General features: G+C 41.7%; 2 protein-coding genes across 2 annotated transcripts; both read left to right on the forward strand.

The window, feature by feature from the left end:
- Positions 1-12,386: 12,386 nt before the first annotated feature.
- On the forward strand, positions 12,387-20,678 carry LOC309368323 (single-stranded DNA cytosine deaminase-like). The gene is made up of 4 exons (XM_081908269.1): positions 12,387-13,088; positions 16,275-16,853; positions 18,735-18,777; positions 19,209-20,678. The coding sequence occupies exons 1-4, from the start codon at positions 13,029-13,031 to the stop codon at positions 19,397-19,399; spliced, it is 873 nt and encodes a 290-aa protein (XP_081764395.1). The 5' UTR covers positions 12,387-13,028; the 3' UTR covers positions 19,400-20,678.
- Positions 20,679-25,188: 4,510 nt separating this feature from the next.
- On the forward strand, positions 25,189-60,301 carry IPO5 (importin 5). The gene is made up of 26 exons (XM_081908167.1): positions 25,189-25,299; positions 28,861-28,941; positions 30,701-30,893; positions 31,487-31,589; positions 31,972-32,068; positions 33,530-33,634; positions 34,294-34,416; positions 34,509-34,629; positions 35,478-35,565; positions 40,964-41,070; positions 42,050-42,174; positions 42,255-42,344; positions 42,425-42,598; positions 42,711-42,929; positions 44,992-45,075; positions 46,130-46,262; positions 46,343-46,464; positions 46,963-47,059; positions 49,561-49,733; positions 50,838-50,949; positions 51,521-51,576; positions 54,971-55,093; positions 55,697-55,916; positions 56,099-56,327; positions 57,717-57,858; positions 59,572-60,301. Exons 1-26 carry the CDS (start codon positions 25,204-25,206, stop codon positions 59,656-59,658), a joined length of 3,300 nt encoding a protein of 1,099 aa, XP_081764293.1. The 5' UTR covers positions 25,189-25,203; the 3' UTR covers positions 59,659-60,301.
- Positions 60,302-60,753: the final 452 nt, after the last annotated feature.

Consider the following 60,753-nt stretch of genomic DNA (forward strand, 5'->3'; position numbering starts at 1 on the left):
CTGCATGGTGGCTGGTGAGATGTGGAGGCCTTGTTCACATTTACCACCCTCTTTTGGATTGTGAATTAATCACTTCATGCGGAATCCAGTCTTCAACCTCCTCCATCTCTGTCTCTTCCCTTGGACTGGGGGGGGGGGGAGATGCTACTGTAGGCCAACATAAAAACTCTGCCAGAGAACTGCATAGAACCCTTTTAATAAACCAGTTAAGTCTGCTAGAGCAGAGGATCATCATCATTATCATAATTTATTATGATGGCTCCCAACAGAACAAAAAGCACAATAAAACATCAAACATTAAAATCTTCCCTAAACAGGGCTGCCTTCAGATGTCTTCTAAAAGTCAGATAGTTGTTTATTTCCTTGACATCTGATGGGAGGGCGTTCCACAGGGTGGAACGTTCCACAGGGCGGGTGCCACTACCGAGAAGGCCCTCTGCTCAATGAGGTTTCAACAGTCAACTCCAGTTTTCCAATGCAGCAGCCATACGGGCAAGGCCAATTGCACAACTTCCTCTCTTTCCTTCCAGGTTAAAAAAAAAGAAGCAAGAAATGCGTACAGTGCCTTTTCTGATGCTGTAAATAAATACTATGAGTGACTTTTATTGGTTGAAGGAGGACCACAGGCATAGAGAAGGAGCATGTGGCTTGCGTCCCCTGCTGTGCAAATGTGCAGCGGTAAATGATGACAAATTTAACAATTGCAAATGAAAATTCTAATTGTGCAGGGAGTTAATACCGGAAACGTGCTGAATTTGGCAAACCAAGGACAAACGTCTTGTTAGTGTTTAATTAGTGTGATCGGTGGATCCCTAGTTCCCCCACAGGCCTCATCCACGAGTTCTGAATTTCAGAGGTGATCTGAATATCTACATTGCTGCTACCTTTACTTCTGTTTCCCCCCATATAACTTAATTACAATATCTCAGGGTGAAAACTTTGACTCTGCTAGAAGTTTAAGTACCCACATGGGAATTAATTGTGTGGCTAAAACAGAAAGCTCACAGACAAGCTGCATCTGAGCAGCCGGACACTGCACACAAAGATTCATCTTCTTACCGTATTTTTCCGTGTATAACACAACCCCATGTATAAGATGACCCCTCTTTTTGAGAGCCCTCAACAGTTGTTGAGCTTCTTCTATAAGTTTTCTGAGCTGTTGAGCAGCTTTTCGGCAATCCCCCGCTCTGGCTGACGGAACTGGTGCCGTAATACACCGCATACTGGCACTCACCAAATACTCTTCCTAAGCCGGGAAGGGCAGGTAAGCAGCCTCCTCTCCGATATTTCCCTGCTACCGCCACAGCACCAGCCCTCGCTTACTTAGCATATTAACCCGTATTTAAGACGACCTTCAATTTATCACAGAAAAAAATTCCAAAAAAAAGGTCGTCTTCTACATGGGTATATACGGTATATGTTTTAAAGGCATTAAAATTATTTTTTCTTGCAGATACTGCAAGCATATCTTCCAGGCACTTCTTCAGTACTAACCTTGTTGAAGTGAAGGGGATCATTTGGGTCGATGCGAAAACCTGAACTATGCGAGAAGGGATGTAGCTCAGTGATCGAGCATCAGTTTTGGAAGCGGAATATCCCAGATTCAATCCCTGGCATTTTCATATAGGACTGGTATCAGAGAGGTATATCGGATTCCTCCTGTCGCCCTTGGGAATGCGCCTTGTACAGTCTCCCAGGCCCAACCTCTATAAATTACTCATAGACAAGGTGGAAGAACATTTAAAGGACAAGGTAAAGGGGTAAATGGACCCCTGACCATTAGGTCCAGTCATGACCTTATCTACTTGCACTTTGACGTATTTTCGAACTGCTAGGTTGGCAGGAGTTAAAGGACAAAGGAAGCTGCTTATCATGGCATTGACTGGCAAGGTATGTCCTGAGTAAGGAATCAACTCTTTGTTGTCAGATTTTTCTGTGCTGTGTTCGAAAAACAGAGGACAATATTAAGAACCAACAAACACATGCACATCCGAACAAGAATACAATCTAAAGGTAAAGGTAAAGGTACCCCTGCCCTTATGGGCCAGTCTTGACAGACTCTGGGGTTGTGCGCCCATCTCACTTAAGAGGCCAGGGGCCAGCGCTGTCCGGAGACACTTCCGGGTCACATGGCCAGTGTGACATCGCTGCTCTGGCGAGCCAGAGCTGCACACGGAAACGCCGTTTACCTTCCCGCTGGTAAGCGGTCCCTATTTATCTACTTGCACCCGGAGGTGCTTTCGAACTGCTAGGTTGGCAGGCGCTGGGACCGAGCAGCGGGAGCGCACCCCGCAGCAGGGATTCGAACCGCCGACCTTTTGATCAGCAAGTCCTAGGCGCTGAGGCTTTAACCCACAGCGCCACCTGTGTCCCGCTAAGAATACAATCTAACCAGCAGCAATACGGTGTCAACAGCAGTGAGAACAACACAAACTCAACTAAGCGTCATCGTACTCAGAGGCTGAAACCCTGCTTAACCAGTAATATCTTAATAACTCATGCAGCCAAAAAAAAGTTCTTAGATCCTGCAGATCTCAATAAGTAATGAACTGCATAATATGGAGCTGCAACAGGGAACGTTATTATCAAGGACAATCTAGTTCTACAGAGGCAACACACTCTCTGACATTGAATGACTAGCAAGTCACAGATACCACTGCCACCCACATGTCAAATGCTTTATGACATTCAATTAGCATTTAATATCCCTGTGTACGTTTTGCTTGAGGCAGCAGCCCCCTTTTAAAATTTATTCAACCAAATCTGTACAGCGTTCAGCTGTAAATAAAACCTCTCAGTGTGATTTACACTTTACCCTGCTTACAGTACAGAATCAATCTGCTTGCAGATTCCCCACAGGCACTAAACTGGCCAGTATGAGAACAGGATACCTAGCTAGATGACCGGCTGGGATGATCCAATCGGCTGCTATGTTCTTACATCCTTCTAGGCATTGACTCTGGGCTGACTTGTTCAATTCATGCAAGGATGTGTTATAGCCATGCATTCCTTCACACAGCCCAGTAAAGTAAATGGACAACAAACATCACTTGCAATGGGTGACTGTACCGCTAAACATAAATCTGAAAACACTCTATTCAGGTTTTAGGGCCGTGCATTATTTTGCAATAAAACAACAAAATGTTATAACCCTTTGAAAAGCACTAAGATTTCCTTTGCAGAAATTGGAACATTTCAGGATTCGCATACGGTTCTTTAGGCATTCAGAATTGTTTTTGCCGATTTCTTTGCGGTTCTTATTTTTGTGGCACGAGAGCTACATTTCAGAATGATTAGAGAAGTTCCGATTAGGGCAGAACAGCTCCATCTCCACCGGTGACTCAAAGTAAAAGCCGAAACGGCACTCAGAATACATCTTGAATAAATGTTCAAAAACCATATCCTTGGGGTAATTTCCTGTTTGACTAGCGAAGGTATTTTGTTAGCATCTGATAAAGCTGTTTGAACTCTGGAAGCATAACATTGGGAAAGCGTGTCTGATGAACTCTTTGGACATATGTTTGAAGCACTGGGAGAAATCCACTTTACTAGCTGAGCAGTTCCTGCGCTCTGAAAAATTCCCTTTCCCGCTGTGTTCTTCCAGCCTGTTAGTGCCACGTACAAGGTGCAAGGATAAGACAGACTCAATAGCACAAACTTATGCATGTTCACTCTGAAGTGTGTTCAGCTGAATTTATTCCCACGTAACTGTTCATAAGATTACAGCCTTAAACTGGTTTCAGTGTCAAGGGAAGCGTAGGAATTGCATTTCGGTTAAGAGGGACTACCAGGAACCCCTAATTCTACCCAATATCCCCATCAGACTGAAGTTCTCAGAGTTTGTGGTGGAAGCCATGTTGGCAGTTATACAAAACTAGTCGGATGGATCCAGTGCTAGCCTATGCATGCCAACTCAGAAGTAAGTCCTGTTGAGGTCAATGGGACTTATTCCCAGGTTGTTGTGTACACACAGGATTGCAGCCTCGGCCAGCGGAACTTTTTCTGTTGAACGGTTGAAAAGTTAGTCATGCCAAAGAAAATGCACCAATGAAATCAATGTGAGCTGAGTTCAGCTGACTAAATCCAAACCCATGAATTGCAGCAGCAGAGCTCGACGGAGCTGCCAAGCTGTTAAAAACCCCACTATGCATGGCAGCCACGGCAGGAGGTGGGGAGAAAAACATGAGACTCTAAATCTCAGGGTTGTGTGGTTCGAGCCCCACGTTGAGCAAAAGATTCCTGCAGCTATTAAGAGATCAAACAAATCAAAATTTAACAAAAGAATGGGGTTGCATGAATGAATATACGATAAAACACTGCTCTGGTACAGAAATATTGATATGTAAAGAACAAAGTTTGTAAGGGGGAAAGGTTACAAATGCAAGTAAAATCAGAATATTTGTCAAATACAATATAACAACACAACTGTAAAGATAAGTTGTAGAATTAAGGTCAAGCGACGATGGAAGGAAGTCAGATTTTAACTCACATTTCGAGTTATGTCGAACCAATGGTGGGAGGGGTGAGGTGGGGGGATGTTTTGTGTTACTAACATGTAAAGGTAAAGGTAAAGGTACCCCTGCCCGTACGGGCCAGTCTTGACAGACTCTGGGGTTGTGCGCCCATCTCACTTAAGAGGCCAGGGGCCAGCGCTGTCCGGAGACACTTCCGGGTCACGTGGCCAGCATGACCAGCTGCATCTGGCGAGCCAGAGCCGCACACGGAAACGCCGTTTACCTTCCCGCTGGTAAGCGGTCCCTATTTATCTACTTGCACCCGGAGGTGCTTTCGAACTGCTAGGTTGGCAGGCGCTGGGACCGAGCAGCGGGAGCGCACCCCGCCGCAGGGATTCGAACCGCCGACCTTTCGATCGGCAAATCCTAGGCGCTGAGGCTTTAACCCACAGTGCCACCCATATCTGTAAACCTTTTCTTCTTTCTGTTATTTTGTAGAGATAAAAACTTTAATAAAAATTAAATTAAAAAAAAGATTTCTGCATTGTAGGGGGCACAGGAGCCAACTCCTAGTGGACGTGGTGGGCCTCAGCCCCCACAATAAAACATTTGAGGGGGGTGGGGCCCCCAAAATTGATGGGCATTTCTATTCAAATGGTGTGTGTGCCCCGTGTCATGTGATTGGTTATGCAGGGCAGGGTTTACCTGGGCCCCCACAATATTTTATTTAAGTTGGCACCCCTGGTAAGAAGTTGGGCCAACTCTACAGTTTGTCAGCAGCAGGGTCCACACAGAATCTATAGTAGACTCTTGTGCCCGCTAATCTCTCCCCCTTCCCACAAATGGTTTCTACCTGCGGGGTAGCAATTGGGGCACTGCTCACCAATGGCGTTGGCCCAGCAGTGAGAGGCCCCCTGATGGTGGGAGATGGCAGAGCTGGGCAGAGAGATACAATGGATTCGGGGCTTGGATTGCCACTGAGCTTATACTCAGTTGATGTACAAGGCTGCAGTGAATCCCATTGCCCCAGAACTATGTTTTTCGTACCATGTTCTAAGGAGCCTTGTTTCAACTGGGCATCTTCACTGAGAAGGTCAGTAAGAGTTGACAGCCTACCCTGAAATTCCAATTTCCTCCTGCATTGCACGGGTACTGGATGGGCCAAAGACGCGTGATCAGTTCAGATGCGGCAGCAGTGAAGCCCGGCAGGTGTGACCGCACAGAAGATGCAGTCTCACATATCTTTTACTGTGAAATCATATTCCACGTGAACAGGGTGTGTGAGCTCTAAACACTCCTCAGAATCTTCTAGCAGAATCTTCTAGTTCCATGGCAAGCTTCTCTAAAGATTGGAAAATGGACAGCCGTGGCTCTAGAATACTCCCCCATATACTTTGCAATGTGCAAAGATTCAGGAAAGGATTCACAAAGGTTTCTCAGCAGGGCAAAAAATTGATACAGAGAGAAAGGGTTCTCTGAAGGCAGGAAATTTTGAAAATGACTGATGCAAAGATCAGAAACTGCTTGTCTCTGCAAATGTTAAATTTAGGCACCATAGGATATTTTGTTATTTCTTTGGCATGTTTGGTACAAATAGATACACTTTTCGCTTAAAAAAAAAACCCATACGGTTTCTCTCCATAGAATTTGGGTGAAGTGTTAGCTTAAACACACAAAGAGTGCCATCTAGTGTTCTAAAACCGCATCAAACTATTTTTTTTTTAAGTGTGTCTTTTCCCCCCTAGTAACGTGGAAGTTGTTGCCAGGAGGGGAGTAGTCATACTGAAACTGCTTTATGTTCATTTATACAATTCAATTGTCTCACTGTGAAGCTGCGATAAAGCGCAATCAAGATCCACAGAGACGCGTCATGAATGGTTTGATATACGTTCAAAAAAAAAAGAAGAGGCAAAGGCAAAGCCTTCAACTGGAGCTTTTAGTTGTAATGATAAATTACTATTTAGGAGCATCACCTTGAAACCTTAAGTTATTGTTGCTGTTATTTTCTCCTGCCTTGATGTGTGCTCTAACATCAGGCTTCGTCTTCAAAGAAATAGTATGGGAGAGCAATCCTGAAGCCATTTTGACTCTCCCAATGACTTCAAATATTCCTCTGCAGTAAGGGAGGCAAATGGGGAAAGCCTTCCCATTGCCTTTTCCATTTACAAATCCTGTCTTTCGGGTGTATTTGTGTATGAATAGGGTGAACCTGTGACCTGGATTCAGGAACTAAAGTATTTACCATCACAAAAGAATGGCCATATAATATTTTTAAAATAATCTCTCTTGGCTTCTAAAAAAGAATTTTACAAATGCAATTTTCTTCATATGTAAACTATTTGAAGCTAACTACATTAAAGCAGGCTATCGTAATCTTGTTCCCCCCCCCCCAACACACACACTGTAATCAGATAGCAACAGACCTTTGCAGGCATTGTTGTTATTGTTTAGTCATTTAGTCATGTCCGACTTTTCGTGACCCCATGGACCAGAACACGCCAGGCACTCCTGTCTTCCACTGCCTCCCACACTTTGGTCAAACTCATGCTGGTAGCTTCAAGAACACAATCCAACCATCTTGTCCTTTGTCGTCCCCTTCTCCTTGTGCAGGGTCTTTTCCAGGGAGTCTTCTCTTCTCATGAGGTGGCCAAAGTATTGGAGCCTCAGCTTCACGATCTGTCCTTCTAGTGAGCACTCAGGGCTGATTTCCTTCAGAATGGATAGGTTTGACCTTCTTGCAGTCCATGGGACTCTCAAGAGTCTCCTCCAGCACCATAATTCAAAAGCCAAAAGCGTGGCAAAAGCTGTACTGGGATGCAATCTCAAAAATGATAGAATGATCTCGATATGAATCCAAGGCAGACCTTTTAACATCACAGTAATCCAAGTTTATGCACCAACTACTGGTGCTGAAGAAACTGAAATTGACCAGTTCTATGAAGACTTAAAACACCTTCTAGAAATGACACCAAAGAAGGATGTTCTTCTCATTATACGGGATTGGAATGCTAAAGTAGGGAATCAAGAGATAAAAGGAGCAACTGGCAAGTTTGGCCTTGGAGAGAAAAACGAAGCAGGGCAAAGGCTAATAGAATTCTGTCAAGAGAACAAGCCGGTCATCACAAACACAACAACACAAAAGACAACTCTACACATGGACATCACCAGATGGACAGCATCGAAATCAGATTGATTATATTCTCTGCAGCCAAAGATGGAGAAGCTCTATACAGTCAGCAAAACAAGACTAGGAGCTGACTGGCTCAGATCATCAGCTTCTTATAGCAAAATTCAATCTTAAACTGAAGAAAGTAGGAGAAAGCACTGGGCCAGTAAAATACAATCTAAATCAAATCCCTTATGAATACACAGTTGAAGTGAGGAACAGGTTTAAGGATTTAGATTTGGTGGACAGAGTGCCTGAAGAACTATGGATGCAGGCATTAACACTGTACAAATTGCTCTACAGTAACCATAAAATAGAACTAGTGGATCCAATTCTAGCTCTTTGTTTCATACAATAAGTAAGTATCAAAAGTGAACAAGGTGTGGCTCCTCAATCATAGTATGAAACAAAGATGATACATATACAAATGGTAATCTTACCAAGGTCTTGGCCAGAAACAGAGAGCATTGGCTTAGATGATTCATTAATTATGTCAGTGGGAAAGTACGGGGAAGTTTTTGCTTTCTCATGATTGGGCATTACATATAGATGTGAGCCTTATAAAGCACTGAAAAATCCTTGAGACATAGGTGACACAGCGCTAGTTCCATCTATGTCCAAGCCAGTTCCATCTTGTTCTGACTGGCTGCAGTTCTCCAGTGTTCCAGACCTGAACCAGAGGCACCCAAGCTTTGTCCTGCAGCCAGCTGCAGTTAGTGATGCACTCGCTGCCGCAGACCCACAGATTTCCTTCTTGCACACCTAGATGGCACATGGATGCTGGACTCATTCTGGCCACATTTATGTGCCACAGTACACAAAGACATGTCACCCCTCAATCAATCCAGCACAGCCACTTCCTCTTAAATCCTGGGAACCACTATTTGCTTCTTTGGGTTTTCAGCTGTTGATGTGTATGCTCCAACATTTCCCAAGAGGAATTTGGGGCATCCCGCAACACCATCCCACCCCCTGCCACCTCTTGCCTGCTCACTCCCCCGCCCAACACTGCCACCACTTGTCCCCGGCACCTTACTTTGGGCACCTCTCTCTCTCTCCACCACCCTCTGTGGCCTGTAGTCTGCAGCTGCAGGCGGAGGCTGTGGCGCAGCAGAGAAGGCAAAGGCTTCAGAGCACAGGAGGTGCATCATTGGAAAAGCCAGCAGCCTTGGTCCTGGGCTGCGCCACCACCTGCAGGGAGGCCATAGCGCAGTAGTGATGGTGTTGGCCAAAACAGGGCATCTAGGATTACTTTCAGAAGCTTCTGTAAACCAAAGATGTCCTGGTAAAATCAGGACCGTTAGATGGCATGGTTGTTGATGACACTTTGGGGCAATTTTGCAGTCTGCAACTCTCTCCAGCATCCTCCAATCACTTTCCAACCTCTTCTGATGACTCTCCAAAACTCCTCCACGGCTCTCTCCATCTCCTCCACAAATCCCACCAGTCTCCTCCAATGACTCTTCAACCTCCTCCACAACTCTCCCTGGGCTCCCCTGCATTTCTCCAAACTCTCCGAAGACCTCTGATCTCTCTGCAATCTCTTCCGCGCTCTCTCCACATTCCATTGACTCTCCAACCGCACCTAAACATTCACCCAATAGCTGATTGGATTGCAGGATGCTTTTTCTTTTTTTTAATTTCCAAATCACATTAGTTCCAAATTATACAGCCAGATTTTAAAATTTTGTTGGGGGTACCCATACTTCAAGCTCCAAACGGGGGTCCAAGCATCACTTATATTGCTGCTTTAATTAAACAGTTCTATCCAGTTCTGTCCAGATAGTTTCTTTATTACTTTCTTCAGCTTCTTGTTGTTATCATATATTCCTTTCTTTGCGATCTCTGATAATCTTCACAAGCGGGTTGGGAACAAACATCCTCTGTGTGGGTTTTACACTCTCCAAAGATCATATCACTTAGGGACAGACGCCATTCCACACTTCTGTAAATAATTTATCTTCGGTCTGTCCTTTGATTTTCCCAGGCTTGTCAAATATATCAGGAGGGCTCTGCCAGGTTTAGATCACATTCCAATCATCATTCACATTCCAATGATCCTGGTCCTCCTCCCCCCGTCTTTCTTAGACAAGCCTGTCTTAGCGAGACACCATTTAAAACTGCGTCATAAAACTTTCCTCCGTTCTCCATTGTTTACCAATCATCTCTTTGATATAATTTACTCCACACAGTTCTTGAATTCTTGCTTGTGATTAATAAAATGCAACGATCTTCTTTCTGGGGTGGAAGGTTATTAATACTCACATAAGGCAAAGAAAAGAAAAGTTTTTTCCTCCACCCCCCTTCCGTTTCACTCCAAACATACCAATCTCTTAATGGTGGTTCATCACTTGATTTATTTGTCCTGTCCGTCGCTCCGGTCACAGAGATCCATTAATCAGCAGTCTTATCTCCCCGAACTTTGCTTGATGTATGTGCTTTAGCTTCTTTCCAATTATATGTTTCCAATTATATTTTCGAGCTAAAGCGAACCCAGGCGCTGGTTGGAGACAGTGTCAGGAAGAGCCGACTTCACCAAGGGCTTGTGCCAAGTGACCGGGCACCCCCTTCTTTCGAATCCGGGGGTGCATTATGGACACCGCTGGCAAGGCAGTCCCCCCCATCTCCTTGGGGGGGGCGGGAAGGCTGCATACTTCCCATAGCAGCCTCTTAATTACCTCGTGTGGGTCGGAGAGATGTTATTGTCGGCCATCTTCCAATGTGCCACCTGGTGGCCCCCCGCAGGATGCTTTTTCTTGTTCTCCCACCCTCGACATTTATTTATTTTATGGCAAACTGCACAAAGCTGCGACCACATAAGTGAAATCCGCATAAGATTAGAAATACATAATCCTTTAAGGAGAAAATTTTTCCCTTGAAAGAAACCATGTTGTTGTTGCTGTTGTTGTTGTTTGATTATGGCTTGTTTCTTATTAAATTTATATTATTGTATAAAATGTTTAGTATGAAGTTTATACTGTGCTTAGCTGCCTTGTAGTAAATCCTTTATGGAAAGAAAAGCCATATATAAATATTTTAAATAATATTTTTAAAATAATCTCTCCTGGCTTTTAAAAAAGAATTTTACAAATGCAATTTTCTTCATATGTAAACTATTTGAAGCTAACTACATTAAAGCAAGCTATCGTAACCTGGCCTTTCCCCCTCCACACACACACACACACACACACACACACTGTGATTAGATAGCAACAGACCTTTGCAGGTATTAACACTGTACAAATTGCTCTACAGTAACCATAAAATAAAATAGGCACACGGGTGGCGCTGTGGGTTAAACCACAGAGCCTAGGACTTGCTGATCAGAAGGTCAGCGGTTCGAATCCCAATGACAGGGTGAGCTCCTGTTGCTTGGTCCCAGCTCCTGCCAACCTAGCAGTTCAAAAATACCTCAAAGTGCAAGTAGATAAATAGGTACCACTCCGGCGGGAAGGTAAACGACGTTTCCGTGCACTGCTCTGTTTCGCCAGAAGTGGCTTAGTCATGCTGGACACATGACCCAGAAGCTGTATGCCAGCTCCCTTGGCCAGTAAAGCGAGATGAGCGCGGCAACCCCAGAGCCGGTCACAACTGGACCTAATGGTCAGGGGTCCCTTTACCTTTACCTTTAACCATAAAATAGAACTAGTGGATCCAGTTCTAGCTCTTTGTTTCATACAATAAATAAGTATCAAAAGTGAACAAGGTGTGGCTCCTCAATTATAGTATGAAACAAAGATGATACATATACAAATGGTAATCCTACCTAGGTCTTGCCCAGAATCAACAGAGGGCATTGGCTTAGATGATTCATTAATTACGTCAGTGAGAAAGTACAAGGAAGTTTTTGCTTTCTCATGATTGGGCATTACATATAGATGTGCGCCTTATAAAGCACTGAAAAATCCTTGAGACATAGGTGACACAGTGCTAGTTCCATCTATGTCAAAACCTGTTCCATCTTGTTCTGACATTGAGCACACACTGGACAGCGTCATCGTAACCAGGTATTCCTCTCCACAAGTCTCCAGCCTGCTCCACCTGAGAAGACACAAAATTGTATCTGCAGTCTCTCCAACTCAGATTGAGGTAATTTTACATTATTGTTTAATTTCTGGAGTTGCAAATGATGATTTCCCCTGCCCTTCCAACCTTTTTTCAGTTGGATTCCAGGGTTGTCGGTATAGTTCTGCCAGGATCGCTCACTGTTGATATTGCCATGAAAACCTATTTGGAGAACTGAAAAATTAATCTGAATAACCCATTTGCTTATCATCAGTGAGTTCTGAATCAATACATGACTGTGGGGGTGGGAAGGTGAAAGGGAAAGTGTCATAAATGTTCACAGCTGTCTTCTTCTTTGGCAATCACTCGTAGCTGAGTAAGATTGTCTTCCATGAACACGGTTTTAACAGTGAGTCCGTAAGTGACTGTGGAGGCCAATTCTGGATCCACACGTCCTTCCATGGTGGTGACATAGGTTTCCGGGCGAGAGTTGAACACGGTGAGGGTTTCCCAAATGTGCCTTCCTCTTAGCTCGTTTCTCCCTTTCGTCCTGAGTTCGAGCATCTTCAAAGCCAATAACACCTTTGGAAAGGCTGTTCTCCAACTGGAGCGCTTGCAGGCCAGTGTTTCCCAGTTGGTGTTTATACTACTTTTAGATTTTATAAGCTGGTGTTTATACTACTTTTAGATTTGTCTTGAGAGAGTCTTTAAACCTCTTTTGTTGACCACCAGCATGATGCTTTCCATTTTGAAGTTCGGAATAAAGCAGTTGCTTTGGAAGATGCTAATCAGGCATCCGCACAACATGACCAGTCCAACAAAGTTGATGTTGAAGAATCATTGCTTTGACACTGGTGATCTTTGCTTCTTCCAGTACACTGGCATTAGTTTGCATGTCTTCCCAAGTGATGTGTAAAAATTTCCAGAAATATCATTGACAGAATATTTTGAGGAGTTGGAGGTGGTTTTTATAAGTGGTATCCACAGTGCACACACTGAACTGAATAGCAAGCAATTACTCTACCGTGATCATTCTCTCCTCTCTCCATTTATTCTCTCTTCCCAAACACTATATATTGTGAGAATACATGTATATTCATGACATGTTCCCGGCAGCTGCTTAAGATCCTCCCTCTGTGAGAAGGTATCCAGATAGGGAGAGACCAACAGCCTTCATGAGAGAAGCAGCAAGATCTTGACTTGAAATCTCTAGAAGGGGAAAGAGTTAGTTGCTTAACATTACCAGGGCACATGAAGCCCAAGGCTTAGCTAAGTCTGCCCTTATAGCAAATAAGCTACCAAGCCAGTGGAAAAAAACTTTAACAATTTTTAAAAATGCCACCAGGTGGCATTGTGGATAAAGTTCTACTTCTTTATCTCTTGGAAAACCGAAACTGAAAAACATGGCTATTTCTCAAGAGCTGCTTCTAAAAATGTCATCAAAACCTGGCTTAAATAATAACGTAAGTGCACATATTTTCGTAAGTTTACATGTGGTGGAATATGTAATGTGTAAATAGTATGGCTGGGGATTCAAGTCTGGAATGTGATTTGACTGTCTTCTCAACTTGTTCGCTTGTTTTCTTTTCAGAAGAGCCGACAGAACTTTTATTGTATCTGCTGTCCTCACTCCCAACCAAGCTATTTATAACGTATTTGTGCATTGTTGTTCTGGAAACACAGCTGATGTATTCTAAAATCCATATGAGGGCAGTTATTTTATTAAGTCAACAAAAATGTCACAGAATAGATGGCAGGCTTTAGAGTTCTCCAGAACTCTTAATCAGGCTAGACAGTAATAAACTTGAGTCAAAAAAGGGAATGTGAGAAAGAGGAGAGGCAGCCATCATTCAAAACAGATTTCAGTAGGGGGTGCGTGCAGGTTTCAGATTGCACATAAGACTGATGGACTGAAGAAATATAATAATAATAGTAGTAGTAGTAGTAGTAGTTCATTTATACCTTGCCCACTCTGGGCGGCTTCCAACAAAGGATCAGTCATTAAAAACTTCCCTATACAGGGCTGCCTTCAGATGTCTTCTAAACGTCAGATAGAAATACACAATGGTCCATCCCTCCTTTTAAAAAAAGGTAAAATCCACATTTGTCTCCAACCTTAGGCAAAACAAGCAGGTTCCAAAATAGCACAAATAGCATGGAAGCATTTTAGAAGTGATTGTGTGGCTCTGGTGGGAGTGAGCGCTCAATTAACAACAACAACAAAACAACAGCAACATGGTCTGCACAGACTAAACTAGCCCCACAGATGGCCATAAAAGAGGGTTTTCCTCTCTGCCAGCCAAGCCAATCACATTGCTGCCATTTATATCCCCCCAACTCCCATTTTCTAATGAGGAAGACACAATTTACATGAATATATTGAAGTTAACACATCTAGCATGTCGCGTGGCAGCGTTTCTTCTGGTACTCTATAAATTCATTTTGGCTTAATTAAACATTAAGAATTGTGATTCGAGCAGTACCATTTGAGTCACAAAGAGATACTTTTTAGGGTGGGGCTGCCTCTGTGCTGCTCTCACTTCCCCAAAAGTCTTCTTCTGTTTGGAAAGATAACCAACAGAGAGGATAGATAGAAGCAATAGCCGGGACAGCTGGATAACCAAAGCCAGCAAGAAAAGGATGTGGCTAGTTGAGATCAATTTTACATATACATTTTAATTTTATTTATTATTTAACAAGATGCATATGCAGCTTAATCAACAAAACCTCCAAGCTGTTTACAGAAAACAATATAGAATCTTCATTTTAAAATGCCCATCAAATCAAACATTAAAAACAAGTACAGTGGTACCTTGGTTCTCAAACGCCTTGGTACTCAAATGACTTGGAACCCATACACTGCAAACCTGGAAGTAAGTGTTCCGGTTTATGAACCTTTTTTGGAAGCCAAACATGCTCCGTTTTGAGTGTTATGCTTTCGATTTGAGTTTTTACGCTGAGGTCTGTCTGTTTTTGATATTTATTTTGCATTTTTGTTTCTGCAGCTCTTTTTGTTTTGTTTTTGTGACTGTGTGGAACCCAGTTCAGCTACTGATTGTTTGTGTGAATGCAGTACATTGTTTATTGCTATCATTTTATGGATCAATGGTCTCGTTAGTAAAATTCATGTTAAATTGCTGTTTAAGACGTTGTTTTTAAAAGTCTGGAATGGATTAATCCATTTTGCATTTCTTTCTATGGAAAAGTGCACCTTGGTTTTGGAATGCTTTGGTTTTGGAAAGGACTTCTGGAACGGACTAAGTTTGAGAACCAAGGTACCACTCTAGACATAAAGGTTAGGTAAAGGTAAAAGGGACCCCTGGCCATTAGGTCCAGCTGCGGACAACTCTGGGGTTGCGGCGCTCATCTCGCTTTATTGGCCGAGGGCTTTATTGGCGTACAGCTTCCGGGTCATGTGGCCAGCATGACTAAGCCACTTCTGGTGAAGCAGGGCAGAGCAGCGCACAGAAACGCCGTTTACCTTCCCACCGAAGCGGTACCTATTTATCTACTTGCACTTTGACATGCTTTCGAACTGCTAGGTTGGCAGCAGCAGGGACCGAACAACGGGAGCTCACCCCATCACGGGGATTCGAACCGCGACCTTCTGATTAGCAAGCCCTAGGCTCTGTGGTTTAACCCACAGCACCACCCACCCACGTCCCAGACATAAAGGTTATCAAGATATAAATAAAATTGATCTTTAAGACAAATACACAAAACAAAATTACATGTCCGAGCAGGCTTGCCTAACAAAACATTTTTAGCTGGCATCCAAAACGATACAGTGCAGGCACCTGTCCAGCACTTTATTAGAAAGGACTTCTTACAATGTAGCCTTAATCATGTTTACTCAGTAGTAAGTCACTCTTAGTTCAATGGGGCTCTCAGGTTAGAATGGGCACTTTGAGTGCAGTCCCAACTCCTGCTACCTACCGGGGGATTTGTGGAGCAACAGAGCCACAATCGCATCGACAACTCTGCCACTCATTGCAGTTATGGTGGAAGGTGGTTGGGTGGGACAAGTGGACCTGAATTGGGGTCCAATGCAGTCCTGCCACACCTGTGAGACTGGCTCAGCCCTGCCCCTTCCCTGACTTTTGGGGGCTCTCCACTGGCCCCTGTAAATGGGGGTACTGTCAGTTGGCCTCTCAACTACCCACACATTTTGAAGGTCAGTAAGGGACGCGGATGGCGCTGTGGGTTAAACCACAGAGCCTAAGACTTGTCGATCAGAAGGTCAGCGGTTCGAATCCCCGTGACAGGGTGAGCTCCCGTTCCTCGGTCCCTGCTCCTGCCAATCTAGCAGTTCGAAAGCATGTCAGAGTGCAAGTAAATAAATAGGTACCACTCCGGCGGGAAGGTAAACAGTGTTTTCGTGCGCTGCTCTGGTTCGCCAGAAGCGGCTTAGTCATGCTGGCCACATGACTCGGAAGCTGTACGCCGGCTCCCTAGGCCAATAAAGAGAGATGAGCGCCGCAACCCCAGAGTCGGCCACGACTGGACCTAATGGTCAGGGGTCCCTTTACCTTTACCAATGAAGAACTAATCCCCCCCTACCCAGCCATGTGTTGAGGGTGGTGCTTGTAGTTCTGATGGACAAAAGCAGTGATACATTTCGATTTTAAATGCCCTTTTTATCTTTACAGTCTTTGAAAGTTTCTGGCTCAGGACTGTCAGAGGAAATGCACTTCTTCCTCAAAGAACTATTGCCCAAAAAAGACTTCCAAGAAAATTTTGACAACACAAAAAGACTCAAAAAAACATTACTATTATTTAGTTTTAAAAAGGAAGAAAACCTGATTTGGGAAATATGGGGCTATGCGTACAATGATCCTGGCGGCAAGCATGCTGAAGTTTTAGTTTTAGATTACATTGAAGACCAAATCGCAGAAAACATAACCAAAGAAAATTATGAACTGAACCTTTTTGTGTCATACACCCCTTGCCATGAATGCAGTGTCAGGATAAAGTCTTTTATGGAAAAAAACAATGGAATATGCATGAAAATAAAAGCTTCGAGGCCATATTATTTTAACAGAGAAGGAGAACAAAAAGGTCTACACCTTCTGAAGAGCTCTGGGGTTTCGATTAAAATGATGAACAAATCTGATTATAAAGAATGCTTTGCTCTATTTGTACACCCATCAGAAAACTTTACGCCATGGTCAGATCTGGATGAAGAAAGCAAGAAGAATGCAGATGATCTGGACACACTTTTGAAACAGGTAAAAGGGAGGTGGAGGCATTGCAAAACTTTGACCCAGATCATAAATGATAAAATGATACACAAATTTTGCTGGGTTGTAGAAGGACAGAGGGCCTTCCAAATGCTTCTTCTAAGGGAAATCCACCAAGTGGACTTCCAGTCAGTTCTAAAAATGATAAAAAAAACCCTTCTCAATCTTTTGGTTCTGCATTGTCCCAATACAGTCCAGTCGTACCTTGGTTTTCAAACAGCTTAATTCTTGAACGTTTTGGCTCCTGAACGCCACAAACCCGGAAGTGATTGTTCCAGTTTGCCAACTATTTTTGGAAGCTGGACGTCCGACAGGGCTTCCACAGCTTCTGATTAGCTGCAGGAGCTTCCTGCAGCCAATCAGAAGCCGTGCTTTGGTTTCCAAACATTCTGGAAGTCAAACAGACTTCCGGAACAGATTCTGCTTGACTTCCAAGGTACGACTGTACAATATTTCCTATAGGTGCAGATCTACCATTTGCTTTGAAATGCAATTGGAAGCTTACTAAGTTTATTATTAGTTTGCCTTAAATTTCAACCAGATTTATATGAAACACACACAAACAGAAAATCTATTTCACTTTGAATGTAAATTATTACCGGTATGTTATCAGTGTTAAACACTGATAAAGTAATTATGTTATCAGTGTTAAACACTGATAAAGTACCTAAAGTTTTCTAAGCACTGGAGAGTGCCATTTATTTATAAATTAAATGCAAGCAGTTCATATAAAGTACAGGAAACATTTTGAGAGTGGCACCTTTCCTTGTATACAGTGTTGCTAAAAATGATGCCGAATAAAGTTCCTGGGATTAGAGCTGGAAAGGGAGGGTTCAAATCTGCTAGTTTTTCTTTCTAATTTTTCTAAATCTTATCTCAGTTCACCCCATATGTGCATCAGCTTGCTTTTAAAGAATTAAAGTCCACACAATATCCATACATTTCCATGTGCATTTGTTCTAGTTTGCCTAATATAAGCATTTTTGCAAGCCATTTCCCCTAATATAATGCATTTTTGTACTTTATTTCTACTAATATACTCATTCGTGTGTATTCCACCCCCCCCCAATGTATGCATTTTTTGTTGGAGAATTGCACTGCAGATTTCAATATGTGGGAATGTTGAAGGAAATCTACCTTTAGGTTTGTGTATCAGTTTGGGATGAGCAAAGTGAACCAGATTAATTTCTCCCCCACAATCTGTTTCTCATATGCATGAACAAAACCAGCCAACCCTAAACTGCATGCATGTTCAGAATTGCATGGACAAATGTTAATATGAACCAGGTCTTACAACATAGGTTTTGCCACAGCAAATTTAATGACAGCTGGAAACAGAGCTACCACAATTACAGAAATAGCTGCTGGCTATTATCATGTTTCAGGAAGTGAGAATTTGATAGATTGGCCTTTAAATGCAAACTGAAAAGAATTTATCTCCCATCCCTAGTCAAGGATGATGGGATTTGTAGTTCAAAACATCTGGAGGGCTTCATGTCAGCTAGCCCTGTGCTTTTATGTGTGTACTATATCAATCTGTTTAATGTTCAGCAAAAAGTCAATTTTATACTGTAAAATTCAATTGTGTGTATGGTAACATACAGAGGAGATTATGGACTCAACAATGTTAGTCAAAATACAGCTTTATAAATGTGTTATAACACAGTGACACTAGATGAAATTGCAACTCAGTGATATTTTGAATTGTGAGCTTTACAATGGTTTCTTGCAGAGCATGTAAATAGTGTTTTTTAATAGCTGTGTAGCTCTAGCCTATGCTAGCCATATATCTTCACGGATGCTTCAACTTTACCAATGGTCTCTTATATAGTCCTCTGCCCCAACTTGTGTTATTGTTTTTTACCCCAGGTGGAAGGAAATGACAAAATGATTGATTCAGACAGCATTTCAGGTAATGTCAACAGTATATTAAATTTAATAGAAACTCAGTGTGCTGTATCCAGTGGTGTCCTTAGAGCCGACAACAGTTCTTAGATCCAGTGACGGCTGGATCTAACACATTGGGTGTTGCAGGGAGTTAAACTGAGAGAACACTCTACTACAGGCATGGCCAAACTTGGCCCTCCAGTTGTTTTGGGACTACAACTCCCATCATTCCTAGCTCCCAGGACCAGTGGTCAGGGATGATGGGAATTGTAGTCCCAAAACATCTGGAGGGCCAAGTTTGGCCATGCCTGCTCTACTAGATCAAAGAGCTGTTGGTATGGAGGACACCACTGGACACTGGGGTCTGATGAAACTTAAAGAAGCAAGCCTACAGAACATTATATTTCCCAAAGTTCAAAATGTGATTGTAACATGTTGTTTTAAAAATAATTTTAGCTTGTAAAATACAACTTGGTGCCCAAGAAAATCCCAAACCAGATCTTCCTTTGGATGGTCACTGTCAATCACCAGCAATGAAAAGAAATCAGCTATCAGAACCAGAGACTCCTCAGAAATTGAACCGTTCTCCTGGAACAAGAAAAGCGGTCTCAGGAATTAAAAGAAAACTTGATTTCCCAGAAGACTAGAGACGTGGATGTAAGATTTCCCTTTCGATATTAGAACCTTTGCGCCTTGTTCTAAGAAAAAAAAAATATAGGAATCTATGTTGGGCATTGCCATCATCTTCCCGAATGTACCTATAATGGATGCATGACAGACAAAGGGGTTTAGATTTTCTAGTATTACTGGGCTGAGTGTTGTTTGAATGTTGCCACTGGCAATTGCTATCAATGCTTTTTGTTGTTATTTACCATAGTGTTCCGTCTATAGGATGCCCCCATGTATAAGATGCCCCCTATTTTGGGGGACTCCGATTTAAGAAAACGGCGGGAGATAGCACAGAGTAGTTGTTGAGCTTTTTTTGTGGACGATTGCCCAGAGTTATCGAGCTTTTGGGGGGTGGAATTGCCAAAAATCACTCACCCACCGCTGACAATCAAACCCGCTATTGACACAGAGGCAGCTAATCGCTAGCAGCCCTTCACACTGCCACCAATCACCTGCCCTGTCGCCGCAGAAAATCTCCTGCTCGCGGCTGCTACCAATTGCCCAACCGCCCTCTGTACTACCCATGTCTAAGACGAGGGCAAATTTTAAAGCTCTTTTTTAAAAAAGAAAAAAAACACTAGTCTTATAGACGGAAAAATACGGTATGTTGTCCGGTTTTAAATTATTATTCTTTATGCACTTATAAGAACAGAAGAGATCTGCTGGATCAGATCAAAGGCCCATCCAAGCCCAGCCTTCTGTTCTCACAGTAGCCAACCAAATGCCTATGGGAAGACCACAAGCAAGACCTAAACGCAACAGCACTCGTGATTCCCAGCAACCAGTATGGTATTTAGAGGTACATGGCATCTATCACTGCAGACAATACATAGCCATTCTTGTGTACTGTGTGGGGAAGAACCTCCTTTTGTCTGCTGAATCTTCCAGAGTCAGCATCATTGGATATCCCCAGGTACTAGTGTTACTGCAAGGGGGACTTCTATCATCTTTCTGCACACTATGCGCAATTCTATATGCCTCTAACACGCCCGTCCTCTCCAAATATTATAACCTATTCTCATAGGGGAGGTGCTTCAGCCCTTTAATAACAACTTTGGTTACCCTCTTCTGAACCTTTTCCAGCTCTACAATTCATATATCAAATTTTAAATACATGAACAGAAAGTGATGGTTATACTTTATATTTGGCTTTGATGTAGAAAAAATAGGGGTGGTTGGCTTTTGCTGCCCAAGTCCCCTAAGGAGCCCAAACTTTTTTCAAAGTGGACCAGATTTGATGAAGTGAGGGCCAACCAAAGTTGTCATGTGGCCAGCATGGCAAAGCCGCTTCTGGCAAACCAGAGCAGCGCACAGAAACACCATTTATCTTCCCGCCGGAGTGGTACCTATTTATCTACTTGCACTTTGATGTGCTTTCGAACTGCTAGGTGGGCGGAAGCAGGGACGGAGCAACGGAAGCTCACCCCGTCACAGGAATTCGAACCGCCGACCTTCTGATCAGCAAGCCCTAGGCTCTGTGGTTTAACCCAGCCCAGGACATATACTGCATACTACCACAGGGGCTGGATTAAATCGACTGGCGGGTCGGATTAGGCCCCCAAAACGGACTTTGGACATGCCTGCCCTAAGTCCATGATCGGTCAGAAATGAATGGATGGAGGCAGGATGCAATGAAAGCAAGGCAGATCTTTATTTTCCTGTTGCAACAGAGTTCCCTCCCCTCCTTGCAAGGAAGCAAGAGAGACCCCGAACCAAGAAGAAACATCTCTTTTTAAGGATTTGCATTTTGGCTTGCAGAAGGACACCCCCCCACACACACACAAACAGCCAGAAATTACATCACACATAAGATGGGGTTACTGTGCCTCAGGCACGCCAAGGCGTGATACTCCTGAGGATTTAGCAAGTTTTACATAGTTCCAGACAGTTTACAAAAAACATTAACATTTGATAAGATAATCAGGACGCCCATCAGGCATCCCTCAATGCAGAGCATCTGGGCAGGCAATGACAATTAATACAAAGGAGGTTCATAGATATAGGAGAGGAATCCCTTCAGGAACTTCCCCTGATTGCTATCTGCCTACCTGGTCTCAGGCAAGGGGGATTAAGGAGGCAGAGGAAATACCTTATTTAGAATCTTTAGGAGAACCAAAATGGCTTTTGGATTGCTCCCCTGTACGGTATGTGGTTTATATACTTAGGTATGTGTGTTTACCTTGTGCAATTATCAACATTTGTTCTATATTTAATTCCTTAGAATTCCTATAACAGCTTTATAATACCCTCATATTTTTCTTTGTATGCCTGTATTTTGATATATATTGTAATTTTTGAAAACTTGGATTTGGAGGAATAAAGCACTTCTGATGGATTTATTTGTTTTGTAGCAAGACCCTCGCCATGTTATCTGTGCTTGTGCATTCATCATAGATTTCTCTGATTATTTTTTATAAAATATTTATCATGTGCTTGATATTTGAAATTAACAAATGAGACCTGAAACTAATTGGTACTGTCTGGAGAGATGCCGCTCAGGAATAATGCCAACCAGCCATGCACCTTTCCATGGCTGCTGGGCATTATTCTCCTGCACTGTTTTTTTCCAGCAGTCCGTCAGCATTCTATATCCACTCAGTCCTCAATTTGCCTTTTTGTGGGGGGCGGGGAGTCCCTCCTTAGGACTTTCCCCCTAAATATATATTTGTACTTCTGCAAACCTTGGGGTTCTCTCAAGCTTGCTAACCCAAATAATATTGAAAGTGCCAAAACATTTCTCCACTTCTTCTTGCCAATTTTCATGGAATTACGAAGCCAGTACCATTCCATTTCAAACAAGTGTGCAGGTTTTATCTTTGACTTTCCCCCCAGTTTACCTGATATCTGAGTAGCAGCTATCATGGTAGAAAAAATACAAAGAAGCCAAAGGTAGAGTTGGAGCAGAATATCTCTAGGGCTATTTACAAATCTCCTCACAAGGCTTTTTTTCAATGAGAACTTGGGCAGCATTGCCATTATAAGAGAACAAGGAAGGCGTTCATGGCAAGTTCCGGCACCTCTTTTTGTAGAATAATAGCACTGGAGGTCTTACAGATATGTCACTCTCACTAGCAACAACAATATGATCAATCTTTACTGCATTTCCAATCATAGGGGTTAACAGGACTGAAAAACCTGTCACCATTGTGACAAAGTGGTGATGCAATAATTATGATGATGCACCTCATGTTTAACCCTTAATAAGACAGCCATGGAATAACCTTGATTTTTGAAAACAAAATTTGAAGGGCATTTAGAATAGCTGGGAGGGGATAGGGAATTACATGGAGACAGCAACTCTAGATTCAGTGTAACTGGCTAAAGGCTGCAAGCCTACAGACACACATACATCCCTGGGAGTAGGTTCCATTTAATTCTATGGCACTTACGCTGGAGTAGACAAGCAAAGGGCAGTAATGAAAGGCTTGCTATCTTACACATGGGAACAAGTTGTTTTGATGGCTCAAAAGAAAGTAAAAACTACTTTTGCCATAGAAGTGCTCTAAGATTACTTGCACTAGGCTAGGACACAACCATACTGTCATCATATGAAATCATGTACTGTGATTTAATTGACCATGAAATGCTAAGACTAGATCACATAATTTCCATAAAACTCTCAGAACTCTATATTCAATAATGGTCTGGGACTCTGCAAAGTTTTGTGGGATACCAATCTTTCTGCGTTCACCAATGTGCATTTCACAGATTATAAAAATAAGGATATTTGTGCAATCATACCAAGTATGTTCTCTGTGGTGTATAATTTTCCTCCCACACACACAAATACCCAATTGCAGAAGGATTTTCTTCATCCGTTATATGTAGCATTCATTTGCCTTATCTTTCATGGGTGAGAAGCTGACTGCAACGACTTCCTTGGAGCAAAAACCTTAAGCATGCTTAACCACACAACAGAACTACTTGACACACATTTGGCCACATTCACTATCTGGCAAGATGGTTATGGGCAGTAAGAAAGGCAGTTTTGACAGCTGTGTTATCATTTAGAGCGAGAGCATAGCAAGATGACATGCAGCAACCTATAATCAAAAAATCACAGTGCAGTCCTACAGGTGTCTACTCAGAAGTCCCATTATGTGCAATGGGAGTTACTCTCGGGCACACAGAGTTGCCAACCAGAATAAAATACTGGAGGGCCCAGGTAAGCCCCGCCCTACATAATCAATCACGAGACACAGCACACACATCATGTGAATGGCAATGCCCATCAACTGGGGGGGGGCTGGCCCTCTCACATATTTTTTTTGGGGGGAGGGTCAATGGGACCTTGGTGCTGGCTCCTATGCAAGCATGTATGATATGTGAACCATAGTGTTGAAAGTCGAAATGTGGAATCTGCCGCCTTCCAGACATCCCCCATCATTCCTGCCTATTGGCTATTCTAGCTGGCGCTGACACGAGTCCCATAAAAATCACAGGGTCCACAAATCAAGATGGTGGGAAAACATACCTATTAATCTTAATAATATTAATGCCATTTATATATATGATGGCCTATACAGTGGTTCCTCGGGTTAAGTACTTAATTCGTTCTGGAGGTCTGTTCTTAACCTGAAACTGTTCTTAATCTGAGGTACCACTTTAGCTAATGGGGCCTCCCGCTGCCGCCGCACAATTTCTATTCTCATCCTGAGGTTAAGTTCTTAACCCAAGGTACTATTTCTGGGTTAGCGGAGTATGTAACCTGAAGCGTATGTAACCTGAGGTACCACTGTAAATAGGCAAAACGGGCACTTTACCAGCGCAGGGTACCCAAAATGGGGCAAAATTCTTTCTCACCCCCAGTCAGGGGCTGCTTACATACCCTGCAACATTTCTCTGATGAAAATAGGAATGATAATAATTTTTACTATTTATACCCCACCCATCTGACTGGGTGGCCCTAGCCATTCTTGGCGGCTTCCAACATGTATAAAACCGTAATATTAGAAAACTTCAGATGTCTTCTAAAGGTTGTATAGTTACTCGTCTCCTTAGCTAGGGGAGGTCGCATAACTCGCATACATTTCTCCGATGAAAATAGGGGAAATAGGGACGTCCTACCATAACCTCCAGCATCTCTCCGATGAAAACAGGGACGTCCTAAGGAAAAGCGGGGCAAATCAGAAACCGGGGCGGTTTTTGGAAAAACAGGGGCACTTGGAGGGTCTGTGCTTATAGGACACGGTGGTTCCCACTCGGGGCGGTAAGGTCACAACAAAAAGCCGACGCGCTCGCTTCGCACAACGAAGATCAGGAGCGACGCGCCGGCCTTTCCCCGCCGGCCAAGTCCCCTCACACTCTCCCGCCTTTTTCCTTCTCTGTCCCCCGCCCCCCACTCCCTCCTTATTGGCCGCCCGACTGTTTTCCCGCCCAGTCAGAGAACCTCTGTCAGGGCCTCCCGCCAATGGGCGCCCAGCCCGATGAAGCAAACCGCTTCCCTCCTCCCGCCCCTCCCGCAAGAGAGGGGGAGAGAGAGGGAGATGGACTAAGGGAGGCGAGAGGGAAGTGACTTCACAATGGCGCTCTCCCGCCCAATCACAAAGGCGGCTGGGCCGCGGCCCAATGGGAGCAAGGCCGCGTTTCGCCCTGCACCCAATGGGAGCGCCGCAGCAGCAGCCCGGCGTCGGCAGGAGGCGGCAGGGGCGGGGAGAAGTTCACCAGAAGCGCGGCTGCGGCGGCGGCTCCGCCTCCCTGTGGTCGGTGCGCGGCCTGGAGACCCCGCCTCCTGCCTCCCTCCTCCCTGCCCGGCTGGCCTCTCTCTCTCTCTCAGGCAGCCATGGCGGCGGCGGCGGCGGAGCAGGAGCAGCAGCAGTTCTACCTTCTCCTAGGCAACCTGCTCAGCCCGGACAATGTCGTCCGGAAACAAGCCGAGGTGACTGGCGGCTTCGCGTTGTTTCGAACCCCCCCCCCCGGTTCCCCGCTCTCCCTTTCCCGCCGGCTCCAGCCTCGGCCGACCGCGCTCTCCGGACCCGGCCTTGCCCTGTCAGCCTCCCAGCGCCGTGTGTGTGTGTGTCTCGGCGTGCGCGCGCGGGGCGGCCCTGGCGGGGCCCACGTGCTCCGGCCGGAATCTCCACAGACGGGGCCGGCGGCCGTTAGAGCCGTTGGCCGGGGGCGTTTCGGCCACCAACCGCCCTTCCCCCCCCCCACAAAGCCCCCACCCCGGGCGGCACCTCCGCCTCGCACCGGCTCTTACCTATTTTCTCCGGTCCCCGTGTTCCCTCTCTCTAAACATGGGCCTTTCAGAGGATCCTCCCCATCCCATCCACCCTGACCTTTTCCCCTTCCACGTCCCCTGATTTTTATTTTATTTTGTAATGCGCGATCCCACATTTCTAGTTCTGGCCACGATTTCTCACTATTCTCCTTTTTTTTTCCTCTCTCCCCCCCCCCCCCAAATTCTATTTTCTATTTCCTTTTCCTCGTTCTCCACCTCAAACCTGACCCTGGTCGTGGAGATAACCGCCCGAGGCTGGAGCCACCATAGCCTCCTCGGCCAAGCCCTTAGATTAATAGGATGGAACTGTTGAGAAGGGGATCCACGAGGATCATCCATTCCGACTCCCTGCAATGCAGGAGTCTTTTCACCCACCCAGGGGGGGAGGGTTCGAACCCACAACCCTGAGATAAAGAGTCTCATGCTTTCCTGGCTGAACTACGCCTCGGGACAAATGTGGAATGGAATAGAGCCGTAGCATTGTAGGGTTGGAAAGGGATTCCCAAGGGCCATCTAGTTCCACCCCCTGCAGTGCACGAATCCTGCCCACAGTCGTCCCTGGGTGGAAAGGGGTTGGGGGTCGCAGTTCCCTTTTCTATAGGGACAGGCTCAGGAGGTGCAACCCTCCCATTAGATTTACAGGGGATGGTCAGATGAGGGGTAGTTGGCTGTACCTGAGTAGTTTGTGGTAAGTTGGGCAACATTATATAGCAAACTAATCGGTAGACACAGTAGCTGCAAATGCTGCTTATTCTGGCAACAAAAATGACCTCAGCTGCAATGTTCCTGTGTTCTAAGTTTTGTCATTCGTTTGTTTACATAGGCATGCGCCATTCTGGGCTGCGCTGGAGCACCTGGGGGAGATGGGTCTGTTCTGATTGCCATCTCTTTCCAAGACACTGGGCAGGGATGGGGCCACCCTTGAAGAAGAATGAGTCTTATGTCCACAGTCAGCTAATTTGCTGTGTGGTAATCAAGGAGGGATTCTTAAAATAAGTGTCATGTGTGCTTTCCCTTCCCCCAAGTTACTGTGGCTGGAGGGATGTAGATCTCTTGAAAACTTAGAGCTTGTGCGAACTGTGAGATAATGAACCTGTCTCTTAAGCTTTGTGTTTTCTAATCTGTGAAGTGGCTTCAGTGTTCAATAGGGTACTGAATGAAGCTTTCCCCCTTTTCTGTTGTATGTGTCTTATTATTAGAGAAAACTCTGAACTACAGGATTTCTCTGTAATTAGTAAATCAGGATAGTGCTTTATTTCCACCCACAGGAGTGCTTTACATCCTTTATTGTAAAGCCTAGTGGGGAATCTCTGTTCCATTGAAATAAATACCGGCGTCTGGCTTAGCATTTTCTCATTGGATGGCTGTGCTGGGGCTTTTATCATTTACATCACTGGAGCGGTCAGTAGAGTTCAGCACATTCTTTCATTGGGAACAATAGGGTAAAAAAATCTGTTCTTAGTACCCTAATGTAAAACAGATCAGTCTGATTATTTTTCAACATTGTACATACCAACGCAAGCAATTTAAATATTGTGAAGCCACTTGGCATACATGTATGTTTTCTGAAACATAGATGAAAGAAGAGGCAAATGGTGTACAGTATTTGAGCAAAAATAAATTCTCTTGTGCTGCTCATAATGTGACCAGGTTGTAAGGACCATGTGAGAGGAAAACCTTTTGCCTCTGGAAGTAGACAGTGGTGGTGTGTGGTCCCTGGAAGGTTACCCAGGATGAAATGCTGAAAAAAGTTAACTCAACCCCTGCTGGAAGTGGAAGTCCACATGGGTTAGGGTCCTGAAAGTAGTCTGAACAGCAACAGCCAGTGTGTCAGGTAGGTGAAGCTGCTGGTAGACAGTGTATGGGAGCAGAAAAGGGAACTCCTGCTCTTCTTGGCACTGGGAGATGGGAGTAGGGTGCCACGTTCATCACCAGGTATTTGCGTATTGAAGGATGTGTCACTGTCTACCAGCAACAAAAGTGTAAGGAAAGGAAATCACTCTCAGCCCTTTGTCAGAGTGCATGGCAGTTTTTCATGGCAGTCACCATACCAGCCACTACTGAGTATGAATGAGAATGATGTCACCAAATTAGAAGAGAGGATTGAGATCACTAGTTTTTGGAGTAGGTTTGTATACGGAATTAGGCAGTCCTTAGTCTTGATTTCTTTTACTTCTCCGCTGTGCTTAATTTGGAGAGTTAGCAGGATCTAGGCTGAAGAGTTCCATTTTTCTTTGAAAATGTCCACAATGCTACATTGAACCTTTTTTGTGTTTGTTTTCTGGAATCTATGCAAGAGGGATGTCTGTCAACTTGAAGCTCTTTGCATTTTGACTATGCAGTGTGAATACACACAACTTGCGTAGCAGTCGCACTGGGGGGGGGGGTCTGCCTAAAGTCGAAACCATGCATAGTCAGAACAGCCCTGGAATCACCCCTGCATGACCATCGCTTCCTTTTTGAAGCCAGTGTGAGAAGTGGGCTTTGTCCGCCTTCCTTACTGGGCTCTGGGAGGGTCTTGCATGGGCTCTGAGAAGCTCCAGTGAGATCCAGAGCCCATCTGAGACTTTCCCTGAGGCTGGTAAACAAGCCTGAGAGCTTAAAAGCTCTCTCCACACCAAAATAACTTTTAAGCTTTCCACTTTGTGTGCATTTAATTAATGCTCTGTCGGTTGACCTGCCATCAAGTTTGTAAAACTGCAATAATGCAAATTGCAAGTCAACTGTATACTTAAATACCTGAAGCAAAGAATATTGGGAATTGTTCATTCCAGCCAATTCCACAAAATCCTATTTCTCAGTCATTCTAATGTTAAAAACGGAAAGCACTGAGTGTCTCACAGGGCAAATCAAAGTAAAAGTAAAGAGCTAGATAGAATAATAAGCAGTACTTCATAGGCTAAAGTAACTAGCGCTATTTGGCAGAACAGAGTTAAGAACACAGCAAGCACTAATCTCTTTAGTGATGTTGATAGATATGTTAGTTTTACTTTCTAAAGTAAATGATAAAGTTAATTTTCAAGGTTTTAGTTTAGAATTATACCTTTGTTCAATAGAACTGGTGGATCAAACTTATTCAAATTGAAAGTTAATCTCAACATAGGTGCTTCTGTGATATGCTTTCTAGTAAATTTAAAAATTGAACTTATTGGAGCATATTTGAGGGTCAAACTAATGCCTCATGGTTTTTGTTTTTAATGATTCTCTTTTCTTTCGTAGGAAACATATGAGAACATACCAGGCCAATCTAAAATTACATTCCTTCTACAAGCTGTCAGAAATACTACGGTTGCTGAAGAGGTATTTTCTAAGAAGTAGTCCCTACAAAACATTTATAGTAGCATAATTGAAGCATTGTTTCATGTTGTGGTAAAATAAATTAGCATTGTATTTAATGTTATCAGCTGTAATAGGCACCTGAAAAGAAATATATTGCTATCAATGTCAGTAAGTTAAAGAAGAATTGTTGGAAATTTGTCTCAGTAGCAAACACTACTGCAGTAATGCTAAACCACAGTTCGGTTTTATGGGAAGAAGCAAGAATGATCATACAGTTCCTTCCTGTCTTTGCACCATAGATTAGAAGCTTCAGTTCCTGTTTTAGTGGCAAACCATTGGTTTTTTCAATTGTTTGGTAGACACATTGGCTTGGATCCTAAATTCCCTTCTGTACACGAGTTAAGGCATTCTCCCTTTCCTTTTGACTCCTGGTGCGGTCTGAAATTCTGTTTTCTGAAAGCAGCCTATCTAATATGCACCTCTGGGCTCATAATGCCTTGGAATCTACTCCTTATTGCATTGCTCCTTAACATATTTGCTGCCCAAACCTATTATTGCTTGTGCATTAGGTTTTAATTTCACTTATTGACTTAACAACTGTTGTTGTAGAAGCATTTGCAATCAGTAAGTCATGGCAGCTGAAAATGCTATGCGTATAAGATGCACGTGTGTTGCTATACTATGCAAAATTAAGACCAAATATATCAATATTGCAATAAATCACAGTGAGTATTCTGGCATGTACGCTGGTGGAACCATCACGTCTGACATACATCAAGAAATGTGTACAATGCCTGTGTTGCCTGACACTGCCATAGATGTTCCCACACAACACAAATGGAAGTGGTTCAGTCTTCCACACATTCTATTTCTGTTGTCCTTAGCATACTTGTCCACTACAATGTGGCTGCTCATTTGGTAGGATTGCATGTTCGCTGTCTCCCTATTCCCTACAGAAGGTCTGTTGCTCAATAGTAGAACATCAGCTTTGCATTTAGATGTTCCCATGTTCAATCCCCAACATCTCCAGGTCGGGCTGTGAATATCCTGCCTGAAACCCTGGAGGGGACCTGCTAAGCTAGATGAAGCACTGGTCTGACTTTATAAAAGGCAAATTGCTGTGGTCCTTTGTCAGTCATCACAGTATTTCAAGTAGAACATGCCACCAGTGTTGATTCAAATGCCTTGTACTAATTAACTGTCAATATCTGAGCTGAAATAACTGATAATTCATATTACTGTGGTTAGTGTATATCCATTGACCCCCCTTCTGAGGAACTTATTCTGGAATTTTTCTGGTTTGGAGTTTGCAGTGATAACTTGCTTGAAAAAATGAATACTTAAGTATTCAAAGTAACATTTGAATTAATATTTTTCAATAGAGTCTTTAATATATGCCTAATCTGTACACAATTCACTTTATTCTTTCATGTTAACACAAAGTTAACTGTTCACAAATGATGTTTCCGTATAAATGTTAATATATGGTAGAAAACATTTGATTTAATTTGCTGAAACTATTTACTAAATGCCTCTTAAGTTCTTCTAACATAGAGTCAGTCACCTAGTTTAGTTCTTATACCAACTGTGACATGAAATAGTTGAGTAAAAAATAGCTATGTGACTAAAGATGCCAAAAATAGGTGTGGCAGTCAGCACTTTGGCTGAACTTCTAGGTGTTTTGTTTATGCTTTGTAGGAAAACAACAGCAAAGAACAGAAGTGGAATATATTGTGTTGAAATTAATTCTCCCTCATACAATGTATATCTGTCTTAATAGGCTAGACAAATGGCTGCTGTGCTTCTCCGAAGACTTTTGTCAGCTTCTTTTGAGGAAGTTTATCCAACGTTACCCCCTGAAGTTCAAACTGCTATCAAAAGTGAATTGCTGTTGATTATTCAGCTCGAAACACAATCCAGTATGAGGAGAAAAATATGTGATATTGTAGCTGAGCTGGCCAGAAATCTAATAGGTATATTATATTATTATTATTATTATTATTATTATTATTATTATTATTATTATTATTTATTTGTATTTCTGTGATGCTGGCTGTGTCTGAAAACATTTAAAAGCAATGTAAACTTAAATGAAAAATACAGTAAATCAAACAGGCACTAATAATAATTTTAAAGGGTGAACAGCTAGCAGAATCATCATAGGCTAGAAACATGACCATGTTTGACCAGACAGCATCATCCTTATATAAACGTTTTCCTAAATAGAAATGTTGTCACTTTCTCGAAAAAATCAAGTGAAGGAAGTAGGCAAGTGGGTTATTCTAGAGTGTGGGTGCAATTACAGAGACGACCTGTTTAGCATCTTCTCTAATCTTCCACTGTGCCTGAGCTTTCCCATCTCTCCTCCAAGTGCTGTGGGGCTTTAGAAAATACTCCTGGCAACCATGCACGAATATAATGTCCTCACAGTTCACAGCCTATAAGGAAATGCTATGCAATTCTGGCAGTTTTTCCCTTTAAGAGAATGAAACAAATTATTACTTTTTGGTTAACTATTGTGGTTTCAAAAATTCCTGTCTTTATGTTCGTATTCTATCTCTTTTAGATGAGGACGGCAATAACCAGTGGCCCGAAGGGTTGAAGTTTTTGTTTGACTCTGTCAGCTCTCAAAATGTGGGACTACGTGAAGCTGCACTGCACATCTTCTGGTATACTATTATTTGCAGACAAGTGCATGGTCATGCAAGATTGTCAGGTTGTTTAACATTTCTGTTAGGAACCACATCTTCAAACATAACTTTCTGACTGGGTTGCAAGGTTCCTAGAAGCAATTGGATAATGGTGGGGAATCATCCGCAGGGAAGTTATTGAGTGTATACTGGTGCATGTTCCAATTCACTTGGGGCAACAGTGAGACTTAACTGGCCTTACCATTGCTCTGTGTGAGCTGAGTATGAACTTTAGATCTTGCATCAGAGCTCTGACCTAACTCAGAAGAACTTTGTGGCAGACAGTTTGATGTGTGGTGCTCTGCATAAAGTTTTTAAGGCCTCAGGGATGCTTAAATGCACATTTGTATTGTCCCTTTAGGAACTTTCCTGGTATTTTTGGAAATCAACAGCAGCATTATTTGGATGTCATCAAACGGATGTTGGTGCAATGTATGCAAGATCAGGAGAATCCCACGGTAATTCAAAACTCATTTCCTCTTTTGTTTGAAAAACGTTGTTAGTCTTGGAATGTTTTCTACTCCAAAAAAGCAAATGCCCGAAATGAAAACATGCCGCCTTTGCTGAACTGTTGAAATCATTGCAGAGGGATAGACTACCTGGTTGGGATAAACTTGGAAGCATTGTTTTACAGTAGTTTTTGTTCTCCTTGGGATTGTGGTTCTGGCATTTTCTTGTCTTGGTTGTTGGCCTGTGGAGCCCTTTGGGGTCCCATCTTGTGTATCATGCTTACATGAAACCATTGGATGTGGACACCTGAGTTTTTGGGGAATCACAGTGTCTGATGATGCCCAGCTCTGTCTCTCCTCTGCATCTAAATTCAAGGATTGTGTTCAAAGTCTGAATTAGTGTCCAACACTGGTAATGGGTGAGATGAGACAGAACAAATGGAAGCTTAATTTCAGCAAAACAGACGTGTTCCTAATCAAATTAGAGAGATTTTCCCTGCTTTTGATAGAGATGCACTTATCTTTAAAAGTTGGATTTGTGACTTGGATATTTTTCCCAACTCAGCCCTGAACCTGAATGCTCAGGTTTTTGCAATGGCCAAGAATTATTTTGCACAGCTAATGCTTGTGTGCCAACTTCAGCAAAGTATCAGATCTGGCCAAGGTGATACATGCTTAGGTTTCATCTTAATTATATCTTATAGTACTGCAACATTATTTTTATGTGGCTGCCTTTGGAGAGCATTAGGAAACTGGTTCAGAATGCTGTAGCCAGACTGACTTGGGACACTTATAAGGAGCATGTGACTCCTATCTTCATAACACCTTCATTGGCTACCATTGTTTCTGCACACAATTCAGAGTACTGGTTGTGACCTACAAACCCTTACACAACTAGAGACCAAACTACCTTAATCACCATATTTTCCTATATGAGATGTTTCTGAGAGACGCTTCTTTTTATCCTGCCAACATCTGAAGCCTGTTTGGCAAGAACTAAAGAGAGAACCTTTCTAACTAGCTAATCTTAGTCTGAGGGACCTGTTCAGCCCCTTCGTTTTACACCACGGGCAAGTACATTTTTATTCAGGCAGGCCTTTGACCTAATAAGCTGGTGTATTATAACCACTAAATAAGTTGTATTTGTCCAACATAATTGGACTTAACTGCATCATCTCAACCTGATATAAGAAGAAGGAAGATCAGGATGAGCATATCCTTTCTTAGGATGTTTTCTAGTTTATTGCTTTAGGAGGACACAGTGTCTTGCTTCTTGAGCATAAAGTTTTAGTACTGATACTATGTATTGGATCTCTGTATGCATACCTGTGGCATGAACAAATAAATATCTGGTGAGGAGGGAGTGGGTGTGAGTGAAAAAGATATGAGTACTTTTGACGTACAAGTATGAATTTAAAAGTTTGAGGAACTCCATATGTTACTGATGTTGATATTTTATATCCCTTCTAGATCAGGACACTGTCAGCTAGGGCTGCAGCTGCATTTGTTCTGGCTAATGAGCAAAATCTTCCTCTTCTAAAACATTTTGCAGACTTACTTCCAGGAATCCTGCAGGTAAAAACTCATCCATCAAGTTGACCAAAGTATGTTACCTCCTATAAGCTCTGGCTTGTATTTTAAGAGTGTTGCTGTTTCCATGTCAATAATACATGAATTCTAGTGTGAGCATCAAGTACACTAGGTGTCAGTAGCAAAAGTTTAAATACAAGGCATAGCCTAATAAATAATACACTGTAAATGCCTAAAATACAGATTACGTGCTTCCTGAATTTGAGCTTTACCGGAATGTGTGCAAGGGCAGCTACTGTATCCACTGTGAAGACTACTTCACAGCATAGAGCCATTGAAGTGGTGTACTCAATAAAAACATTATTCACAAGAGGTGAGAGAGCTAAGGAGCACCCTGTAGGCTTTTAGTCTCCTAATCATAATTAAGAGATCAGGTGGTGTTGCATCTTCACCAGGCGGGAGATTGAGAGGGAAAAGAGCAATGTGAGCAAATAAAATATGTCTTAGTAGATGAAATTATTTGAAATAACTCGGTGAGACAAGATACATTTTCCACCTTTTGAGCTCTCCAGTATGTCCTCTAGTCTTTGGTTCTGTGTTTTGGTTGCAGTATCTTGAAGCACTGAATAGTGTCTTCCTAACACAATGCTTGGGTTTGAATGTGAATTACAGGTGAAAAGGGTATTAACTGAATTCTCTTTTAGGCGGTAAATGACTCCTGTTACCAAAATGATGATTCGGTGCTGAAGTCCCTTGTAGAGATTGCAGATACGGTTCCAAAGTATCTACGGCCACACTTAGAACCTACATTGCAACTAAGTTTGAAGGTAAGTTGACTGTCCCATCCCAATTCATGTTTTGGTTGATTAGATAGGTGGCCTGATTTTTAGTACTATACTTAAATATCTTTCTTTTTCAGTTGTGTGCAGATACTAATCTCAGCAACATGCAACGCCAACTGGCTCTTGAAGTAATAGTTACATTATCTGAGACTGCAGCTGCTATGCTTAGAAGGCATATCAATATTGTTGCACAAGCTAGTAAGTAAATTTATTGTCTTTCATTATATTCTTTCTCAGTTAGAATTAAAACAGTTAATGTGGCATAGGTTTGTAGATTAGGTAAAAGACACATACCCTGGTCTTACACAGTAGTCACAGAGCTGTTTTTTAGAAGCCAAAATCCTACTGATCTACTCTAGTCTGCTCCCCAAACAACCAGAAGGACGGTGTTTTGCCTTTTTTATAAGACTCTGTCAAGTATGCAGCCCTGACTGTTGAATCTAAAATGGGGCCAGCATGAAGCAAAAATAAAACACTCATTAACTTTATTAATATGGGCACCACATGCTTATTATGAAGGTATTCTCAGTGCTGCCTGTGAGCTGTTTTTTGTGACCCAAGAGTGGCTTAATAGGTTGTTCTTGATTTTGTATTTATTAAGTGTTTTGTATTTTTGTATTGTGGTTTTATGTTGTGAATTTTCCTGAGATCTGCTGGTATAGGGTGGTATACAAATTTAAATATTAATACTAATAATATTAATAATATATTAAGCTAGTGTATATTGAGTCAGTTGAACGGTCCATCTAGTCCACTTCCTAGGTTGCAACCATTTTTAGGTAGAAATGCCGGGGATTTGGCTTGTCGCCTTCTGCACGCAAAGCATGTGATATAATCCTTCCCTGTGGGGCCATTGCACAGATATAATTCGGAACTGGTGCCTCACAATCCAAAATTACTCTATTGGTACACGTTGTGGCAGAGTGAAATATGGACAAGTGCCACATTGCTTCATGAATTCTACTGGGATGTGAGGTGGCTGTTCATGAGCAGTCAGATCTCTGTTAAACCTTTTTCTGTAGATTGAGCCATGTTAATTTCCTTAGTTCCTCAGATGTTAACAATGATGGTTGACCTAGAAGAAGATGAAGACTGGGCAAATTCTGATGAGTTAGAAGACGATGACTTTGACAGGTAAACGAGTTGTTTTTTAAAAAGGGGAAAAATCATATGGTTTGCCATTCTCAATGGCTCCCTTTCTTTGCAAGCTTTTCTTTGGTTACCTACTGTGATGTTAACATTTGAGAGTGCTGGAGGTGAAATAGTTAAACAAGTTACCCAATCAGAACCGGGGGGGTGGAGTCAGAGGGACTATAAAACCAGCTCTGGGAGGGGCGAAAGAGGAGTTCCTTGAGAGTTGGGTGGTTGGTTGGAGTGGGAGTGAATTGGGATAGAGTCTGGGGGTAGGTTGAGTTAGTGTAGCGAAATAAGCTGAGTCAGGAACAGTTAGGAGCTCGGAAGACAAGTAAATCTCTGAGAGGTGGTCTAGTGAGTGAGAGCAGGTAGCGGAAGTTATAGGTCTGGATAGGCACCCTATGATTGTAATTGACCAATACCGTTTATGAAACCACACGCTTGTTAAACTGCAATAAATAAACAGAAGTTTATGTTTCAGTTTAAACCTGACTGGACTCAGCATTGTACCAGGTACGGCCTGGGTGGTGGCAGCGAGAAATAAAGTGGTGGCACAGGGATCAATAGATGGTGAAACGTCTGGGGACCCTGTGTGATTGCCACACCTACTGCTGGCTTGCATGCTATTACCTGTGTATGCAACATCCCCACGTTGAGCTGCCAGGTTTTAAATGTCACCTTCATGCAAAGGTGTTCAAATGGGAGCTAACGTGATAAATAATTAGCCCTTAGGTTGATGCGGGTAAGGAAATAAAGGTGCTTAACTTTTCTCACCTTAAAAACCCCAGATTTTTGCAAAAGAGAATCCTTTCTTACAAAACACACTTTGCTGAGAACAAGTACTGAGGAAGAACTCTCCTACCTGTCTGTAGAGAAGATCTCATATCCTGTAGGGGCCGTAGTGGAGGGGGGGGAACAAAGGCCCCAGTTGTACATGCTATTCTTAAATCCAAGGCAATGTTGATTACATCTTATAACAGCAATCTGTCTGTCTTACTAGATGCTTCTATAAAAATCATTTGTTATGTGATTTCTAGAAGCAAGCATGGTCCTTCTCAATCATTCCTTTAATTGAAATCAGAGTTTTCAGAAGCATAGAATTTAGTTGTAAAGGGATAACTCTCAGAATACAATAAGGGAGATCGGTATGCATATCAGTAATTTGTTTCATGTTTCCGATTTGTACATCAGCTTTTTATTTAAGTGATTTATTCGCATTTATTGATATAGCCATTAAAGTATAGTTTACAACGTGCCAGGAGCGCTCTGCTATATTTAGAACATATCTTTTGCTTTCTTGGCAACTACTTAGTAAATTATGTGCATGCCAGAAACCAAAAATAAATGGCATATTTTACTAGAGCAGTGTGTTCACATGCTGGAGTGTACTCAAGCTTACTTAAAGACTGTAACTGTAAATTTATGTTGAGATTTCAACCATTTAGAATTTGTATAGGAGCAGGAAACTAAATAAAAGATACTTCGTAGGACTGGTTACTTCATGAATACAACAGTCTTTGCAAACAGGAAGACATGGACTGTGTTTGATCTCCTATTAAAGGGCTCAACGTTTGTTTAAGTATCATGTGTAACAAAGAAAAAGATTTTATGAAGGGCAGAAAAATAATGCACTAACAATATACTGTCGGTATTCAAAGGCCATTAGTATTTCCCTCTAAAATGAAACATAACTCAATATAAACCCTCCAGATGTTCAAATAGCTATCTGCATGAAATTGGCATTGATTTAAAATACGTTCAAATGTAGCAAGGGCCTTGTAAGTTCTCAGACCGTTGCACAATGGACAGTGAGCATTTATCCTTCCAGGATCAAGGTGTATGTCTCTTGACAACCATAAGTGCTCACAATATCCACTTATTGTCCTGCTATTAACGTGCATACCATAGGAATATAGTTTAAAAATACAGCACCTGCAGTAAAAAAACAGTAAAAAAACCACCTGCAGATTGATTTTGCAGTACAAAATTTTACATGAAATTTAGCTTTAGACTAAAAAGAATATATCACTGAGGTCTTTCAGCATTGCACCTCCAGCATCTAGCTGTATTAGACAGTGCCTTCCTCTACAAATGTTGTGGAATCTAATATACCTGAAACAACATTTTTGCTGCATCCACCTCAGTTATAAATCTAAAGAAACAGTCTGTATAGATTCTGAAGCAATTTCCATTGTTTGGGTTTTGTTTATCTATCTATTTATATCATTACATTTTATATCCCACTTTTCCTCCAAGGAGATCAAAATGGCACATATCCTCTCCCCCTCCCCATATTATCCCAGCAACTACCCTGTGGTGTAGGTTAGACTGAGACTCCAAAGTTTCTGAGCACCTACTTTACAAAGGTCCAATAAGCAACTATAAATAGTAGTCATGGATTTAACTTTCTGAGAAGATCCAGTAATTCCTTCCAACAATTTAGGAGGTGCCAAAGCACTCAAAGCAGTTGGTTTATAAATAGACACCAACAGGTGTTATAATTGAAGATATTGTCTCCCATTTGAACCTTTCAACTGTAGAAATTCCTCAGTCAACCTATTTCTTCCACAAAAAAGACTGCCACTATCTTAAAATTAGAATTACCCCATAATTTGTCACGTGCATATGGGTCAAATTGTAACTGACAAGACAATGTATGTTATGTCTCTTTAGCTGCTAAATTTTTAGGTGCTGTAGGTCTTTTTCTTCTTTAATCCTTAGATCCCAAAATTAGCCACATCCTGAGAATTCTTAAAATGGCCACTAGCACACAGTCCCCTAAACCAAAAGATAAGCTTTAAGTTTTTTGAGTTTAGAGGGCACCTGTTCTCTTTTTTTAGGATAACCGAAGTCCTTCACATTCCATGTGAAAATTTAAAGTATATTACAGTGTAGAAACCACAAGATCCTTATAACGTAAATATCTATAGTATGTATCCATGCTGAGCAAACAGATTAAACAGGCAATTTATGTAAAACGTTGACATAGCACCATCTATAAAAACTTGCAAGGCCAGAGGGCAGGGGAAGAAGAAAAATGAATATCCAAAAACCAAGAAAGGGAGGACAAAAAACCCCACTACAACTTTCATATTCGATAACAGCATACCTCATTCGCCGCCCCCGCCTCCCATCCCATTGTCTCCTTAGATTTTTCACACACAAAAATAGAACACACTGGAATCCAATACTGCAATAAAAGTATGGGTTGACTACAGGCGTAATATGCAAACCACTTAGAATTTTCCTATTAGTCAGTGCTTGTTTGACCATATCGCAGGGCTGCTGATGGAAGGAGTCCTTAGGTTTTTCTTTAAATATTGGTTCAATAAAGTAATGCTCTCATTTCTGAGAAACTGACTCCTAAATTAAGGGTATCTCAGGGTGCAGCTTAACCTATGCATTTGCTGCTCATTTGACAGGCCAATCAGAGTGATGGAAGCCCTGAGGAGATATGGCTTTATTTGCTATTCATAACATTTGTTCTGTATTTTTTCTGTATCAGGTCGGTTTTTGTTGTGGCATCTAATTCTGTAGTCTCTTGAGATAATGGCAGTGAACCTTTTCTTTATTTACCCAATTTTTTCTCTTATTTATTTTATTTCATAATAAAGTATCATTTTTTAAAAAAGGAATGCAAACATTAATAATATGTAACAATCTGTAAGAGCATAATAAAAAGGCCACAGTTCTAAGTTGGAGGAACGTCCTCAGTCACATCACGATTTAATGCCACGTACGCCTTCGCAATGAAGATAAGCCGTAATCAGTTCAAATTAGTATCTGCAGTCCAGCAGAGATAGCAGAAGAGAAGGCCTTAAAGCACTGGAACATTTCACTCTGCATCCAATGTTGGATTTATTCCAAGGATGTGTTGTTCCTCTGCTTTGTACTGGGATGAAAAATGAATGTTGCTGATCACCTATACAAAAGCAAAAAGTAGCAGGGAAACTTAACGAGTAAATAATTTCCCATTCTTCATTAAAAATCTCTGTTGATTAGAGTCTCTTTTGTGCAATCTGCAAATAGCATAATATTATGCTGTTCCATTCCTCACCGAAGTTCCCCCTTTCTGGCACATTGCAGCAGAAACTCTCTAACTTAAAATGTAAAAAAATTAATGTTTTATCTGTAACTTGTAAAGAGAGGGCTGATATCTGGTGAGCCCGATCTCTACCAAGTTGATAATATTCAGGTAATGCCAATATCTTTCATAAAACATTTTCAATGAACTTAACAGGCTGATCTTACTTTTGGCCAGATTGCCAAGAATCCATATTGCATTTTTGTGTGCAGTTTTCAAGTTGAAGCATTCTAGCCATCATCACATAAGTAGATTTTGGTAGTGCCGCCATTGATGTGTCATTTGCAGCTGCACTGTTGTCCAATTTAGACATTCTGGATTCTGCTTGATCAAGCCTAGCTGCAGTGCTCTACAGAATCATGAAGCTGGTCAACAGATTCTTTAATAGGCTTTTATAGTCCAGCCATCTTTTTGAGAGTTGACATTATTGGAATAGGTCAGTTCATTAAAGCATGAGACGCTTGAGTTGTGGGTCCATGCCCCACATTGGGCAAAAGATTCCTGCATTGCAGGGGGTTGAACTAGATGACCCTTGTGGTCCCCTCCAGCTCGACAATACTATGATTCTAGAATCTTCAGCAATTCCCACTGTCCCTGCAGCCTGGTGAGAGGCTGGTGCCTGCAAGTTCATGGCAGATGCACTTGAGTTTTAGATGCCATGATCTCACAGAAAATCACTCTTTGAAAAATAATCACCTGCTTTCAGTCCACTGGTTCAGTTTGTGTAATTACCAGGCTATGTTTAAGCCCACAATTGCAGGAGTAACTGAAGAGTACATGAGTATGCCATCATTTGAAACCAGAAGTCAATTTTATATATATAGTGTGTGTGTGTGTGTGTGTGTGCGTGCGCGCGCGCGCGCTGACTTGGGGGGCATAGCCCATCTCCCAGTATGAAATATAAAATTCAGTATATTAAATGTATTGATGAATTTATACTAAGAACAGAAGTGGGTTTAATAAAAAATCTATGCAAATAGATTTCAATTTTAAAATGTGTCATGAAAGCTGTGCCTCTGAATACCTTTTTACCTAATGGATAAAGTACACATTGTTTTCCTGAGAAACCAAAAATACTAAGAAGCCTATCTGAATGAATACACCTGAGTACTTAATATATTGGGTTGAAACCAGTTAAGTCATTCTTGGAGGAGATTGCATTGAAATTGGCAGATTAAAGTCAGTCAAGGCTAAATTGCAAGCCCATTGATTTCATAGGGTCTGTTTTGAGTATGACTAAATTGGATGCAATGCATTGGCTATTATCCTAAATTTTGACTTACAGGTTTTAATTTTTTTACAAACTTACTTTAGCAATGCTGTTGCTGGTGAGAGTGCGTTGGACAGAATGGCTTGTGGCCTTGGTGGAAAACTTGTTCTGCCTATGATAAAAGAACATATTATGCAAATGCTTCAGAATCGTAAGTAATTTAATTTTGGACTCAAGGCAGATGTTACAACATGCTAATCAGTGGTAATGCTTCTGGTGCTGAGCTGTTAAAACAAGTGAAAAATGTCAGGCTTAAGTAACTTTGAAGCCAGTGGCAAGGTGCAATTTGTTCTTTCAGCAACAGTTCTGAGTGATCTGTCTTAGGCGCTTCTTGTGCAGTTATTGCTTGTAGGAGAAGAGAGCTATTAATTTTTCCTAATATTTGAAGGTTCTGGGAAAGGGATTGATTCTGTTCTGCAATCCAAGATTGTTCTTCATTGTGAGTGTAAACCCTTCCTCCAATTCAAGGAGTGTCCCAAGTGTGTGAACAGGAGTATCAATGTGTCATTCTCCTTATTTGTCCAAACAAATAAATGGGTAGTAGGATTTCACTTGCCTGCCTTGCATTCTAACTTTTGCTATAATGCAGGTGTGGAGAACTAGACCGAGTCAAATCCGTACTTTTCCCGGCCCCTGTGAGCTAACTTTCAGCATGTGAGCTAGACCACCAATCTGTTACCTGATGTCATAATTATGACATGTGATTGACAGCTTTCAAAGTCCAGTGGAAGTTGCTATAACAGCTGATCTTCATTTACAGGAATGTACTTTGAAATCTGTGGAGGGGGAAATACTGCTAAAAGCAGAGCACTTAACCTATGGAAAGGGGGAAAAAATCTGTTTTTAAACCACTGGAGGAAGCATGTGCTCCACTTTCCCAATTCACATTGCTTGTGACTTTTGATATGGCAGAGCTTGGTTCCTTAATATCAGCTTACTAACCAGGATCTCAAACCACAATGTGCAGCTTGAGGGAGAAAAGGATAAAGGTTGTATTCACAGCTTAGAGTAAGAGAGAGAGCCACTGAAATTGGCTTGAAGACATTCATGTTATGTGTAAAAATATATTCCTAGTTTCTGTATGCTTTTTACTAAACAATATTGCTTCTATTCAATATATTTCAATGCAGCTGACTGGAAGTGTAGACATGCTGGCTTGATGGCTCTCTCAGCTATTGGCGAAGGCTGTCACCAACAGATGGAGGGGATTCTGAATGAAATAGTTGACCTGGTTTTGCTTTTTCTTCAGGACCCTGTAAGTTTAAAGCACTTGGCTTCTTCAAAGTTTGCATTTGATTCTTTTATGAATTTATTAATCAAAGCTAAATATTTCAGCACCCAAGAGTAAGATATGCAGCTTGCAATGCAATTGGTCAGATGGCTACAGACTTTGCACCAGGCTTCCAGAAAAAATTCCATGAGAAGGCAAGTAGCAAGCTATGTAATTCAATATCAACCAAATTCATTCTGAGACAGTTCACTCACAGTAGCCATCTGTGTTGTAGGTAATTGCAGCTCTTCTGCAGACCATGGAAGACCAAGGCAATCAGCGAGTTCAGGCTCATGCAGCCGCTGCTCTGATCAACTTTACTGAAGACTGTCCCAAATCACTGCTTATTCCTTACTTAGATAACTTAGTGAAGCATCTTCATTCCACTATGGTATTAAAATTGCAGGAGGTAAGACAATCAACTGGAGGATGATTTGAAAGCAGAATTGGTTTGACTAAAATCCTGCTTTGAGATTTCATGAAGTTTTTTTAAAAAAATAAATGTTTTTTTCTCCCAACAGCTGATTGAAAAAGGCACTAAGTTGGTTCTGGAACAGGTCGTTACATCCATTGCATCAGTTGCTGATACAGCAGAAGAAAAGTTTGTTCCATACTATGATTTATTTATGCCTTCTCTTAAACACATTGTTGAGAATGCTGTGCAGAAGGAACTTAGACTCTTGAGAGGGAAAACCATAGAATGCATCAGCTTAATTGGCCTTGCAGTAGGCAAAGAAAAGGTAAGTTACTAAGAATTAAATAAGCACCTATGTTTTCATGGGAGATAGCTTTGTGTGTACAAATTCCCCAGAATACCAGCAGCTGGGAATCGCAAGGGGGTAGAGTGCTGTTGCAGTCAGATACTGCTTTTGGGCTTCCCATAGGCATTTGGTTTGTTATTATGAGAGCAGGATACTGTACTCTATGGGCCATTGACCTGATGTGGCAAGCTCTTGTGTTATTAATGTATGCTGACTATTAATACTACTGCTAGTGGTTACAGGGAACCAGGCAGAGGGCATTCTCAGTAATGGTGCCCTCTCAGTTTTTCAGTTGTGTATTGTGACCTCCAGCCCCCCAAAAGTTTTATACCCCTGTCTTAGTACAACATGATCAAGCCTGAGTCAGCCCAAAGCTCACATGCTGCCCTCTTCTCCCACATAGCTAAGAGAAGGTTCTTGAAGCTTTTGGTCTGTTTTTTATGTAACCGCAGTTTCCAGTGCATGCGCTTAAAACAATATTATTTAAGAAATCTAGCTTCAGAAACTATGGTTTGCAGTTGTCTTGTTTCAAACTGCCCATAGTTGGTGTTAGCTGCTGATAGTTGATGCAACAAACCACGGTTAACTGAAAAGATGCAAAAGCTCCCAAATTCGTCCTCAGTCACACAGCAGGAGTGGGGAGGGAGGGATTCCATAAGACCAAGTCATCCTCTGGCTCTTTCATTGTGTAGTGAACAGTATTGTATTCAAGCCAGGAGCAGCTGGCATGGTGAGGTGGTACTGTGAAGCCACACTCCCGAAACTGGCATCGCTGTCACGCATCAGAGTAAGGGCTGCGTGGATGCACTGACAGCTCTCTCTTTGTGCCTTTTCAGCTAAAAATCTCACCCCTGTCCTAGCGAGCAGCTGCAATACTGGTGTCAGGAGGCAGCCCTGCCCAAGACATCTGAATGACCAGTTCTGATTCTTTATTAAGAAAGTTGTAGACCTACAGCTAATCAGCCTGCCAGTTCTCCTACCCTTTGCAGACATGGGATGGAGTCCACAGCAAAGAGATGACTTGTCCGCACCTAAGCAAAAGTGCCCACATTCTTTATAAAGAAAACAACATGTATCATGTTGCCCAGATTCTCCCATTGCTCCCCCTGCCCAGATGAGAGCATAGGTGGCAAGTACCCAACTATTACAGATAGTTCCCCTTTCTGGGCTTAGAGCCCAGGACCCCAAGCCCACCGATAAGGATAACATCAAAGCAAGCCAATCAGTTTATATCAAAGCAAGTGAATATAAGCATATATGAGCTCATTGCTACAATTACCAATTAATTGTAGAGTTATCTTGACTACCAAGATGGCATTAGCAGAGCTTCTATAACAGTTCATCTTTGGTTCAACACCCAAACTGAAAATAAATTTGGTTGTTTTATGTGTTTGGCTATTATTTTATGATTTTTGCTTAGAACCTTGTTCTCTGCTGTATTTCAGGATGTAGTAGGCTCTCTCTGTAATAACTCATGAACTCGCATTTTCTCCCGGGATTTCCAGGGTTTTTAAGATAGCATAAATGACTAATCTAAAGCTGGCATTCTAAATGAAGTAGGTTCTTAGAGGCCAACTAGATAGATCCTGTTTCTTCCCTGTGGTGTCAGATTTCTGTAGCTGATCTGGACTCTCCAGTTTAGTATGGATGGTGAACCCATGTTTATTTGCAACACTACTGTGGTGCTCTCATATCCTTTCTGGTCTCTTATAAGAAACTATTGTCTTGAAGTGTAATCCATTCAGGCTGTTTTGGTGTGGCGACTGTTGCATTTGTGCAGGTGTTTGGATTGCATAACTGATTCCATCTGGCTCTACAATTCTTTTCTGAAATTTTGAATAAATATATGTTAACAGCAAGCAGCATCTGAATGCTCTTGTTTTCACTGCTTTTGATGTCACTTCAAATGTTCATAACTTCATTGCAGTGTTCTTGCGTTCTTTGATTGAAACCAGGTTAAAACCATGAGTATTAAGCTTTTTACTTAGAAAATAACTATTTAGCCGCCCTGACATGATTTCTTGGTTCTTCCTATTTATAGTTCATGCAGGATGCGTCAGATGTGATGCAGCTCTTGCTGAAAACACAGACTGACTTCAATGACCTGGAAGATGATGACCCTCAGGTATGTCAAAGCATTACTTTTACCTTTGAAACCACCTTATTACTAGAGTATCTCATGCCTGTTGTCAGGGCGGTGGCTGTTTAGAAAGCTGATCCATACTTTGGCCAAAATTTCTGTTGCCACATGCATTTTTAGTAGGATCTGTAGATTAAAAGGTTTCTGTGGCAATGTGACTTGTTTTAGTTTTATCTTGGTTCGAGATTTCACTGTACGTAAGTGGCCCAAATCTGCCTTTTTCCAGTTGGTTGTATTTGGAGAAGGGAAAAGCTGCGGAACTAATGCTAGCTTTATACCAAACTAGCTAAAGGCTCATTGTGTGATAGACAGAGCGGAGATGAGATGGGAAAAAATCTGAGACCTTTCTCCAACCCCATTCATCATTGTACTGGGTGATTGGTGGGTTCCAATCTTCAGTAGCTTCTGCATTCTGCATTTGTCCCGCTGCTCTCTGGAGTCACTTTTTCCTATAGTCACATTCCTTGCCTATAGGGACAGTTCGTATACAGAAAATAGGATTCACTGGGGAAGCCAGATAAGGAATGTGCTTTGTTTATAACACTGGTGTGGTGCAGTTCTGTGGTACTTTCCCTACATCTTTATCAATGCAGTATTCAGAAACCACTTTTGACTGGAGTCAAAAGTTTTGACTTTTTAATCTCCTGCTGAGTGTTGTGGCTCTAGCTGATTGCAGTTTTTGTTATCTAATGGGAGAGTGGCTTTTGGCTACCGAGATGAAATGTTCCCTTCATCGTACCTCTGCCCATGAGCTTACTAGATGGCCTTGGGCAAGCTATTCTTTTTCAGCCTCACCCCTATCTGCAGTATGGGGACTTAGAATGCTCCCCCTAGAAATCTTCAAAACTACAATTTTGAAATGCTAAGGATTACTGCTCAGCTGTTGCCTATAGAAAATAATTCCTAACATCAATGTGAAGCATCTGTACCACTTAATTTTTAAGATGGGTTTGATTTTTTCTCAGCACAGGCAGTAATGCAACTTTTAAGAAAGTATTCTTGCAGAAAAGAAAAGTAAACTAAGACTCTTAATTTTCAGATATCGTATATGATTTCTGCATGGGCTAGAATGTGCAAGATCCTTGGAAAGGAATTCCAGCAGTACCTCCCTGTTGTGATGGGTCCTTTAATGAAAACTGCATCGATTAAGCCCGAAGTGGCTCTCCTTGACAGTAGGTTCTGAGACTTATTCCATTCTTAAATTAGCTGTAAGGAAGGGCACAGCTCTCCTAATCGTTTTCTCTCTCGATAGCACAAGATATGGAGAACATGAGTGACGATGATGGCTGGGAATTTGTAAACCTGGGTGACCAGCAGAGTTTTGGTATCAAGACTGCAGGCCTTGAAGAAAAAGCAACTGCATGCCAGATGTTGGTGGGTACTATTTTGACCACACAGTTTGAACTGAAATCAGTATTCAGCAGTATGGAGGCCCTGAAGCTGGGGTAGACTGCAGCTCAGGAGCTGAATTTGGCTCATGGGGAATTAAAACTTAGGAGGGTGCAGCAAGAAGGGTGGCTCAGTAGGCTCTTTCTCACTATTAAAGATAGGGAGCATTTGCCCTTGGGAATAGAGAAGAGAAAGTAGGACCAACTTTAGTCAAGGAAGGGTATGGACAGACTAGATAACACTTGTGGAATGTTATTGTTGTTAAAAGATTTAATTGTTCTGTAAAGTCCAAGACTTGTATGAATGAATTAATCAGACAAAGTGCACCAACTTATCACAAGTGACACAAGAGCGTCCCATTTTCCTTTATCTTCGTAGGTGTAGTTTTCCTGTTTGCTTAATTGTTTCTCATTATACCTGATGGTCATTTAACAATTGCACAACAGTATTCCTTTTCTAAATGGCTTACATTTTTTGTTTTAGGTTTGCTATGCCAAAGAGCTGAAAGAAGGATTTGTGGAGTACACAGAGCAAGTTGTAAAACTGATGGTTCCTTTGTTAAAATTCTATTTCCATGATGATATCCTTTTACAAGAATGTGTCTGTAAATGCCTTGTGAAGTTTTAATATTATAACCTGCAAAATGTTCACAAGTACTTTGATGTCATCCCGTAAGCCAACGGTTCCCAGTTTGCTAAGTACTTTTCAAAAGCCAAGCCATGGATCCCCCATTTTCAAAAAATTGATATCTCTGTGGTAGGTTTTGTAACGTGAATGGTGCTACGGACCACCACCACCTCCAGCATCCATGGACCAACAGTTGGGAACCATTGCAGCTATTTGGAAGAGCTGCAAGATCTTGTCATTGAGGCAGGATAGAACTACAGAATCAGCATATTAAGAATCTTAAAGGGTTGTTAGAATGGTACCCCTCTTCTTTAAGGCTTTTCCATGGCAAATGTGCATAGTTCTGCCTTGCTTTCCATATTTAGGGATGGGGAATCTCCAGCTTACAAGCTGAATGTGACCTATAGGATCTCCCCACCCAACCCACAGCCTCCAAAATAACTACTTCCATTAATGCCACCAATGGGAACTTTTGTAAGCCTGATTGCCACATGGGGATGATTTTAAGATGGAGCGTCACAGCTGAGAAAGGCAGAGTTAAATCTCATTTCTCCATGCACTGTAACATACATCTCTCTCTCTCTCTCTCTCTCTCTCTCTCTCTCTCTCTCTCTCACACACACACACACACACACACACACACACACACACAAAATTCCTCTCCACATATACTAGTTGGGCTCAAAAACAGCTTGTGCTGGTGGAAACTGATTTTTAAGCCTAATTATTTAGGTCGGGAAGAGGGGGTTGTTTGTAAAAGGGAGGGAGGGAGTGGTTCTGAGTCTCGCCCAGTGTTGACATGCAGCCCAAACAAATTTCGCCAAAAGGGTTGTGGTCCTCAAGGGGGGGGGTATCCAAACCCTGGTGTAAAGGTAAAGGGACCCCTGACCATTAGGTTCAGTCATGGCCAACTCTGGGGTTGCGGCACTCATCTTGCTTTACTGGCCGAGGGAGCCGGCATTTGTCCACAGACAGCTTCCGGTTCATGTGGCCAGCATGACTTCTGGCAAATCAGAGCAGCACACGGAAACACTGTTTACCTTCCTGCCTATTTATCTACTTGCACTTTGACTTGCACTTTCGAACTGCTAGGTTGGCAGGAGCAGGGACCGAGCAACGGGAGCTCACCCCGTCGCGGGGATTCGAACCACTGACTTTCTGATCGGCAAGTCCTAGGCTCTGTGGTTTAACCCACAGCACCACTCGCATCCTTAAAACCCTGGTGTATAGGATTCTAATTTAGCTGTAGTGATGCAAAGGCCTATATTCAGTTAAGGCAACACTGAAGGATCACACCACCAGTTTTGAACATTATGTGGAGGTGTTTTACTAATTTACCTTCATGTTTAAAGGATAGGCAATATTTTTTTTAAAAAAGCATTTATTAATTTTCCAATAAAAACATCCAATTAACATATCAAATCCAATAAAAATACAAAACTAAAATAAAAAAGTCCAATTGTCTTCCAGATTGTAATAATTTTTGTTTTGGCTTCCCACGGTCTGAATTCCGAAGCGCATTCAACATCATAGTCCTGCCTCTCATCCTCATGTTTTTCATAATTCCATATCTGATTTTTTTCCTCCACATTTTGACTCTGGTTCTGCGATCCTCATTCATGGCAGAAAACATACTTTTTTTTTAATGGAGTGCAGATTTATCCGTATATTGTACTCTTTCAGCTGTTTTTGTTTTTTCATCGCACCACTTCATTTAATTGCATCCAATTTCAAAGTTCTGTCCAGCTCTTTGAGAATTGTTATTTTGGCAGCTCCCAAATCGTTGATCTTTCCCGTCCAGGTGTTATCAAAGAAACTGAGAGAAACCTCCTTCTGAAACCTCCTTGTTGATTTATTCTTAAACAGACTGTTTGCAATGTAGCCATATATCAGACAGTTAGCAATTGGCCTTTGGAATCCACCCAATCCCCCCTCCGGGCCCTAGAGGGGGGCTGCCAGACATCCATTTAGCTCTCTCTCTTGCTCATAATAAAAAAACATCTTTTTGCAATCAGTTGTATATATAATATTGTTTCCAGTCCTTTATGACCACTTTTTGAAGAGCAATTTAGGTTCTTAATGAGGCTTGGCATGCATTACGGATTGTTGATGTTAGATAGGCAATATTTAAACACCTTTTCAAATGTAAAATTGCTAAGCACTATACTATTTATCCTTCCATGTTGTCCAAAATGTAATCCAGGAATCAATATTGTTTACCCAGATTTTTTAAAATGTGCTCTACTTTGTTTGTTTTTTACTTCGTTGAGTGGAATCAAATTGTAACAGATATATAATGTTGTATGCTTAATTGTAATTTAAAATCGAGTCCTAGGATTCTGAACTGAGAAAAGTGGGATTCGATCATAGCCTCAAGAAGGAAACTATATGGTTGGTGGTTGTCTGACACTGGTAAAAAAATGTTTGGCAGTCATTTACCTTAATGAATCCAACGTGTTCGTGTGGCAGCTGCAGAATCTATGCCTTTGCTCCTGGAATGTGCAAGAGTTCGTGGCCCAGAATACCTCACCCAGATGTGGCATTTTATGTGTGATGCCCTTATCAAGGCCATAGGGACAGAACCTGACTCAGATGTACTGTCAGAAATAATGCATTCTTTTGCCAAGGTAATATTTTACTTTGCATGAGCTACCTTTCCTGTCTCTCTGAATAGAAAATGTTATATTTTCAGTAAGGAGAAATAAAAGAGAATTTAAATTAATAATTTTAATGTCCTAGTGCTCATGTTTTATCTGAATTTGCACAAGCAGGTGCAAATAGCTATAAGCCTTAGGCTCACACTCCCCCTCCTTACAAGAATCAATTAGAAATATTCACCTGTTGTAGCAAAGCACTAAGCCCTAACTAAAAGTAAAACGTTCTATTTGGCTCTAACAGAGACGAAGGGAAGAGGGAAAGATGAACCTGGAGATCTTTATATATTCCCAATCTTTCAAACCAAGAATACAGTTATTGTCTAAGAATTTTTGTGCAAAGGCAAAGCAGTATTAGCATTGTGAAGCCGAGTATATTTAGCAATCAACTTTAGGTGCCTTGTGATTGAGATTATATTGTTTGTGAATTTCTTTTGAAAGACATCAAATTGTCAAACAAACTTGCTAGTTTTCTTACAAAACTGATGCAACAGCGAAAGGTTGTTTAAATGATTAGTGAACAAAAACTCCTAGTTCCAACTTTATGTTTTCTTACTGTACAAGAATATACCGGTAAACCTATCTAGCCCTGCATTGAAAACTGGTAATCCGAATTAGGTAGATTTAGATATTTATTTAGTTTGCAATTTAAGTGATTAGATTAGTGCATGGAAAGTCCCTGTTGGGGATTGATTTAAAATTTATTTTTATGCAAGTACTTAAAAAAGACCACAATCATAGTGGGTAATCTTTGAGAAGACAATTCTTTCACAAGAAGGAATGACTTTTCTAAGATTGTGCCTGTGGCAATGTTTGTTCATAATCTAAAAGCAATAAAAGGGAAATTTAATTTAATTAAAGCTCATACTATTAATATTTTACACAAACTTTGTAATATAGCCTATAAAATGAAGTAGAGAGAAGCAAGTACGCCAGCTTGAGTTCTTTGGAGGAAAGGTGGGATGTAAACAATATGATTAGTTATTTATATTGTTATATATATAGAGTGTTTTGGAAAGTGTTACTTGAAATGGTTTGAACATCATTTTTCAAGTTGATGAACTTTTATTTCATTAGTGTATTGAAGTAATGGGAGATGGCTGCCTTAACAATGAACACTTTGAAGAGCTTGGGGGAATATTGAAAGGAAAACTAGAAGAGCACTTTAAAAATCAAGAATTAAGGCAAGGTAAGCTTAATTAAGGGTGCTTAATGTCATCCAAATATTTCTCAAGGCACAGCTTCTAAATTTTACTAACAATGGTTCACAAAAATGAAGCGAGTAATATGTATGGTGAACCACAGCCTATACTATTGATAAACACTGTTGTCAAGTGCCAGTCCAAGAAAGCACTAAATTCCTTAAACAAGATGATAATTATATATCTATCTCAGTAGCTACAGCAATATTTTTTAGTAAAGCTTGATACAGCTTTTTTCTTATTTTAGTACGTTTATATATTAAGTATATATTTAATATGCTGCTGAATATTCAGAATTTCCAAGCTGAATAAGAACAATTAAAATTCATTCTAGAAACATGAAACTATCTTAACTTGTCTCGGGATAGGTTGCCATTTATTCCTGCACGTCATCATCCAAGGGTCCTTCTATCCTTTGTAGAGCAAATCTCCCGCCCCTTGGGTTGATCTACCAAATAATTGCCCTCTGCTCCTTTTCTACAGCTTTCTTCTTGCAGCAAGCCTGAACATTTCTGAAAGCACCCATGCTAATACATTAACAATTTGCTTTTTAATTAGTGAAAAGGCAAGATGAAGATTACGATGAGCAAGTTGAAGAGTCACTGCAAGATGAAGTAAGTCTTCTGTTGGTTGTCTTCACAAATAGAATATTCTTAGAAGCCATTTCATATTACGTAACGGTATGAAATGGTGCTATCGCTTTTCCCCATGCCCGATTTGCAGATAATTTTCATATTCTTTGGGAAGCTTCTATCAAGTAAAAACCTAATAGTCTTGGCTAGGCAGTGCAAAGGAGACAAACTTTCTAGATTCTCTCAGGTGCCACTCCACAACATGTTGGAACAAAGTAGATTGTGTAGTAACTATTGATGGGAGACTGTTTTTGGGAACATCACATCCTTATGGCATGCTTCCAAACATCTTCTATGGCAGTAGATCACAGGCTGTTTCTTTCAGTAGGACTCTAGGCCTAGCAACGGCCTTGAATTTACAGAAACATCCAGATCATGTTGGAAACAATGTAGGACTGGCCCTGACTTGATGGAGCCAGTGCCTACTGATCTTATGACAGGAAATTGACCATACACAACGACACACAAGAATATGGCCATCTCTTCCTGATACTGTTCCTTGGGGCCCAGTTCTGAAGAACTGGTGCCCAAGGTTCCACAATTCCACTTGTCATGGCAAGCATTGTACTATCATCTGGCAAGGGTGATAGGCACCAGGCTTTTTCCAGTTTCAAGAGCTGGAGAATAGGGATGGGGATCATCCCCACTGTTGGTGCAGCACCCTGCAAGCACTTCCAAAGTGCTGCACAATTCCAGTGACTTCAAGGTTGAAAGAAGCATAGCTTGTTTTTGCCTCAAGAGACACAAATTAATAAAGCCCAACCTTCCTGGGGAGTTGCTGTGTTTCTGATGCACTTTGGAACGCCTCTGCACCAAGATACAGTCCAAAACTCCTCCCTAGCTTTGAACGGATGAATGTCCCTGTAATTGGGTAAGGCTATCAGGGTGCATTGCTCTCCATCTTGAAATGTAACAGTGAGGGAGAGGGGTATTATCCCTCGCCTTGGGATGCATGTCAAGGATGAGATTCTGGATCTGGCAACCACAAATTTGCTTGCTATCTGCCAGCGGTCACAGCATCTCCATCTTTGTGGCAACTATCTGGTATCCATTAAAATATTACATTTAGATTTTATTATACATTGCTGTAAGCAGTCTTAGAAACCAGGTTTGTATGACATAGCCTCATCAGGCAAATATTGCCCCTGCAGCCCTGCCAACAGCAACTATTGTAGGGGACTTCTTAGTAAAATGGGTTTACTTCTGAGTAAGCATGCATAAGGTTGTGCTGGAAGTCCATGACAAGTTGTTTCAGATCAGATATTGAATTACTTTCCGGTTGTGGATTAATATGACAGATACGTTGATATCTTTATCATGGTGGATTAAGGCATGCCTAGGACCATGATATTTATTTCCAAGTTTAAGTCTGTGCACAAAATCTGCAGGGCTTGTCTTGATTTTGTCAAGGTACATTTATTCCCTTCCAAAAAGCACTTGTTGGGTCTTTGTTTTCCGTGGCCCAGGGAGTTGTCGTGAAAGGGTACAGTAATGGCACTGCTTTTGGGTGAGGGGGCAGCTTGTGCTGTTCTGCCTCAATCGGTGGTTCTACAGATTTCTTAGGTGAACTGGGATTGGGGTTATGTAATGGGGGGGTGGGACGCGGGTGTCACTGTGGGTTAAACCACAGAGCCTAGGACTTGCCAATCAGAAGGTCAGTGGTTCGAATCCCCGTGACGGGGTGAGTTCCTGTTGCTCGGTCCCTGCTCCTGCCAATCTAGCAGTTCGAAAGTACGTTGAAGTGCAAGTAGATAAATAGGCACCGCTCCGGCGGGAAGGTAAACAGCGTTTCCGTGCGCTGCTCTGGTTGGCCAGAAGCGACTTAGTCATGCTGGCCACATGACCTGGAAGCTGTACGCTGGCTCCCTCGGCCAATAAAGCGAGATGAGCGCCGCAGCCCCAGAGACGATCATGACTGAACCTAATGGTCAGGGGTCCCTTTACCTAATGGGGCAGAGTTAACCCAGTGTTTTCCAGGTGAGTTCTTCCAAAGCAGGTGTTAGAATAATAATAACCCATCTTGCAGAGTGGTCTCTGAAAGAAATTCCCAAGTGAATATCCATTTGGCTGTTTTCTTTTTCTTCATTTCATTGGTTTCCAATGTAAAGCTGCTGATAGGAGCTGTCCTGGCCTTTTCTTTCTAAGGGCTATTCCCCTATCCCCCATTTTCTTCTGATGGACGAGGGACTGTCTGTACTGGAAGGGCTAGGGTTCGAGTCACAAACCTTAAAAAACCCGGACAAGTACCATCAGTACTTCCTTTACACTGGTCAAACCTTCACTGAGGTCTGGAAAGTTTATTGGATAGACATTCAGCTCATTTCAAAGAAGGATACTTAGTCACATTTTGGGCAAGCATTCTGCAAGATTAATATCCAGCTGTAGTTTAAATTCTTATCATGTTTGGAGAAACTGATGTAGATACTTTTCTTTGTTCATGGAAAGCCTAACTGGTCTTAATTAGCAGTGGGTATTGGAATCAAAGCAGTCAGTTCTAAAGTATTAGTATTACTATATAAGCAGTCACTGAATTTCAGGTCCTGGCTGGTTCATGAGTATGCATATTGTTGGTTACAATAGATGTGTTCTTCGCCTCCGAGCCATGCACTGGGATTGAAAAGAATTGGTGAGATGACCAAGGAAAAGGCAGTTATTTTAATGTGAGGGGAGGAAGGGTGAATACAGATGACACTTTTTCACAATTGCACCTGATGTGTAGCAAGATCTTCCTTCCCATTTGGCAAGATTATACCGATAACCATTCTTTAGAGTACAGCTTACTCTATTGCAGTTTAAGCATTTGTAGAAGCTCAGCGACCCCTTGTGGAAGCAAGGAAATCAAACATCTTGGGCTTGGGCTTCAGTGTAGGAAAATGCAGATGGCTGGCTATAGGAAGTAGCTGTGTGAGTGGGGAAAAGGGCTATAGCAAATAGTGCTAACTGTGAGAAACAGGGTCTGTTGAGGGTGGGAGAGAAGAAGAAAAACCTAACACTGACCTAGATAAAATGAGTCATATAATACCTTTTAGCCTAGAATATTCTCCTCTCCCTGCCATTTCCATAAGATGTCATTGCTAGGAAAATACCAAGTTAGTTCTAGTCTGATGGTGAGAGCCAGCATAGCATGAGCAGGCATGTGGCCATGCAACAGGGCTTCTTCCTCACCTCCCCCTACAGCCCCCTAATCTGCTCCATCCAGTAGATATTTCGGGGAAGGGGGACCTTTTGGAGCTGCAGGGATCTGCAGAAGTCCCATTGTGTAAGTGGGCAGACAGCATTGCATACCACCCTGAAACTGTAAAAATGTTAAGATCCATCATTCAACATCATCCAAAATGGTAGATACTGATTCCATTGCTTTTCCCCCCTTTATCAGCACGACAGCGATGTCTACATTCTGACTAAAGTGTCAGATATTTTGCACTCAATATTCAGCAGCTACAAGTCAAAGGTGTTACCGTGGTTTGAACAGCTACTACCACAAATTGTCAACTTAATTGTAAGTATCCTGGAGCTCCTCAAGGCTTATTTAGAATGGCACAGAGGACCCTCAAATTAATATTGTCAGCTATGGGAGGATGGGTCAGGGAAGTCTCCTTGTACAATGATGCTTAGGTACAACATTTATAAGAAATTATTTAAATAGCTTATTGGCTATAATTCTTTGCAGCTTTTCCCTTGACACTAAATGTAATGCTGGTGTATGCATTTGCACAGAGACATAAACACTGCAACAAGAGGATAGCAAAATATTAAGGGTAAAGAGTAACTTAGAGCAGTGAAGATAGGCTTTTGTTTTGTAAATAGTGTTGGCATATTTACAGTGAGGTGGTACTTTAGTTTTTCTCAAGAAGCAATTAATTGTCAAACTGCTGTGGGGTGATGGACCCCGTAAGCCTTCAAAATATGTATATGAAAACTATTCAATGCTTAGTGTTGGGCAAATACTAAATAATACTAGTAGATTAGGAATCTAGGGCAATCTGGGTTTCTAAAGAAGTGGTATTCTAGCTGCTCTAGATGTAATGAGGTGGGAGGACAAGGGACAACCTTCAAATAGGTGGAAGGAACGCTGATTATGTGTGTTTTTCCCCCTTTACAGTGCCCACATAGGCCATGGCCAGACAGGCAGTGGGGTTTATGCATTTTTGATGATGTCATAGAACACTGCAGCCCATCCTCATTCAAATATGCAGAATACTTCTTGAGACCAATGCTACAGTCAATATGTGACAACAGCCCAGAGGTTAGACAAGCAGCTGCATATGGTATTGGCGTCATGGCACAATTTGGCGGGGACAATTATCGGCCTTTCTGCACAGGTATCTTACATGCTATTTATCTGGCACATATTTTATCTTTTGATTATGTAACTTTCTGTTCAGACCTGTAGGCTGCCAATTTGACAGCTCTACTTGAAAGTGTAATTTTGCAAAAAAAAAATATCAAGTATTATAATGCGGTGTGCTTTTTTTTTCTCCACCAAAAATATTGGCATTACCAGAGGCCCTTCCATTGCTGGTGAGAGTTATTCAATCAGCAGATGCCAAAACCAAAGAAAATGTCAACGCAACAGAAAACTGCATTTCAGCAGTTGGGAAGATCATGAAGTTTAAGCCTGACTGTATAAATGTTGAAGAAGTGCTGCCTCATTGGTTATCATGGCTGCCACTGCATGAAGACAAAGAAGAAGCTGTTCATACTTTCAATTATTTGTGTGACCTAATAGAGAGGTAAGAAGAAAATGCTGCTTGAGTCTTAAAGGTTAAGACTGATTTCTACATGTTGTGCGTGAAGTGTAACATTTGGCCATGATTTTTATTTTTAGGCATTACCTTTTTAGATTTTATTTCAGTTTCCATATACAGTGGTACCTTGGTTCTCAAACTTAATCTGTTCCGGAAGTCCAAAACAGTTAGAAAACCAAGGCGCAGCTTCCAATTGGCTGCAGGAGCTTCCTGCACTCAAGCGGAAGCCGCGCTGGGCATTCAGCTTCCAGAACACTTACTTCGAGGTTTGTGGCATTCGGGAGCCGATTTGTTCAGCAACTAAGCCGTTTGAGAACCAAGGTACGACTATACTCAAATGTGAAAATGAAACAACCCTTGATATAATGTCTGCAGTTTCAACCCTCATGTATTATCTCAAACTTTTTTTAAAAATAGTGAACACTCATACTTTTAATTAAGCATGTCAAGGCAATGGAGATTAATAATTATACCGCCCATCTTTCTTTCTATTTGGCAAATAGCTACCATGGTGTACCCATAAGGAAAAGGATTAACTTCCTCAGTGCCACAGTTGCAAAATAAAGGGATGAGAGTTCCACTCGTGTCTTTGTTTGGCCTATAACGCAATAATTGTATGTTAACATTGACACCTTTTTTAAAAAGTTTAAAAATGTACAGCAGAAAAGAGTTTCCTAGAGGGGCTTCACATAAAGTTACTGTTAAAAAAATAAGCAACAAATAACTGCCAATTAACATATTTGACCCTGTTACCAGGTTAATAATTCCACACACAACATATTACATATATCTTATCTTGAGTTTATGTTGTGTGTGTATGTAGTGTAATCAATATTAGTACAACATGGTAGATCCTTATGTAACATCTGTAGAGAGTGATAGTTTAATGTGTTGCTAGATATCAAAGGGAACAAACCTGCCTCAGATTTTTATTGCACATTTATTACACTGTTTTGGTAGTCCTAATAAGGTAGATGAAATTTAGTTAATCCAGTTTAGATTAGTTAATTTCCTTCATCCAGAGATCAAAATCCTGAATATGTTTAGAAAATAACATCCACCTTCACTTACTGCGTTGTAGCATCTGCAGAAAATAACTCCTAGGGAGTACCTGATCTCAGATGAGCCCACCACAGAAAAGATGCTTTCTGGTTGCTAGGAAAAAAGGAAGGGCAAACTAGGGAGATTCCAGGGTGTGCTAGAAGACAGAAGCAGAAAAAGGAGGAGGGAAGAACAGAAAATATTTAGGACACCAATGATGGCAACCTGGAATTTTAATATAGTACTCTCCATTAAAGCTGTTGTGTTATGTACCTAGAAACCTTTACAGTGTTAATGCTAGCTAATTTTAATTTTCTATTGCCTTCCCAACAGTAATCATCCCATTGTTTTGGGCCCAAACAATTCTAATCTGCCCAAAATATTCAGTATAATTGCGGATGGTGAAATGAACGAAGCTATGAAGCGTGGAGATCCATGCACCAAACGACTGGCTAACGTAGTTCGGCAAGTGCAGGTAAATGCAAATTAATATTTTCATGTCTGCATTTTCACATCTCGCCAGTCCAAACCCTGGTTAGCACAAATGTGTGAGCTCTCAAGGAGATCACAGGTGCTTTGCTCCTCTCCAGTACAGCAAGTGTGTCAGGGTTTCTCCTGTGGTTATAGGTCATGCTTTAAGAGGAGAGATCTTAACAAAGAGCCCTTATGTTTCCAAACACAATTCAAAGTGTTGGTGCTGACCTTTAAAGCTCTTAACTGCCTTGGACCAGTATACCTGAAGGAGCATCTGCACCCCCATCGTCCAGCCCAGACATTGAGGTCCAGCTCCAAGGGCCTTCTGGCGGTTCCCTTGCTGTGAGAAGTGAGGTTACAGGGAACCAGGTAGAGGGCCTTTTTGGTAGTGGCACCCACCCTGTGGAACGCCCTCCCATCAGATGTCAAAGAAATAAACAACTATCTGACTTTCAGAAGACGTCTGAAGGCAGCCCTGTTTAGGGAAGTTTTTAATGTTTGATATTTTATCGTGTTTTAATATTCTGTTGGGAGCTGCCCAGAGTGGCTGGGGAAACCCAGTCAGATGGGCAGGGTATATTATTATTATTATTATTATTATTATTATTATTATTATTAACACACTTCTTTACATTGGCATTCGACACTTGAGGGGTGAAATTTTAAAACCCGCCTTATTTTTGTGACTAAGTTGTTTTAAACAGTTTTGAATATTGTATTTAAATGTTGTGACCTTGCCATGGGACCATAAGAGTGAAATGTGGATAATTAATAATTATAATAACCACACTTGTAAAATGGGATGATATGCTAAGCATTACCTTGACTTAGCTGCTGTTCAGAGAGGAGCAAAGCAGATAGCAAGCTGTCATGGTAAACCATATGCCGGCTTACCATGGCATGCAAACCAGGCTGATGTGTAACGTTATTTTGTCACTTGTCAGAATTGTAACATTTCCCTCAAAAGTGGCAGTATCTCTGACTGGAAGACATTTCATTTTGAATGATAGCCACCGTCCAGTGACCCAGAGCTTGCTCAGATTTGTGTGGCATATAAACACAATTTACAGGCAGCAAATAGTAGAAGGGAATACACACATCTTGGTAGGGTTATAAAGCATAATCTACTCTCCTGGGAGAAGATAAGACGAATAAAATTTCAGATCTTGCGATTCAGCAAAAACCAAAGGAAAGAGAGGTTCTGGAAAGTAGTTTGCCACATTTTTGCTGTGGTTTTGTCCTTACTCTGGTTAATTTATTCCTTGTCTTCCCAGTCTTGTGTCTAAGAAACACCATATACTTTCTCTAGAACAGAGATGGGGAATCTGTCGCCCTCCAGATGTTGTTGAATTCCAACTCACATGCTCCTTAATTACTGGGCATGCTGGCTGGGATTAATGGAATCTGAAATCCAGTAACATCATCTAGAGAACCTCTGATTCTGTTCCTGTTCCAGAAGAACGTGAATCTCTAAAAGAATGTTAGCAATGCTTATTATTTTAGCTGTATTGAGTACTTTTTACCTGTTGTGTTCCAGTCCACTCATTTTAAACTTTTTAATGTTGTCTTACCTCCACACACCTGAGCACACTTAGCAAAATGAAGTAGAAGGTTTGGGAAAGATTTTGTGTGCAAGGTCGTCTTCTAAAGCTCCTATTGGGTACCTATTAATATGCATGTTTAACTTACCCACTATTTTTCCTTCATTCTGTAGACTTCTGGAGGTTTGTGGACAGAATGCATATCTCAGCTCAATGCAGAACAGCAGGCAGCCATACAGGAGCTCCTGAACTCTGCGTAAAGGGCCTTAATTATCATCCACAAGAAAACTCCAAATAAACATTTACCCTTCGGTTTAGGTTTCTTTGTTTTGTTTTTAAGAGAGAAAACTGTAGTGCATGTAGGCCATTCTGCAACCTACAAGCAGTGGCAGCAGGAAGAAACGGTTTCAAATGGTGTTGCAATGAATTTCTACCCATCAGCACTGAAGGAGCTCCCTGTAAAACCTGCAGTAGCACTGAAGAGTATTTTTCTAATGGTATGAACCAACCACATGATGGTGAAAGGGAAACAAGTTGAATTTCCATTAAGCATAAACTTAATTAAGACAGCTTTTAAGACCAGGTATTCAGTAGACACCCATTATAACAGATTACAGGCATTTTTACCCTCTAGTGTTAACATGTATTGGAGTGTGAGTATTTTTGTAGGGTAGAAAACACCCTTCTGCCCACCAAACCAAGTAGATTAAGAGACTATAAACTGACGGCAACATCGAGCATGAAGACTTCATCGATATCGCATTCAGTTCTCTGAAACAGGCTTGTGTAGCGACTCAATGAAGAAAGCCATTGAGCTCTCAGCCCTTGAATATGAAGTGTCTTTGGCATGTCTGACAGTATCTCATCCACTCCTTCAATAAATGACATTGAAATACAATCAAAGCTTGTGTAAAAGTCCAGTGCTGTGTGGTCTCTTGTTTGCCTTCAGTGGAAATAATTGTTTACTTTTCCAAGTACAACATGTTGCGCTCAGAATGCTTGGTCTGTAATCATGTTTTTTTCAGTCTTCGTATTTCCGTGTGTAGAGATTTAAGAATCCACTTCTTAGGGTACTTTCATGTTCTCCATATGTCTTTTTGTTTGCTTGTTTTGACCTGATTCCATATTTTCTGAGATGTGCATTTTAGCAACAGAATGGTCGCTGAATAGAATTGCCCAGTCTTTGTAAATCGGCACACATACAAAGCTTCATTTAAAAATGAAATTGGTAACATCTTTTGATAGGGGGGATGTGACTTGTACTGTTCTGCGTAGTGCTTCATTACGGGCCTTTTTAATATGAGATCTTCAGTGTTTAAGTATTTGATTTTGTTCTATGGTGTCCCAAGGAACAG

The sequence above is a fragment of the Podarcis melisellensis genome (genome assembly GCF_964234715.1).
Source record: "Podarcis melisellensis genome assembly, chromosome: 4".
Taxonomy (NCBI): Eukaryota; Metazoa; Chordata; class Lepidosauria; order Squamata; family Lacertidae; genus Podarcis; species Podarcis melisellensis.

What these genes read in the sequence shown, in the direction of transcription:
- LOC309368323 (XM_081908269.1), top strand. Translation starts at nt 13,029, where the DNA reads ATGGCTATTTCTCAAGAGCTGCTTCTAAAAATGTCATCAAAACCTGGC. An exon ending in AACCTGGCTTAAATAATAAC is followed by an intron (nt 13,089 to 16,274) that starts GTAAGTGCACAT and finishes TTATCTTTACAG; the next exon opens with TCTTTGAAAGTTTCTGGCTC. An exon ending in TGATTCAGACAGCATTTCAG is followed by an intron (nt 18,778 to 19,208) that starts GTAATGTCAACA and finishes AAATAATTTTAG; the next exon opens with CTTGTAAAATACAACTTGGT.
- IPO5 (XM_081908167.1), top strand. Translation starts at nt 25,204, where the DNA reads ATGGCGGCGGCGGCGGCGGAGCAGGAGCAGCAGCAGTTCTACCTTCTC. An exon ending in GCTGGCCAGAAATCTAATAG is followed by an intron (nt 30,894 to 31,486) that starts GTATATTATATT and finishes TATCTCTTTTAG; the next exon opens with ATGAGGACGGCAATAACCAG. An exon ending in TGGTATTAAAATTGCAGGAG is followed by an intron (nt 42,599 to 42,710) that starts GTAAGACAATCA and finishes TTCTCCCAACAG; the next exon opens with CTGATTGAAAAAGGCACTAA.